This window comes from Erigeron canadensis, chromosome 8, assembly GCF_010389155.1.
Source record: "Erigeron canadensis isolate Cc75 chromosome 8, C_canadensis_v1, whole genome shotgun sequence".
NCBI lineage: Eukaryota > Viridiplantae > Streptophyta > Magnoliopsida > Asterales > Asteraceae > Erigeron > Erigeron canadensis.
The window spans coordinates 42,765,686-42,826,633 of NC_057768.1; the positions used below are offsets into that span (position 1 = coordinate 42,765,686).

At 32.9% G+C, this 60,948-nt stretch overlaps 9 protein-coding genes across 10 annotated transcripts in view; 5 read left to right on the plus strand and 4 right to left on the minus strand.

Annotated features, from left to right (window-relative positions):
• LOC122580083 (F-box protein PP2-B15-like) overlaps positions 1-456 on the plus strand; it is a 3,090-nt gene extending 2,634 nt beyond the window's left edge. Inside the window, exon 3 of the mRNA XM_043752353.1 lies at positions 1-456. This exon is cut by the window's left edge and continues 335 nt beyond it. Coding sequence (XP_043608288.1) covers positions 1-137 — 137 coding nt within the window. The 3' untranslated portion in view covers positions 138-456.
• Positions 457-10,572: 10,116 nt separating this feature from the next.
• Positions 10,573-14,070, plus strand: LOC122579583 (polyamine oxidase 2-like). The gene is made up of 10 exons (XM_043751772.1): positions 10,573-10,724; positions 11,358-11,489; positions 11,604-11,692; positions 11,800-11,913; positions 12,029-12,116; positions 12,236-12,321; positions 12,408-12,510; positions 12,651-12,748; positions 12,856-13,285; positions 13,403-14,070. Exons 2-10 carry the CDS (start codon positions 11,382-11,384, stop codon positions 13,709-13,711), a joined length of 1,425 nt encoding a protein of 474 aa, XP_043607707.1. The 5' UTR covers positions 10,573-10,724; positions 11,358-11,381; the 3' UTR covers positions 13,712-14,070.
• Positions 14,071-14,110: 40 nt separating this feature from the next.
• On the minus strand, positions 14,111-15,962 carry LOC122579582 (pentatricopeptide repeat-containing protein At5g08305-like). Its single transcript, XM_043751771.1, has one exon. The coding sequence runs from the start codon at positions 15,845-15,847 to the stop codon at positions 14,216-14,218; it is 1,632 nt and encodes a 543-aa protein (XP_043607706.1). The 5' UTR covers positions 15,848-15,962; the 3' UTR covers positions 14,111-14,215.
• Positions 15,963-16,795: 833 nt separating this feature from the next.
• LOC122578801 (membrane-associated progesterone-binding protein 4) lies at positions 16,796-27,492 on the minus strand. 2 transcript variants are annotated; one of them, XM_043750841.1, is made up of 8 exons: positions 27,249-27,492; positions 27,073-27,149; positions 19,162-19,233; positions 18,485-18,522; positions 18,287-18,330; positions 17,757-17,803; positions 17,454-17,628; positions 16,796-17,154 (listed from the first exon to the last, which is right to left on the minus strand). In XM_043750841.1, exons 1-8 carry the CDS (start codon positions 27,363-27,365, stop codon positions 16,987-16,989), a joined length of 738 nt encoding a protein of 245 aa, XP_043606776.1. In that variant the 5' UTR covers positions 27,366-27,492; the 3' UTR covers positions 16,796-16,986. The 2 variants fall into 2 exon arrangements, with proteins under 2 accessions (XP_043606776.1, XP_043606777.1); XM_043750842.1 differs by lacking the exon at positions 19,162-19,233.
• Positions 27,493-29,242: 1,750 nt separating this feature from the next.
• Positions 29,243-33,291, plus strand: LOC122579218 (succinate--CoA ligase [ADP-forming] subunit alpha-2, mitochondrial). Its single transcript, XM_043751337.1, has 7 exons — positions 29,243-29,532; positions 29,846-30,055; positions 30,151-30,321; positions 31,163-31,286; positions 32,039-32,100; positions 32,587-32,668; positions 32,918-33,291. Exons 1-7 carry the CDS (start codon positions 29,335-29,337, stop codon positions 33,052-33,054), a joined length of 984 nt encoding a protein of 327 aa, XP_043607272.1. The 5' UTR covers positions 29,243-29,334; the 3' UTR covers positions 33,055-33,291.
• A 1,196-nt stretch (positions 33,292-34,487) lies between these two features.
• LOC122579299 (chaperone protein dnaJ C76, chloroplastic) lies at positions 34,488-37,123 on the plus strand. Its single transcript, XM_043751441.1, has 4 exons — positions 34,488-34,969; positions 35,648-35,904; positions 36,063-36,246; positions 36,353-37,123. Exons 1-4 carry the CDS (start codon positions 34,607-34,609, stop codon positions 36,992-36,994), a joined length of 1,446 nt encoding a protein of 481 aa, XP_043607376.1. The 5' UTR covers positions 34,488-34,606; the 3' UTR covers positions 36,995-37,123.
• A 4,200-nt stretch (positions 37,124-41,323) lies between these two features.
• LOC122611081 (DExH-box ATP-dependent RNA helicase DExH6-like) lies at positions 41,324-47,481 on the plus strand. Its single transcript, XM_043784043.1, has 14 exons — positions 41,324-41,671; positions 41,760-41,850; positions 41,997-42,315; positions 42,418-42,492; positions 42,628-42,672; positions 42,774-42,864; positions 42,987-43,045; positions 43,146-43,307; positions 43,598-43,650; positions 43,780-43,813; positions 43,894-43,983; positions 44,109-45,110; positions 45,668-46,741; positions 46,935-47,481. The coding sequence occupies exons 2-14, from the start codon at positions 41,813-41,815 to the stop codon at positions 47,301-47,303; spliced, it is 3,411 nt and encodes a 1,136-aa protein (XP_043639978.1). The 5' UTR covers positions 41,324-41,671; positions 41,760-41,812; the 3' UTR covers positions 47,304-47,481.
• Positions 47,482-49,199: 1,718 nt separating this feature from the next.
• Positions 49,200-50,255, minus strand: LOC122579562 (54S ribosomal protein L19, mitochondrial). Its single transcript, XM_043751750.1, has 2 exons — positions 50,139-50,255; positions 49,200-49,912 (listed from the first exon to the last, which is right to left on the minus strand). Exon 2 carries the CDS (start codon positions 49,887-49,889, stop codon positions 49,422-49,424), a length of 468 nt encoding a protein of 155 aa, XP_043607685.1. The 5' UTR covers positions 49,890-49,912; positions 50,139-50,255; the 3' UTR covers positions 49,200-49,421.
• A 1,425-nt stretch (positions 50,256-51,680) lies between these two features.
• Positions 51,681-59,090, minus strand: LOC122579322 (heat shock 70 kDa protein 17). Its single transcript, XM_043751475.1, has 14 exons — positions 58,229-59,090; positions 57,075-57,307; positions 56,235-56,394; positions 55,746-55,991; positions 55,526-55,662; positions 55,090-55,423; positions 54,845-55,006; positions 54,657-54,731; positions 53,811-53,911; positions 53,622-53,691; positions 53,278-53,334; positions 53,098-53,159; positions 52,637-52,709; positions 51,681-52,177 (listed from the first exon to the last, which is right to left on the minus strand). The coding sequence occupies exons 1-14, from the start codon at positions 58,991-58,993 to the stop codon at positions 52,001-52,003; spliced, it is 2,652 nt and encodes an 883-aa protein (XP_043607410.1). The 5' UTR covers positions 58,994-59,090; the 3' UTR covers positions 51,681-52,000.
• Positions 59,091-60,948: the final 1,858 nt, after the last annotated feature.

Here is a 60,948-nt window from a genome sequence, read left to right on the forward strand (position 1 = left end):
GATGGCTCGAAATAGAATTGGGGGAGTTTTACAATGATGCTACTGAAAAAGAGGTCAAAATGAGTTTAAGAGAGGTTAAGGGTGTTCATTTGAAAGGAGGGCTTGTTGTGGACGGTATTGATATTAGGCCTATTTAATGATAATAAATACAGATGTACATGTGCAATGCAACGACAGTGACGAGTGGCATGCGGCGGTAACGTGATGGTGTGGTATCGATGTAAAGATGTTGTATAATTATTTTTAAGGTTTGATGGGAAGGGTTTCTTTTTTTTTTTTCTCTGCTGCCCTCTTCGAAATATACGAGGACCCTCAAAAAGAATGCAATGGCAATGCTGGGCTAATGCTGATTCACGGCCCAAAGAGAATAAATTATTGGGCTTCTATTCTTTTCTTTAAACTTATTTTGTTACTCAGCCCAAATTAAAACAAAATAATGGTGAATGACTTTTGGCTCCTGTGCGTGTGCGTATAGTTTTTCTCCAATCACAAAACAAAATGAGTCAAATGGAATGGTTGTGGCATTTGTTGGAATACGATATGGGTACCCGCACAATGCTGCGGCGGTGGCGGCAACGGGTGGTGCTAGTGTCGGTGGTGGTAACGATGTGATTATCAATATAAAAGTAATTTGCGTAAATGGTAGTGTATAGTAGTTATTTTATGGTTAAGAGATGTATCTTTTGTAAATAACTTTATTTATAATATTTTAGAGATATTAGGTGGTAAATTAATTAATAAAGGAGATAGATAGTTTGGATTAATATGGGTGTAAAATATTTTAGGGATATATTGGGTAGATTTAGTGTGTGAGTTAGGAATATGTTAAAAATTAAAGGTATTTTGGTTATTTTAGAGGTAGATAGTTGAAAAGGAGGAGAGTAGTTTGTTTATCAATATAGTATAGATATAGATATAGATAGATATAGATATAAAACGAGATATGTTATTCGGGCGTTGTCCCGGTAGATATTACATTTGTAAATGATTTATAAAAAAATATAATTATTTTAACTTATTAAAGAGCTGCTTTAATAGAAATAAGTAAAAATATGTATAACAATAACTATATTATTATCCGTAGCGAAGTTTTTTGAAGAGTGACGTAATATGTTAAAAACATGACATTTTGTGTAAAATAATGTGCTACAAGTAAGTATGCATTCGTGGGGTAGAAGTAAAAAAAAAAATCACAAACTTTTTCAAGAGAGCACATTTTACGTGTCACTAACAAATGAAAATTAGGGATCAAAGATTTTTACCTATAACTTAAAATGGAGTTTTTAGTGTAGAAAGTTAGGGATCAAAGATTTTAGTGTAAATAAATTTTTTTTTTTTTTTTTGAAACTCACACAAAAAAAAAGTGAAAAATTTCAAAGAAACGGATAAACAATAGAAAAAAAATGGCTAAACATGTAGGTGAAAAGCAAAACCATCAACACTTAAAAAAAAAAACCACCGATAACATGCTTGAAAAGTTAGAAAAAATAAACAAAGAAGTTCTAAAAAAATTCTCAACGTTTGCCCATTAGTTTATTTGCTCTACAATTTATACATATTTATTCTTATATTTGTGAACTCTTATAAAGTTAAAAAAATATTTGTAGAAATTGAAGTTTAAAAAAAGGAAAATGAAATGGGTTGGCCCAATAACATCCACAATTTTTAAGAAACCGGTTAAACTCATCACTGAAAATTGGAGAAAAAAGAGTTACAGAGTAGTTTACACGTATTACGAGACTTTGTTTTTAATATATAACGAGATACGTTACCCGGCGTTACCCCGGAAGACTTTATATTTATTGTGTTTTGTACTATGTAAAAATTATTATATGCTTTTAGAAACATTATATAGATTAAAACCTGGGTTGATATTTATTTTTTAATGAGTAATCAATTATAAATTAGAAAAAATCGACAGTATAATTTTATAACAGATTAATATATTATATAAATTCTAAAATTTAATAAGTATTATAGTAGAATATTTAAAATAAAAATATAAACATAATTAAAGCTAAATTCCCAAATTATTGAAAATAGAAAGTGAAACAAAAATAATCCATAATAATAAAACATCAACCGAAATAACATTGAAACTAATAAGTATTGCAAACAAATTTTTCGAAGATGGTTAAGTGTATATATTCAAAACATATACCATACTGTTATGTGTATATATACTATGTAATAGTTCACATGTAATAAGATGAGATAATTTTAAAAATGTTACAAACTTAGAAAATAATAATATGCAATTAAAATAAGTGATCTTTTATAAACAAATTGAAAGTAATTTATAAGATCAAAACATAATTTGTCAAACTCAAAATTATGAATATAAAATGGTCCAAAATAAAATGAAGTGACCTGTTAATAAAATGAAAACGGGTCCAAAGAAAATAAAATGGCCCGTTACTATTTTTTACGCATTTCTGTATTTTTATTTTGATATATATATATATATATATTAATATAAAATGGAGTTGTGCACATTTGGCTAGTCAAAATTCAACTACCCAAATGAAAATGTACACAGGAGATGGCATGCGTGAGATGTGCCCAGCATACAATAGACCCGAACACCATGGCCTTATTAAAAAAGTTACTGTGAACAAATGAGGGGTAACAAAATAACTATAAAAGTTCACATTAAAAAGTGTGAACTTTTATTTATACACACTTTTTAGTGTGGATAAATTTTCATACACTTTTAATTTAATATGAGAGTGTTTAAAGAAACCCCCAATATACAAGATACACACCTATGTAATCATTAATTTAACTAATTATCTCATTAAATATCTTTTTTTTCTTCCTAATCATTAAATATCTCATTAATTAAAACCTCATTTATTATCTTTTTCTCTAATCTAACCATCTTTTAACTTTATTTCATTAATTAACACAACATATATATTTTTTAATAAACTTTTTTTTAATACTTTATATAAATATCTTTTTTATCTTTACATATAATTGTGCGAGTAATATTATTAATAAAATTTTTTTCCATAAAGGTCCATTATTAAAAAAAACTTATTAAGATATATATATATATATTGTGTTAATGAAATAAAATTAGAAATTTTTTTTTTTGATGTTATGATATATATATTATTCTTTTATATAAAAAATGTAAAAATCAAACATGTAACATAAATCAAAAAAATAAATTATTCAAAAACAATACCAAATATAATGACATTAAAATATCAAATCACTTACATCGATAAAAACTCTTTCATGCGGACAAAGTTGATCATATAAATCTAAACGTTGTATAGGCGAAACAAAAAATTAAACTTACAAACTAATTCATATTAGTATATATGAGAGTACTTATAATAGGTTTCTTTTATTAACATAATTATTTTTTTCAAATATTTTAATATCTTATATATTTACACTGATTGACTTTTGAAAGAGAAGCTTTGGTCTTAGCTTTGTAATCAATCCATTGATCTTTCACATAACTTATAATAATAACAATAATAATAATAATAATAACAATAATAATAATAATAATAATAATGATGATGATTAAAAATAATATAATTAAAAAAACATAAAATTTATATAATTGTATTATTAATATTATTAATATATATAAAGATATCTAATTAGTTTTAATTTGATGTATTAAATCATTAAATGTAATGTTTGAACATAATTAATATGTTATATTTAATGCTAATGTTTGATATAATTTTTTTTTAAATAGAAAATTAATTATATCAAACATAAATGAATAAAAAATTTGACTAGAAATTAATGTTATAGGGTTTCCTTAGTAAATGGGGGTTTCTATAGCATGTTCCTTTAATATATTTCTACACACTAAAAAGCGTGACAAAAATTTTAATTTGTTTACACTCACCTAAAAGTGTGAAAAAATGCAATATTGTTTGTAGTGCATGATGTTTTTTTACGTCATCAAATTCATCATTTGTACATTTTAGTTCCATTTTAACATTATAAGCTCCATTTTAACATTATAAACACCTCTACCTCCTTCTATACTCAATAATTATGACTTTACTAAATCTCATCCTTTGATCACACAGAAACCCAATCATCAACTGACTCATATCGTTTTTTCTGCGTGGTTACTAAATGACCAGGTACGCGTCCCTAACTTATTTACTATTAGTCTATTAATAATTGATCAAACATGTGTAAACCTTGAACAACACATGATTCAGTAAAATTAACATGTATCGGAAATATGTCAAATCTTAGAAAGTGATGCTCAACCGTGTGGACCGTGTGGTAACAATGGTGGTGGATATGTGATGTGTGATGCCCCCCCAGTAGTTATCTAAGCGCGCACCAGTCAAAATCAAACAATTATTGGAACTTTGAAAATATATATATTAATCTTAATCTTAATTTTATCTTAATCTTAATATATACTACAAGACAGTTGAACTAATGACTCATTAACCAATCAAATCGCTCAATTTCATCAAATTGAGTTTCACTTATGTCATCATTTAGATTAACTATAAATTAAAAATCATAATAATCATTATCCAAATATATTATTATATTATAATTTATATTAATTTGTAGAAAAAAGTCTCATTAATTTACACTTTTTTTTGTTTTTCATCAATAATTTACACTTTTTAGCCCTGAATACTTGATTTATATTTATTTTTAGCCATAACTTGAGAAATTTTTTAAAATTTACAATCATTTAATTAATTATAAAAAATTAAATATATGAAATATTATTTACAAAAATTATTTCAAAACCTAATGACTTATTAACAAATATTATATTAGATTTTTATAAATTATAAATACTAATATTTAGTTGAATATTTAATACAAACACAATTTGAACTCTAGATACATATCTCAAACATAATAACAGATGACAATATACAACATCCTTATCCTAAACACAATAGGAATCACATAAGACGGGACAATCACAGAACAAAACACGATTTACAACAGAAGGTTACTTGAATACTAAATCCAAATGAATATGAACTCCATTTAAATTCATTCTATCTCTCAATAAAAAAAAAGTACATAATTTTCTCCTTTTTTATATATTAGTTTTGCGTATTAATGTTTGGAGTTACAATTGTCACTCAAATCAATAGTCCTAATTGTTATCCAAGAATATGAAAGCAATCATACTTGTTAGCTAATTATCATAGGACATGTGATTGAAAATAAACTTATGTGTGTTATGGGTTCACATCATATTCAAGTACATATACTTGAATGTTAAGTACATGATCACAAGTATGTTTATATTTTAATTCTTAATTAATATCACATTATGAGTACAAGTAGTTTCAAAAAATTATATTATAGAGAAATCATTATAGCATGTGCCTTGTGGAATGACTACGACAAACAATTCCATCAATATGTCTCAGCTAATAATGACAGTGACGAACCTATGATTATTGTAATACTACAACTTGCAAAGCATAGAACCGTATATCTTTCTACTTATAAGCTTTTATGACTCAAATGTATGAAAATCTAAAATTGATAATATCGTAAAGCACGTGTCCAGTGTTGGACACGGGCCTAAAATCTAGTTACATACTATACATCAAAGGCTTATTATTAAATTTTTTTTTTTAATATTATGCTAGATTGCTAGTTCTAATCTTGTTTAAATCGTTATAGGCTACACAAAAGATTAGTGTAAACATACAATTAAGCTGATTACTTCTATAACACGTACGTTATGCCCGTTGGTCAGCTGCGAAATTTATATAGGTTCATAAAATTCTTTAATGTTAGTCATATATCATTATATAATAAATATTCTGCAAAAGTTTAGAACTAGAATTGACATTTAAGTAATTTTAGAGTAAATAAAAACATGGAGTTCACTTCAATCAAAACGAATCCGTTAACGTGTCCATATATACGATATAAACTTAATATAAAAATCTTAATTAATTTGTTTCGACATATGATTCCTGATTTAATTATGATTAGTGTTCTAACCATCTAGAGACCCTCAAAGGTTGTCAAATTAACAAATAGCTATCGTCATCTTTCACCATACATATAATATAATTAATTTACGTAGTCAGTATTTTCAAGGACTCAAGGTGGCATAGTAGTCGAAGATATAATATTCTTGTAAACGATCTTCATTTCAAATCTGTTTGGATAACATTTTATTTTGAGAGAGATTTAGCAAATTAAAGGATTTAAAAACGAACACGAGTATATCTTTGTTAAACTGTACATCTAAATCAAAAGCTTGATGTTTGTAAATAATTTATTAAACATTGAAAAGCAACTTAGGTTGCTGGCCGGTTTACATTATCATCTTCCTGCTTCGACTTAATTAAAGCAGCTGGCAAGACAAGCTATTATATAAATTCAAAATTTTATTACTCGTAAAAGTTAACGTAAATATTATAAATTACCGTATAAATTTTTTTAAATGTTTAAGTGAAGTTGAAAATTAAATTAACACGATCAAAGACAAACAGAAGCACCACGGGGCACACTGTAAGTAACTGAAAAAGAAAGAATTCCAAAACGTGCTAATAAATAAGTGAAGAAAATGATGTCCACGACTCTTGCGTTTATCCACGCATTTCTCGACTAATCAATGATATACTATTATAGTATTATCCTATATTTGGATAACAAACAGTGTTCATAAGTGAGATATAATAAGTTAACTACTGAGTTAATAAGCAGAGAAGTCTTTTTGTGAGGATTTAAATTTGACGAGACCCATGATCAAATTTTAAAGGATAACGTTTTTCCCTAAATATGTTGCCGTGTATCTGGACGGACTATTAGAGAGTTTTTTTTTATCCTATTAAGTATTGGGTGACAAGATTCTCTAACCTGGACCGATTAAGACGACATAGTCTAAAACTTCCGTTGTGATATTCGATCCGCAAAAGCGATAGTTAATTACTCATGTTAATGTTAACGAGAGCAAGTACCCGCGCATTGCGGCGGTGAAATAGTGAGTATGATAGGTCATAAGAGGTGATATGTCATAGAGTGTCATAGCCAAATGTCTTAGCCGTACGGGCTCCGACATCGGATTTAAAAATTCGTTGAAAGTATATCGAATGACATCTCTAATGAAAGAACATGAAATTTTAAGAACACCCATATAATTTTTATAATTTATCGATGTACGGTTTTTGAGATAAAAGATTTTGAAAGAATTAGAATAATAAAATGATTTATGGATGAGAGAAAGTTGTAGACATTGATGTATGATACATTATGTATTATCATGTGTACATTGTTGAAATTGAAAGTTGAAACCTTATTTGCTTTATAATATAGTATAGATACGAGTATATAATTTCTAACTGTAGTAATTTGAATCTTTTCTAAGGGGGAGATTGGATTTTTTTTTTACGAGTTAGTTGTTAGCAGTTTAGTATTTGAGAGAACACAGTCACATTCAATTGGGCAGTATAAGGAGCTCAAACCACGCATGCATGTGATGAAACTCATAACTCTCAAAACCCCTCTAATAATCCATTCCTACAAATGTAGGAAGTAAAATTTAAACAGTTCTCCAAAATAAAAAACCTTACCAAACAGGAGAGATTGGACTTGTTTTTTTTTTCCCAAACAGATATATCATAGTTGTCTTTGTTATTGTTAATATGGATTTTGTATCCTATGTATCAATCTCGTAACTTTTGCTAATGTATATGTATGTGATCTACAAATTTTACTAATTGTATATGGGAAAAGTGATTATAGAGTTGTCTGACACCTAAGTTTAGGTGTGGAACTCCTCATATACAAATTTTTTACTCGTAATATTTATTTATTAATGAAAAAATGTTTGGGCCCTTATAAATTTTATTGATTAAAAAAACAACATGTGAATGTTTCACACCTAAGTTTAAGTACTTAACAGCCTTATATTCTCATCGCTTATTGTATATTATTGTATGCTGTTAACGTGATGCCGATTTTAATGACATGTAGCATAACATGCTTAGAAAAACTAGACTTTTTTTTCCCGCTTTTTAAGTGTTTAGAAAATCTGGAAAAAGAAATAATGTCGAACATTAAGACTGAAATTATCAGATTAATATCAAGGCCTAAGATGAACAATATGTAAAATTTAATATGATTTACTTCATTTTAATGCTTCATCTTCTACAAATCCGATGGAATCAAAAATATATTTTATAATATTTTAAAAAATAGAAGTCCCTCTATTTATAAACTACTTTCGAAGTGTCATAGCTAGTGTATCATTTGAACCTTTTTACATGAAGTTATCTCCGTCAAACCGTGTATATTTGAGTAAAAAGACTTGACTTCTTTCAATAACATAACTAGTGAAAAGGTTATCGATCTCTTATTGATTTTTTAGTTAACTTAAATTACCAACAACATATATATATATATATATATATATATATATATATATATATAATTAATACATTCTAATTTGCATATATTATCAATTTAAATTTTCATGATGATCTTATGAGCTAGTTTGTGAAATATCTCATAAAAATCTTTTGGAATTGATATTAGGATGAGAATCGGTCGTTTGCCTAAAAACAAAAAAAAAAATTAACTGCTCAGTGCCGTTTCCTGCGGGTTTTTGAGCCTCAATACTTCGACGGTGTATGGAGGAGGTTAAGATGTAGGCAGACCTTACCTCTACCTAAGTAGAGAGGCTGCTTCCAGTTTCTATCTAAATGGTAGAAAAGACCCTCCAACCTTTGCATGGAATGAGGATCGAACCCATGACCTCTGTCTCCAGAGGCAAGGGTGTTTACCACTGATCCAACCATGTTGCTTTCATTTGCCTAAAAACACTAGACTTGAATCCTTGATTTTGTTCAAACATAATCATGCTATCTATAGTATCTACTAATTAAGCTCATGTGAAACATGGTTTTTTCTTACATATACTATTTTAATAACCCATGTGATCTCGCGTAGAATAAACTCGTTTTCTTTTATACATATAATAATTGATTTATTTTTATTGTTCATTACTGCTATTTATTAAAATCATGAATAACATAGTACGTAGAGTTGGTAAATCGTAGGTTATGGTTTGTCAAGTGACGATGAATGTCGACTATACACTAATCAAGTGATCATATCTACCAATAAACTAAAACAGGAGTATAATATCTTTTAATCCGTGGTATGATATTTAAGCGATATGTGTTTTTTTTAGTCTATATCCTAATTTGTAGTTTCCTAATACTAATCAAATTCATTATATTATATTTGGTAATAATTTATTATATTCTTTGTGATAATTGGCCATCGACTAAATCGGAAAAAAACCAAAATTTTTCTCTTTTTCAACTTTTATTACTCTTTCCTCTTGTGCATTCGAATGTCAATGGTTAAACAAAAAAGCTTTCGTCTTTTTCTATACTTGAAGACTAGCATAGTAGCATCTATTTAAAGTTGATTAAAATATGTCACCGAATATACAAAAGAAATGCAATTACATGTTGATTTATATAAAAAGTATTTATTATCTCATCTTTATTTTACTTTTAATTAATCATCATATAATAATATCTACTAATAACTAAAACAAGATTTATTCATCCACTATGCTTACAACTTTTGATTTTGATGTGATTGTAAAAATTTAAGGTAAATCTAAAACTTTAACTAAACATATATTATATTTATATTTATCATTACTATTTTATTATAATTTAGCTTTGATCATTGTTTTACTTTAACCACAATTTATCTCATATTCGCAAAATGTGAAGGCATATTCAAAAAAATTTATGATACAAACTATATAGTTACCGTACATCGTACGAGTATTATGACTAGTATATATATATATATATATATATATATATATATATATATATATATATATATATATATATATATATAACCATGCATATGCAATCCAAATTTCATGGATGTACGTCCATCACCAATTTATTAACATATCTATATCTATACTACATAATAAAGTAAATCCCCCCTATTGATTATTTATGTCTTTAAAATACCTTATTTGTCATTTGACATTTTTTATTCCTATAATACCATCTTCACCCAAAAATCAGACACGTTCTAACCACTGTCCCTCTTTTGTAACCCGCAATTTTGTTAACGCTGATATAAAAATTAATACTATCAATCGTTGTCACTTCCGCCCACCGCCGCAGTATACCACTGCTGCATCGCGCGGATATCTATCTAGTATATATAAAGAGTAGTCTCGTTTAGTACGAGTCATTTTTTAGACACATTTTAACTTTTACTGATCCCAAATGCATGGTCCAACTTAATGGTATGGTTTACTAATTAACGACTATACCAATAATAACGACGCGTAATTTTGCCTCTCAATAACCGACCTTATTAAACGCACACTTTCATCATACCCAAAAACATACTACAGTATATTTATATTTACATTTATATTTATATTTATAAAATTAGAAAATAGCTAGTTTAGTAATAAAAAAGAAAATCTCAATAAAAGAGAACCACGTAATACATGTGCATATTATTATTACTATTATTTTATTATAGTATATAGATCTTTTTCTTTCTTCCTATAAAACCATAGGTACTAAATATCCGCCAAAACCGTAACCTGAACCTGTATATTCATTATCATCTTTAATTTAGAATCAAGACTCAACAACATTCTTTTCGGGTCGGATTCTTACCAGATTTTATGATATTTGATATTTTATCATATATCATCAGCCATTAAACATAAGGTTTTTATATCACTGTCTCTCTTTATTTTTCCTTTCATACTTGTTTTCTCTTAGCTAGCATATATAATGTACATGTATGGTTTTTAAACTAAGTTTTTGTACTTTGAAATATAATCACCTCAGTATATTATATGATAAGCTATATATATATATATTATACATATCTTAGTGTTTCTAGAGTGTGGCAAAGAATATAAATCTTTGCCCAGAATTATAGTTTAGCCTTTTTTTTCCCCCTTTTTCTTTCAATGCGGATAAAATCATATAAACATAAACATGTTATTTTTTTTATAAAAAAAAAAAATTAGTGATAAGAATTTATTTTACAATAAACTACGTACAATAGACTTTTTGGACTCTCAAATTAAAGAAAATACTCCATATAAGTTTTTAATAAGTAAAAATCTGAGACATATAAGTCTAGCGGTATAAGTGTATATTTGTACGTTGCCTCATCACGAACCATAAGATTAGAGGTTCAAATCCAAACGATAATGTGAAAGAAAAAAGAATGTAGTGTTAATTAAATAGATAAAAGTGAGAAAATAAAATTATGCACTTAGCCCATTTTTATGTGTGTAACTAATACTCGTAATATATATGGTTTTATATGTTTTGCGGTTGGAAATATAGCGAGAAGCTGTAGGTTATTGAGAAATGAGAACAATAAGCAGGACAAACCAATCATCACCATCTGTTATTGTAATCGGTGGTGGCTTTGCTGGTATAGCTGCTGCTCGTGCCCTCTATGATGCTTCATTTCGGGTAACTTTTTATTGTTCAAACATTATCGTGTTAATAATATATATAGTTTTGTGCTAGCTATATACGAGTAGCATTTATTCAAAAGTGTTGATCATACTTGCATTACATATTCAGGTTATCGTATTAGAGTCTCGTGACAGAATTGGAGGTCGAGTTTGTACAGATTACTCCTTTGGATTTCCTGTAGATTTAGGAGCATCATGGTAAGAGATCCGAATTCATAATTAATACTACTAACGAGTATTAGAACATATGTATAGTGTCCAGTGTCCTGTCCATGATTATATGTTATCTGATGTTATTATTGCAGGTTACATGGGGTATCAAAAGAGAATCCCTTGGCGCCTCTCATTGGAAGACTTGGACTGCCTTTGTATCGTACAAGTGGTGACAACTCGGTTTTGTATGACCATGACTTAGAGAGGCAAGTTGGTTCAACGTTTTCTTAATTAGCTTTTTGGTATACTTGTGACCAACAAATAGCCTGTAGATGTAGTGATTTGCTTTTTGATCTGATTATTATCAATGCATTTCTTCAGTTATGCTCTGTTTGACAAGGATGGGAATCAAGTATCTCAAGAACTAGTCTCACAAGTCGGAGAAACGTTTGAGACCATACTGGAAGAGGTATGACTGCGCCTTTCTACTTTATTTAGCCATTGTGAGATAATACTCGATCTTCTGTTATAATTGGTACTGCATCTAGTATGTTTGAGACACATAGTTACATGGGTTGTTTATTGTAGACAAATAAAGTGAGAGAAGAGTTTAGTGAAGATACATCTATACGTCATGCGATATCAATTGTGTTTGAAAGAAACCCAAAACTTAGGTATTCCTAGCTACCATAGCAATCGTGGTAAAATGATGTTATAACCAGATAAATATCGATAACAAGTGTAAACATTGGTTCTGTAGGTTGGAAGGGGTTGCTCATAAGGTATTGCAATGGTACTTGTGTAGAATGGAAGGCTGGTTTGCTGCTGATGCCGATACTATCTCTCTCAAATGCTGGGACAAGGCATGCTCTCTTCTTTCCCCAATTTTGCATTCCATTCCCATCTTTCAATCTTTTGCCCTTGTATCTATTCAGTTTAAAGCATATGTCTATAAAGCTAAAGATGTCATCATCCACCATCTTATTTCGGATCTGATATACAGGAAGAGTTGCTTCCAGGCGGACATGGACTTATGGTCCGAGGTTACAAACCAGTAATAAATACACTTGCCAAAGGCCTTGACATTCGCTTGAATCACAGGTAATCTTTTATTTATTTTACTAATTAAGTTTTCGGGTTGTTTTTGTGGACTATATAGCCTTCTGAATAAGACCCTTTGTTCCATTGTTGTTCTTGTACTTCCTAAGGGTAAAGAAGATAAGCAGGCGCACAAATGGTGTGAAGGTAACCGTTGAGAATGGTAGAACATTCTTTGCGGATGCTGCCATAGTTGCTCTCCCACTTGGTGTTTTGAAGTCAAACACAGTAAGTTTTGAACCAAGACTACCTCAGTGGAAAGAAGAAGCCATAGCTGATCTTGGAATTGGAATCGAGAATAAGATAGCTCTGCATTTTGAAAAAGTATTCTGGCCAAATGTTGAGTTTTTAGGAGTGGTGGCCGAGACGTCGTATGAATGTAGCTATTTCCTTAATCTTCACAAGGCCACGGGTCATGCAGTGCTTGTTTACATGCCTGCGGGTCAACTAGCAAAAGACATCGAGCAGATGACGGATGAAGCTGCAGCTAGTTCTGCTTTTCTACAGCTTAAAAAGATTTTTCCTGATGCTTCCACCCCGGTAATGATCCTTGTAAAAAAAAAAATCTCACATTTAGGAGGCGTGCATTTTTCAGCAGCACCTAATCACACCTAATGCTGACCATTTTCCTTTTTCTTACTCTATTCTTTTATGCAGATTCAGTATCTAGTTTCTCATTGGGGCAGTGACGTCAATTCACTAGGTTCATATAGTTATGATAAAGTAGGAAAACCTCATGAACTGTATGACAAGCTAAGGATCCCCGTGGATAACTTATTCTTTGCAGGGGAGGCAACAAGTTCTGACTTCCCAGGCTCTGTACACGGTGCCTACTCTACTGGATTAATGGCTGCAGAAGACTGCAGAATGCGGGTTCTTGAACGTTACGGCGAGTTGGATCTTTTTCAACCGGTTATGGGCGAGGAAACCCTTGCTTCTGTGCCATTGTTGATTTCACGTATCTAAAAATCTGCTTCATCAAGCGCAAACATGGAGTGTAAAATGTGTAATGTACCCTGCTGTCTGTAGGGGTGTTAATTGGTCGGGTTACTTGGGTTCCAGGTTATTTGGGTGGGGTTATATGAGTTTTAAGAATTATAACTTAACCCATAAACCAAAGCCAAATAAGGCAACCCCTACGACCCATGATCCATTCAGGTCGGGTTATTAAGGTATGGGTATTTTTGACACCCCTACTGGTGTGTATAGTTCAATGTCAATATATAGGTCTTTAAGGTTTGTTGCAAAGTGTGACCATGTTCATAGTTAAGTTAATGAGTTGGATATATACAAGCCCTTCAATAAACATAAAAGTTATCTATTGATTCTTTGGCCATAGAGGAATGATATTCTGTTTATGACAACTTAACTATGTGTGCAGAACATCCAACCTAAAAAATTACCATTGATATACATGCACTTAAAAGTATATATCATACATAAAGTCTATAATACTCAAAGATATGCAAATTATATATCTACGGTGCCAAAACTGTAATCATGTTGTGACATTTCAAAATCTGGGTCAGTAAATTCCTTAAGTACAAAATTCAACATGTCATTTATATGTTCATATTGAGGATGGGTCTTATCATGAGCTATGAACCTGTGAGGTGATCCAAAAATCTCCACCAAGCTCCACCCAGGCAATTTCTTCACCCCTCTCTTCTCCATGGTTTCTCTCATCATTCTAGCTTCATCCCACCGTTTAATCACTGCATAAACATTCGATAAACCAACGTATCTCCCATCATGGTCGGGTTGCAGTTCAACAAGCTTTTTTCCAACCACTTCTGCAAGATCAAAATTCCTATGGTTTATGCAGCCATTGAACAACGCCCCTAACATTGAAGGCGTCGGTTCCATAGGCATTTGAGTCAAGAATGTGTATGCTTCCATAAGTTGTCCTGCTCGTGCCAATGCATCCATCATACAGGCATAATGTTCAGTTTTCAGGTTCAATCCAATTTCAGTAAGACACTTGAAATAGTACCAAGCTTCATTTACTAAACCACCATGAGCACAAGCGCTGAGTATGCATAAGTATGTAATCTCATCAGGGGCAATCCCAACATTCTGCATCTCTTTAAACAGATCAAGTGATTCTTGAACAAGCCCATGTGTCGCAAGCCCCCCAATCATCGCATTCCAGATCAAAACATCAGTATGCTTCATAGAAGCTTCACAAAACACAGTCAGCGCTTCCTTTATCGCTCCACATTTAGCATACATATCTACGAGCGATGTTCTCAACACTAACGTCAAACTTATTTTTTTCTCGACTATATAACTATGCATCTTAACCCCTTGCTCAAGGGCACCTAAATGAGCACAAGCACCCAACACACTAACCATAGTCACCTCATTCGCATCAACACCCGATCTTTTCATCTTACCAAAAACATCCAACGCCTCACTATACTCCCCACACTTAACATACCCATCAATCATAGAACTCCACGACACTACATTGCGTTCAGCCATCGAATCAAACACTTCCCTTGCCAAAACCACTTCCCTGCACTTAACATAACAACCCAACATCGAGTTCCACGAAATCAAGTTCTTATTAGTCATTTCATCAAACACCTTACGCGCATACCCAACGTATTTAAAAGAACCCGCAAAATGTATCAAAGAATTCTTAACAAACCTATCAGCCTCAAACCCATCTTTCATAACACGCCCATGTATCGATAACCCAAGGCGTACCTCCTGCAAACGAGACGCGGCTTTCGTTACAAACGGGTAAGTTAAATGGTCAGGAGTTAGGCCTTTTCGTAACATGTCGTTGAAAATGGATATAGATTTGTTGGGGTTTTGGGCATTGGAGAAAGCTCGAATGATGGTGTTGTAGTTAAAGATTGATGGGTTCTGGAGGCGAAGGAAAATGGTGTATGGGTAATGAATGTTGGGTGAGAAAGTGGCGGCAAATGAGAGAAAATTTGAAATGAAAGTGGTTTCTTGGGATGAAATAGGAATGCCAAATGTGATGATGATGGCATGCAGTTTTTTGAAGTGGGATATTGATTTGCAGTGTTGGAGTAAAGTGGTTAGATTGTTGTGTTTGCATAATAATAATGCTGCAGCAGCATTCGACATTTGTCAGTTAAGTCTGTTAAGAGACGATCAATTTTGCCGCCGAGAGACATACATCAGTTCACTAAAGATTTTTAGTTTTAAAAAAAATCATATTCTTTGAACAATTTATTGTGGAATATGTGTTTTGGATCCGATCATATAATTCGTGTAACTGGTAGTCAGTATTTTTTTTAAAGAAAGATATACTCATATACATGTATGCAAAAATGAAAGCCCAACACGACAATCTCATCCAAAATTGCTTTTTCCATTAATTTTCAAACAATATTTATATAATTATATTAAGTATAGTTTGATTTTTACAATGAAAACATATATTGTGGGATAGGAATACATTGATGAGTACATAGATCATGAGTTTTGATTTCAACTTCGGTTAATATTCTAATAGTCATTGTGTTTGTGCATCTTTTGTATGCATTAAGTCACCTCTATCTAGACACATAAATGATACAGATTGACCCAAACCAATGCTTTGGTAGGGCTTAGAAGAAGGCAAGTTGCATCAATAACTGGGACCTAACATCTAAGCAATTTTAGTTAAACTAATCCTTCAACCTTAAATCAGCATATTGAGAAGTGGAAGCCTTTTTTTTTTTTCTTTCTATGAAAGCCTTGAACCACTGTGGCCAGGATCTGGCATATCCAGGAATCAAGAAGCACTGAGGCTGAATGTCACAAATGAAGAGGGTCCAACAAATGGCAAATGGCATTGAGAAGCTACAAATGAACCAATTAAACCAAGCTTACCAACCTGCCATGGGCTGTGCCCAAAAACCCAACCAAACTAAAATAGTCACTAAATATATATGGTGTTTGTTGTTCAATTCTCTGTATTTAGATGTCCCAAGAATATACTGGTTTGCTGCCAAATGACCCAAAAGAATTCGAGAATAACAAACACCTAGACAACATACTAACAAAAACACAGCTCAAATACTCACATGGTTCAGCCAATATCTATATTTTCACTATTAGTTCAAAAGAGGTTAAAAAATAGACAGACAATGATTTTGTGTGAAGAGTTGCCTAAAATAGCTTTACAAGATCATTTCGTGTGAAGAGTCATCTACAACAACCCATAATGATGTCCTGTGCTAAAAGAAGACTTCCAAGCTTTGATGATCGTATCATGACAATCAAAGCCGACAAGATTTAGATAAGAAACCACATCCTTCATAAACTTCTAAACCAGGTTGGTCTAAATCTATTTCACTGTAGCACGCACAACGTTTGCTCATTTTTCCCGTCAATGCTATTTCTAGGGGTCTCTGAACTAGTCTGGGGTATCCATTGTCACACCATACCTGCCATACATACCAACACATTAACAACGAGTAGATACAACAATCCTCAAAACAGGATAAATCCATTCAAGTAAAAATCTACTATCGACTTTGAGAGTCAAATAGACAACTTTGATTTTTACAATCTGGACTTTGAATTCTAAAGAACTTAACTGAGATCTGCATTGGAGTTAATGACCAAACACAATGAAAAGTTATGCAGCTTGTCGCTGTGAAATTAAATGAAAAGAGTGGGACTCTAGCATAAAGATATTTGACCCTAGAAGTCAAATTAACAAATGATGGGCGGTTGGGCATACCTCGGAACCCTCGTCCTGGCTCCATCTGGAGTTGCAGCCAGGTACTTTGGCTTCTTCAATCTTTTGCTTCTCCATCAACTGTGCACCTCGTTTTGCCTTTGCTTCAACTCCTTTAAGATATTTTGTGGGGTTTCCCTCGCTGTTGTAATAGCGACCAACTAACTTGCCAACATATCTGATACAACCATTTGAAGCCGTGGCAGATAACAAAAAATAAGGTGAGATAATGATTGTTACAAACAAGAATCTAAAAACTATAATTTAGCACTAAAGAATCATTACATAGAGATTAGCATATCCTACATGTATGTCCTGTTATAGAAGTCTCGCCATTCAACTATACTCTTCACCTACAAAATAAACATAGAGTGTTAGCTTTTCACTCTTCAACCAAATATGATGTTTTTATCATATTATCTATACTCCAGGAATAAAGACATTATATACATGACATATTTCTACCAAATCTTAATTTTTATTCCTCCGTTATCTAGTTCATGAAATTATGTATGCACACTCTAGTAGAGCTGTTGTTGCAGTACAAGGTTTAAAGAATGATAGGAAAAAAGGTCAATTACAAATTTCACGGTTTTTGATTGATCATACACGATATTAAAGAGCATTCATCACATCAATGAGACAGACAGGCCAACAGAGCTGTTTATTAGTCTTTGCTTGGTGTCTAGTAATGTTCGATTAAGGGTAAGAATGATAGTATGATACTAGTAACAAGAAATAATACAGTGTGATATGACAAACATCTAAAAATCACTATCGGAAGAAAGACTAATAGAAAAACGATGCAAACTTTCAACAGGAAACTAAGCATATACCTCGGTGCTAGACAATTCAGCCAATGAATCAGTAAGCCCGTCCCCTGTATCCAGTTGATAACACAAAAAATAAGATTAAATATGTCAGTTCACATAGATAACTTCTTCTGGAATTTGTTACTTCAATTAAACAAAAATCATCTTTTGCAAAATAAAACAACAAGAAGTGCCCTGTTTGACAAGGATTGACAAACATACCTGTGAAGTTTCCAGATACAAATGCCCTTGAAGCATCTCTGGAATCCAAAAGACAGAATAAACGAGCACTATTATCAGGCAAAAAGATAGAAACCACGCATCGAAAAACTTAAAATTTCAACTCTGTAGCACATTAATTACTTAAATATTAGATAATGCAATAGGCTGTTAAAACTGGAAGATAGGTTGTGTTAGGCAAAGGGATTTTTAAGAGCTTAAAGCTTCTGGCTTTACAAAGAGAAGCTCCTATAGAGAAAAACAAGTCTTGTTTGGATCTAGTTTTTCGGGAAAAGTCTCGGCCCCTAAAATAAAAGCTACTTAACTAACATTTAAAAACTCCTCATTTACCAGTTCCATCTCCGGCCCCAGCCACAAGCCCACAACTCAAGTTACCTTTGCCCATGAACACAAAGTAACAGTATAATTTAGCAACCACCTATAAATCATTATCGTGACCGTTCTTGCCATGCAAAATTTTATTAATATGGCTTTGGGTCGCTTGAACATAACTTCTAAATTCAGTCAATCTAGTTAGCTGCATAACCTTATTCACAGGTGATGAAAGCTTTACACTTTTTGTAATATGATTGACATATCAGATTACTGCAGCTTCAAATCACTAACGTATTTTCTTTAATTAAGTCATACAAAAAAAGTACAGGAAGAAAGAACAAAACCTTCCGGCAAAGTGATTGTAGCCACCTCCCTGCCCATAATGAGATTTTCCTTTTGTCACGTCGAACACTGACCTGACAATCCACCCATAAAAGAAAGCAACATATGAATGTTGGAACCACGTTAATGTGACCGTCACTGATCGTTTATCATTCGTGATATGATAATTGACGATAACTGAAATCCCTATGTCTAGTAACTATACGATGGGCATATTTACTCTTAAAGACATATTATAGGGTTTCCCATTAGATGATTGGAAATACGGGGACTTATATTGCACATACTAAACACCAGAGGGCTAAAGTTGTAAATGATCTCTCTATAAATAGAGAGTCATTCCCAACATCAATGGCAAACATTATTGCTCTTACAAGGTCCACTGGATCAGGTATTATTATTATTATCAAATTTTCATTATATTTACAATACGAATCATAATTATTCCAACATGTGGTATTATGAGCCAATGGTTTTTTGATTGATCTATTGATTCGTATTTGTATGTTGTATGTTCCGTAAACGCTTGGAACACTAAAACTAAAAATATGATTTTGTAAGTAATGAGGTTAATGGATCATTAGATCCATTTTGGATCTCGTTTTTTTTTAGCTGCAAATGAATTTCCGAGTGAAAGCGAACCAATTAAATTTTTTTTTCTTCTGGATTGGCCGCCGCATATTATAAAACCAATAACAAATGGTTTGATCATCTTTGTGTAATTAATAAATTATAATGTTGTCGGCTAAGTATCATTCCACTCGATCATATTTTATTGTTTGAATTTTGATTTAGTAATTCGACATTTGATCTTGATTAAGACTTTATTGAATTCGATGAAATAAGTTAGTTTTTTGATTTAGACTTTATTGAATTCGATGAAATAAGTTAGTTTTTTTATTTAGACTTTATTGAATTCGATGAAATAAGTTAGTTTTTTGATTTAGGCTTTATTGAATTCGACGTTATTTTAAGTCGATTTTGATTTAGTCTTTATTGAATTCGACTTTATTTCAAGTCGTTTTTTGATTTAGTCTTTATTGAATTCGACCTTATTTCAAGTCGTTTTTTGATTTAGTCTTTATTGAATTCGACATTATTTCAAGTTGAATTTGATTTAGTCTTATTAAATTCGACATTACTTCATTACATGTAATGTCGTTATGTAAAACATGTTGAACTAAATTACTTGACCACTTATGTGAATATTATATATATAAATGTCAAATAAACCATGACATTTTTCTTTATTACATGTCGATCTCAACCATACTTCTTATCTAAAGGTTGAGTTTCACCTAAATATATTAGAGGTCAACTTATCTATCGATTTAAACCTAACTTTTTTTTTCTAAGCTGAGTTCGACCTAAACTAATGTCGAATTCGACCTAACATCTTATCGAGTTCAACCTTAATGTTTTAAAGTCAAGTTAGACCTAATCTTGTCTAATTTGACTTTAACTTATCAAAATCGATCATTACTTGTTGAGTTCTCCTTAATTGTTGAATACAATATCACCTAAAAGTTTTATGGCAAAATTTTGTCACTCAAATTTTGAAAATATCTTCTTTCTATGACATTTTTGCCATAACACATAAAGAGAAATTAAAATAAATAAATAAATAATTCAACAATGAAATTTGATTTAGTCGCCACGGGCTACCGCCTCTTGGACCCCGTTTTCAAGGGCGGTACCCCAGACCCCCATAACTTAGGGGCTTCGCACTAATGTACATGGTCTCACTATTTGTGCCCAAAGGTCAAATATGATTCTAATGTTGCGCTCTGTTTCCTTTTGCAAATGAACACTAAGTATATTAATTCTGCCCAAAGGTGATTTAATATGCTTTGTGTGATAAAAGGACTATTTGCATGCAGAATATACACAATTCTTAATTTTGTGCCCAAAGGTCAAAAGATAAGCGTTGTGTTGCATGACCCTAATGCTCAGTTAAACTTAGATATTAGTTATTTCTGCCCAAAGGTGATGTAACATCTAAGTAGAGCCTTACTTTTTTTTTGGGTAAAGGGTTACCCCGATGACTTGGTATTATAACAATGTTAAAATGTTCGTTACAAGTAGCATAGTTTAGGAACCACACTAATTCATATATGTGGTGACAATACCACATATATGTAACCAATGCAAAGCTACTACCAAAACAAGACCAAAGGATACTAGTCTACCTATAAGCTATTACAAACAGAATAACACATATAGAATAGACATGGACCATGTGAACTCCAAAATCCAATCAACACTGATGTATGAATAAAGAATCGCCCCTAACTCCCCAAGCTTCGAGCATATGGATCACCCGAGCTGTCTTTCTGAATCTCAATGTCATAAGTTTTAAGCATACTGTGGATGTGATAATATCACATAAAAGATCAGGCGGCCGAGCTTGATCGTTGAACATTCTATTGTTTCTTTCTTGCCATATGAAGTAAGCAACCGCAGCCACAAGGATTCTTCCCACTACATCAGCCATAGTTTTTGATTTTGCACGAGGGATCATCCAATCAATGATAGAATCCAAGCTTGGCCGAAGATGTTGCATTTCACCATAATCTCTTACTTGTAGCCAAATTTGTGAGGAAAATGAACATTCAAAAAAGTTTACAATAAGTTTACCTATCACTAGCTTTATTACTATAATAATGGTCATAGTCTCATTATTCTAAGGAACATTACTATTAAGTCTACTTATTTTAGACATTACTTTAGTTCCATTACTATTAAGAGACAGTACTTAGTCTGCCTTAGATAGCTAATCATGTCACTATAAGAACATTACTATTAAGCCTACTTATTATAGGCATTACTATAATAATCTTCTATCACTTGTATCATAAATTTATATCCTCCTTATCTCCACTATAGTACCTAATTTAGGCATTGAGTCATTTACCGGTGCAAACTTTGCTTCATGAAAAGATTAATTACCTCTAACTCTGGATATGCTAGACCTTGACTATTTCATTCGCCATAATGAACCCACTGCTATTACTGCTAACTTTTGTGTAGCTAAAAAAGTGAATTTTTAAGTGGAATAGGGCGAATCGCTTGTCAATTATAATGGTTAAGAACTCCTTAAATCTCAGTATCCGAGGAGATATCACTTCAAGGGAAAGTCTAAAGCGTGCAAAAGTAGCTTAAATACAAAGGAAATAGCAGTATTCGTGAACACATAATGAAGATGACTGACATGACTCATAAGCTTTAGAGTCCTAAAAATGGAAGTCTCTGACATCTTTCTTGTATACTTTATAACGACGCATTGCTTGCTCATTTCTACACCTTCAAATATAATTATAACACTGTGAAGGATTAACTGTCGATGAGTGAACTAATAGCAATGTGTGTTCAAGAAAATGGTCGCCTTAAGTTGGGTCAACCTAAAGTTGTTCACCTTACTACCACTGCTAATTCCATTAAGAGGAAGGATAATAACAGTAATAATAAGACTTTAAGTACAGTTCAAAAGGGCTAATCATGGTGCTATTGCCTCTAGCTTTAAGTCCTTGACGAGCAATCCTAACTGCAAATTTTGATTGTGCTCAGATTGCCCTAAATTCAAGGTGTTGCTAGCTAAGAAAGGTAAATTACTTTATGAAATATTTGATTCTTTTATGGTTGATGTATCTATTAATACATGTGTGAGTGATTCTAGTTCTATGGTTCATGTGATTAGCTCAACATAAGGATTCCATACAATTCAGAAGCTATCAAATGACCAAAGAAAACTTAGAGTCGGAAGGGTTGATCTATTATATGTCGAAACCATGGAGACTTATGATTTACATATAAATACTTAAAAGTATATTAGACTAGTGGATACCTTATGTGTACCGAGAATTTCTCGGAACCTTGTATCTATTTCTCTAGTCTAAGACCTTGAAAGTTATGTAATAATTCATGGTAACGACGAGATTACCATTACTCATAATAATGAATTCCTTGGTCGTAGTTTCTTGAATGGATTGTTGTATAAGTTAGAACTAGATCATAATTTCTCACAGTCTTTGTCGCCTCCTAATATTGATGACATAACTAAAACAAAGACAAAATCACCTAAATAATTAGTAAATTCCTCCATAATGTGGCATAAACATTTTGGCCACATCTCACGAGTTTGCATGATACGACTCATAAGGATGGAATATTACATTATCTTGACTTTAGTGATTTTGAAACATGTATCTAATGGCTTAAGGGATTAAGAAAGGAGCCACTAGAAGTTCCAACTTGTTGGAAATAATTCACTCTGATGTTAGTGGCCCCTATATATCCCGCATCCATCTCAAAACATGCATCATTTATTACGTTCATTAACGGTTATTCACGTTATGTGCACCTATATCTGATCTGATCCCTTAGAGACTTTTATTGATCTTAAATCTTTGGTTTTAAACCAAATTAATCATAAAATAAAAGTTGTGAGATCAGATAGAGAAGGTGAGTATTATGGTTGACATACTGATATTGGTTAAGTTGCCGGTTCTTTCCATAATTTTTTGAAAGGAACAAAACATAAGTAACCAATACACCACATTTGGTTCTCCTCAAAATTTTATGTTGCTAAAAGGAGAAATAGAACCTTAATGGACATGGTGAAAAGTATGTTTGTCAACACTAACTTACCTACTTTCTTTTGGAATGAGGCCTTACACATAGCCATTCATATACTCAATAAGAGTTCCATTAGAATCTGTCCTTAAGACTCTTGGACAGGTAGGAAACTGAGTCTAAAATATATGAACGTATGAGGCTGTTCTGCCAAAGCATAACTCTATAACCCTAACTTAAAGAAACTGGATCCTACATCCCTTACTTGTTTCTTTATCGGTTATTAGTTTTACTGTCTTTCCTACACTACTAGCATTATTGACACGCATTATGCCACGTTTGTTGAGAACTAAGAGATCAGTGGGAGCACGACAAATCATAACTTAAGATTTGCAGGAAGTACAAGAAGCGGGGGGAACCACTCGTCGGTTATTATTACTCCTCCGATAACTCCTCTTGCACTCAACGCTGCTCCTAATATCACTGATGCACCTTTTCCTAATCAAAATCTTCCTAATAAAGATACTACTAATGATAAAGCATCTTATTACTAATGCTAAAGCATCTTCCTTACTGAACCTGATAATCAACTCAGAAGATCATCTAGGTCATATAAAGGCCATAACTTTTGATGATTTCATAACTTATTTAACTGAAGTTGAGGACATGTGAAAGCTTATTGATCCTATTCCTTATCAAGAAGCCATTAATAGCGATCAGGCCACTTAGTAGTGGAATGAAGCCATGATTTGAGAGCTTAATTCCATATAGCATAATGACGTTTAGGACTTGGTTGAATTTCTTGAAGAATCCAAATCTATAAGTTGTAAGTGGATCTTCAAAACCAAATTAGACCCGAATGGAAACGTCACACGCTATAAGGCCATAACTAGTTGCGAAGGGCTTTACTAAAAAAAAAGGAAGAAATCGATTATCAAGAGACGTTATTTCATGTCTCATAAAGATTACTTAAGGATCATCATGGCAAGATCACTTTCCTAAATGGAAACTTGCAATAAGACGTATACATGTGGCAACCTGAAGGATTCATTCCAAAAGGTAAAGAGCGCATGGTCTGCAAGTTGATGAAGTCCATATACGGGTTGAAGCATACATCACTAAATTGGTACCTTAAGTTTGATGAAGTCATAAAAGGACAAGACTTCATAAAGAATCAAGTGGATGAATGCACCTATTTCAAGATCAGTGGGAGTAAATTTACAATCCTTGTTTTGCATGTGAATGAATTTATGCTTGCAAGTAACAACTTGGATATGTTGCATGAGTCGAAGCGTTTACTTTTCGTAGAATGTCGACATAAAAGATCTCGGTGATGCCTTTAATGTCACATGTATCAAAATACATCGGGATAGGCGTAATGATGTTCTAGTTCTTTCTCAAAAGACTTATATTGAACACATCTTAGAACGCAATAACTTGCAACACTACACACCCATTATAGATCTATTAGTAAAAGGAAACGTATGTGATTGTTTCCGAAGTCTGAAAATTGAGATTAATAAGTAGAAAATGAGGATGATACCTTACTCGTAAGTAGTTAAGAGCATTACATACGCTCTGGTCTGTACCCGTCCAGATATCGCTCATATTGCCGATATGCTTGGGAGTTAAGTTTATAATCCCGGATTAGCATATTGGATAACAGTTAAAAGGTTCTACGATATCTGCTAAGGACCAAAGACTACACATTTACTTATAGAAGAAGAGGTGACATCTTAAAAGTAGTGGGATGTTCTAATTCCAATAAAAAATCTATTTCTTGATATATATATATGATTAGCTGATAAACCTATCTTTTGACGGAGTCATAAGTAGAAACTGACTGTAACATCTACCATGATGTCTGAACGTTCATAATTTCATGTCATAAGATGTTGTTAACGAACCTAGTCAGTGGACTCGAAATCGTCAACTTTATTTATAGACCATTGAAGCTTCACTGTGATTAACTCAGCTACCGTAACTTGCTTGAACAGTAACAGTTCAACTAGCGCTGAGATGTATCTCGATACAAAGTATCTGTTGTATATGAACGAATTGAGGAAATGTTCTTTGTATTGAGTACATAAGTACACATAATATGCTAATGGATCCAATGACCAAAGGTCTTCCTCCTAAAATCTTCGTAGGACACGTGTCGAAGATAAGGCTTATTAAAGGACCTATTATAATAGCATGTTGTACTTATCGGTCATTATTATTAACTTAATGAAAATTTCTCCTCCTTATTCAGATTTTGTTTGTCTATTAATTACACTTCGAGCTCATAATGGTGTATAGACATTATATAACAAAATTTGTCTTAGTCAATTGATCATTGCTTATTAGTTTTAAATTTGAGTCATAATTTGACTAGTGGGGGTCTTGAGTTGATGTTCTTCTCTACGACTGTACTTATTGACTATGATTTCAGTTTAAAACAAAATGAGTATTATCCCGGCCGGACTTATTGAATACTCATAGATAAATGATCGCTTGGTCAAGTGGGAGAATGTTGGAACCACGTTAATGTGACCGTCACTGATCGTTTATCATTCGTGATATGATAATTGACGATAACTGAAATCCCTATGTCTAGTAACTATAAGATGGGCGTATTTACTCTTAAAGACATATTATAGGGTTTCCCATTAGATGATTGGAAATACGGGGACTTATATTGCACATACTAAACACCAGAGGGCTAAAGTTGTAAATGATCTCTCTATAAATAGAGAGTCATTCCCAACATCAATGGCAAACATTATTGCTCTTACAAGGTCCACTGGATCAGGTATTATAATTATTATCATATTTTCATTATATTTACAATACGAATCATAATTATTCCAACAATGAATATTGCATACAATTAGGCAGTTAAACAGAGTTTTCATGTGTTTATTTAACCACTAATGTATCTTCATAAATTATGCGCATAATTTGCATATAGATGTCCATTTTCAGAATTCGTGATCTGATCTCCAAGATAATATATGGTAAATCAGCCACATGAATATGCATATTGATAATTTATGCCCACTACTTGGAAGCTAAAAAAAATGATATGGAGGTGTTTGGAATAGCTTTTTTTTTACCTTGGTTATATGCTTATTGTTTGTTTTTTTTTTAAGCAGAAAGCAAATTAAAAACACTATGAAAAACTGTTTATCTGCTTATTTTATAAGGAATGACCGAATAAATACCAAGCGCAATCCCAAACACAAGTTGTATGCAACTATCAACATTCTTTCAAGAACTTGAAATATTTAAATTACGAAGGACTAGCTAAGAAGGTGAAAATATGATCAAAAAAAGAAAGGAAAGGAAAAGATGGGTACCCAAGAATGCCTAAAAAGATGGGCAAGGAATTATCAGTGCCATTGTATATAGCTAGATCTTCTACTGTAAACAATCTCTGTCAAATAAATATGGTAAGTTTATACTAGTAGTACAAAACTACAAAGTGGGATGTAAAGGTATATATATATATATATATAATGATTATGATACATACAGGGGTTGGTGGTGATGGTGAATGATGATGATAGAGGAGTGGATATAAAAATGTGAAGAGGAGAGAGATAAGCGCGATTGTAATGGCGATTCCAACAAATGGGGAAATCCCCTTCATTTTCTTCTTCTTCTTCTTTTTGTAGGGTTATGAATCTCTATAAAAGCTTCAACAATTTTCCCCTTTTCGGTTGAAGAATTTTGGTTTCCCAGTCTGTCTTTATTTTTTATTTTTAAAATAAAACTACTGTACAATACACACAGACACAGTCACACTCGGTTTTCTGTTGACTTCTTGAGAATGCTATATAAGATGATTATCTTTTATAAAATGCAAATAATATAAAAAAGTATTTTTTATGAAAAAGTCATTATTTGCTATAAAAACGCAGTTTTAAAAAAATATGTAGTCAAAACGCATATTTTGTTTTATAATCGCAATACCAAAACCCCCTAAATTTGATGTTTTAATTTAAGAAAAACATATAATAAAACAAATAATTTAAGTTTTTGTGATAATTTATAAGGAAAGTGATATTAGTATATTTATTACACATGTGTTTTACTGATTTTTAAAAATAAATCACTATTTGTTTTACTGGTATCACTTCCCATATAGAAATAACATATAAAGTCGGCAAAAGATTCAACAATATGTTATGGGCGACTAAATAAATTCACATTCAATAAAAAAAATTAATATAGTAGGTAAAAGCTAAAATACATATCAGATTTGTAAATGATTCAACATAAATTTTTTATAAAGATTAATAGAAAATAATTTTATTAAATTCAATAAGTATTTTCGCCATTTTGATCTAGTTAAATTCAAGTATATATCAAAACAATTCTTTAATGATTTTGACTTGAAGACATTATTTTTTTATCCATATTTTTATAGATTCTCTTACAAACCAATAAAATATAACATTCAGCGTATATGACATCTGCGACCCACTTATCACACCACGACTTACCAATCACACTTACAAATAGACTAAATAATTGACATGTATCAAGCCAATTGCACCCATCGTGTCCCATATACTTCATCCGCGATACCTATGACTTATCTATCACGCTCACGGATAAGCTAAATGATTGTCATGATAAACCAAATATGTAGCCACAACCCATTGCTTTACCTACAACATATGTGCCTCACCTTTCACATCCGTAATTACGCTAGATAACTAACATGTGTCAAGTTTCTATTCATCTGTGATCATCTGTAACCCACATACCCTACAAAAACCACTGGCGATCTAACACAAAAATTTAAAGTTCAGTTTTTCCTATATACTTATAGAAAAAAATTATTTTATAACAAGAAACGACGAACACGGCTGAAGTGGCTGGCTATATATCCAAATCCATTTACGGGGGGAAACGTCCATGGAAGAAATATGACCTACGAGTCAAATGATGAGCCAAAAAGTTAATAACCCGAATTCAACTCGGACATTTTAATTAAAACTTTCAAACAAAAAATATATATAAAAAATGTATGTAGTTTTTGTTATTGAAATACTATAACTTGATATGAACACAATGAATCGACAAATACAATGATATATAAAATAATAATACATATTTCGTTAATAAGATATAAAAGGCATTTTATTACATTATATATATTTGTATATTTTTTCCAATAATAGATTAGGAATTTTAAATAACTATTAAATGAGGTTCTTTTAAATATGATATTATAAATAAGAAAAAGACCTTTTTAAACAATATGTGATATTGACACATAATAATTTTTCTAAAAATACATTTAAAAAACAATCCTACTTTATTATATATAAAAAAAATTGTATTTGATCGGATAAAAATAATATAAATATATCTAACAAAAAAATTTATTTCATCTACATCATTTTGCCAAATGAGACCAACCCGACCCGAATAGCATTATTCTTTGTGGAGCAAAAATTGTGCCCTTGTGCTGGGTTTTTTTATTATTCTCGAAACTAATTATTTTGGTCGTCTGTCTCCATTATTAATAAGAACAAGGTCGTTTCTTTTTTTTTTTTCTCAATCAGAGACAGATTTAAAGCAGCAGCCATATTATCAATAAAAGAAAAATGTCTAGACAAACCGCCAGATTCATCGCCAATCTGTCATCAAAACTCAAATCATCATCCCAATCGCGTTCTTTCGCCACCGCTCCTCCCCCGCCCGCCGTCTTCGTTGACAAAAACACTCGCGTCATCTGTCAAGGAATCACCGGCAAAAATGGTACCTTTCACACCGAACAAGCCATCGAATACGGCACCAAGATGGTACGATTATATTATACACATGTACATGCATAGTTACTGTTTATATACGTATATATCTCACCACCTGTTTTGTATATTTTTCCATTGTGACGTCAGATCTAGGGTTTATGTTTTATTCATTGATCCGTTGATTTTTTTTTAATTCATGAAAATGTCACTTTTTCACAAACACAATTAAATTCCCTCTACATATATATCTTTATATTATGATCTGGCTAATTTATTTCGATATTGTGCGGTTAGTTGCGATAATCGTTTGTTGGGATATATGCGGTTTGGAGGGACTAAGAAGCATAATTTTGGTTGTTTGTAGGTTGGTGGAGTTACCCCAAAGAAGGGTGGAACTGAGCATTTAGGACTCCCTGTTTTTAACTCGGTTGCAGATGCAAAAGCCGAAACCAAGGCTAACGCATCTGTTATATACGTACCTCCACCGTTTGCTGCAGCCGCAATCATGGAGGCTTTGGAAGCTGAGCTCGATTTAATCGTTTGCATTACAGAAGGAATTCCACAACACGACATGGTAATTGGCATTTCTTATGCGTTATGCTTGATTTGCCATTATGAATGAGTTAACATTTTCCGTGTTCTGTTGACTGTATAATTATATTTCTGCAGGTTAAGGTAAAGGCTGCTCTTCTTCAGCAGTCGAAAACTAGGTTAATTGGTCCCAACTGTCCTGGTATTATTAAGCCCGGAGAGTGCAAGATCGGAATTATGCCTGGTTACATTCACAAACCTGGACGCATTGGTATTGTGTCTCGTTCCGGCACACTAACTTATGAAGCGGTGAGATATTCTTGAGCTGTTATGACTCCCTTCAGCTTATTATTTGTTATATTTTAATTGATGCGTACGAGGCTCATTAGAGCATTATTGCAAGCGTCTCTTATCTGTCTGCATTTCTTGAAACACGTATATGTTTTAAGAATGTTATGTTGGCAGTTTGCTCATCCTTTATGTGTAGGGTCTTCTGCTTATTGATGTTAAATAGTTGGGTATGCAGCTTGGCTCATATGTGTTATATTTTCAAATACTCCTACTTAGCTTTCATCAGATACTTTTTTTTTGCTTATTGTTGCATCGTACGACAAACCTCTTGCAAACCAAACATTATCGGAATTATTACACTGATAAACACTTATTTTTATATGGGCTGTAATCACTTGAATAATATGTATATCAACCTGGGTGGATTTAATACCATTTTAATTTCTATTGCAATTATCTTGTTTGTGAATGTCAAATAAAACTTTCAGTTCTATGGTCAATAGATATTTATATTTTTTTTAGGACAGATTTATAAACATTTTTAGAAAGTAAGGGTGCCATTTAGAGAAGCAATTGCAATCTAAGTTTTGATCAATGAACAAAACTAAATGTCGATGTATGGGCTTCTGGGTTCGTGATTGCTGGTGTCACAACAGATAATTGCTGTTACTATACACCTTATCAGTTCATTGATACAGGTGATGACTGATGAGGACCAGAGAAGATGTTTGTGATTCATGAGATGAATTAAGATTATCCTTTTTATATCATCATTCATCACTCGTTTACTAGTTGCTTATTTTTAATTTTAATAACATCTTTTGCAACTTGCTGAATGGCTTGTCTCACTTTGTAATAGGTGTACCAAACCACTCAGGTCGGGTTAGGCCAATCCACCTGCGTAGGCATTGGTGGGGATCCTTTTAACGGGACCAACTTTGTTGACTGCGTGAAAAAGTTCATTGCTGATCCTCAGACAGAAGGTAAGTTAAGTTTGGAATGAGTTTGTTAGTTCAAGGTGATTGCTTCAAAGAATCTTTCCCGCTTCACAGCTATTCAGTGCTAATAGGATAGGTATTCTATTTGAAACAAGGGGGGGGGGGTACCCTAAGGTGGGATAGTGTGTCTATTAACTCCGCATGTCTATTTAGAGAGATCTTTATATGTTTGCATAGGCTAGGCTTTATGGTCCAAACATAATTAATATAAGAAATTTGTTGCTTAGTCTATTCAGTTGTCCTGTAACTTAAAATTATTTTCTAGTAGGATATCTTCTTTAAGCACGAAGATGTTATATTTTAAAAGATAACTTCTTATGGTTGGATATTATGGTATGCTTTACCTTTAGATTATCTACATCACATAAATGATCATATCTTTGATAGGGATATATTAAAACCACCTCTGAAGGATGATTTTTCCTAATAGGTATTTTGTGTGAGTGTCAGTTTGCAAAATTAATTAACGGCATCAGGTTTTGTATCACTTGAGCAAAGTATATAATATATAGATGTATCTAAATATTGAAGCTAGATAGATCCCTTCTGATAAAAGTAGATAGCTCATGGGGCAATTGTATTTCATGTTGTGATCTAACCTTAGGAAAGCTGTAGCTGTGCCATGAGCACCTTTTAGTTATTTCTGCAACAAAATGGTATATTTTATAATATTGCACGATTTTTCGATTAAGCTATTTTGCTTGATAGTTTGAAGCTATATGCCATTTGTTATTCAGGTATTGTTTTGATTGGGGAGATTGGGGGTACTGCAGAAGAAGATGCTGCTGCCCTCATAAAGGTCAGTGATGGTACACCTTTATAGAGTCAGCTGACATGATCTTGTAATGATGTCTTGTTGTTTAAGTTGTGAGTATAAAAAGTCTATTGGAAACATGCTTGTTCGTCTTTTGATCAAATAGTAATTAATCCAGATAGTAGGAGGATTGCTCTGATATTTCTGTTGGTTTTGGCAAGCAAAGGATCTGTAACACTAGAACATAAGATAATAATAGCATAATGTTGTGTTTCTTGATGAAAGTTTTTTTCCTATGACATTGGTTAATTGTGGAAACTTATGAGTTGTGTTCTTCATCCGGACTCAAAACTTTATTTGGGGATTTTGAAAATTAAACCAAAGGACCATCAACTATATAAAATGCTGAATGGCTTTAGTTGGTCACTAGTCGAAAATGTAGTCTTTGATATAAAAATGGGAAACCTCCAGTTTACTGTTGCAAATGTGTGGTATGTGTTTTATGATACCAATTTGTTTATATGATAACAGGAAAGTGGGACTGACAAGCCTATTGTTGGCTTTATTGCTGGACTTACTGCTCCACCCGGTCGACGTATGGGTCATGCTGGAGGTACTTCTTTGCTATTTGCCACATCATTCTAGAATCTAGCTTATAAGTTATTCAACGAGTCAATATATGATAGAATCAGTTGTTTTGTGGGTCATTAGTTGTGCCACACCTTTATTCTTTTCAGTTTAGATCATGATTAGTTTAATAATGTTTTATGATTGTAGTTATGTTTATGTTTCATTATCGGCTATGAAATATTAAACTTAATGTCTGGTTATTAACTCAAGTAATATATGATTGAACTTGCAGCCATAGTATCAGGCGGAAAGGGTACCGCACAAGATAAAATCAGGACTCTCAGGGAAGCTGGCGTCACAGTTGTGGAATCACCAGCAAAGATCGGATCCGCAATGCTTGAGGTCTTTAAACAGAGGGGTCTCGTGTAAGAATAATTCATGTATCATGAACCCGTTTTTAGTTCCCAATAACGAAGATAAACAACCAGGCGAGTTTAAGCGATTACCTCTGAGTATTTTTAGCTATCATTTGTTTTTACGAAAAGCCAAGTGTCATGGCATTATTTTCTCTAGTTTTGCAAATTGAAAGTTAAGAACGTACAGTTATTTGAATTTGAAAACTCGATTATGGCTGATTGAGTTGAATGAACGGAACTTTTTTGTGCTTGTTCGCTTCTTTGGATGCAGTACAAAACAATTATGCTGTATAACATGAGAGGTTTTTTTTCCCTGTTCACTGGAGATGTTTTATATGTCAATTCGCTTACAAATAAATAACGAACAATGAGTAAAGAGTAAAGAGATGGTTATTAATCTCCGTAAAGCTTGTGAAATTTGAACTTCTTTTGTAATGAAATTCAAAGTTAAAAATTATGTATGCCGTCAGAAAGTGATAAGAAATGAAGGAAAAAGAATAGGAGTGACAAACTGACAATTAGTGTAATGTAATTAGAAACGAAGCACTGACAGATATTTTGTTATTTTCCGGATAATAGTCTCGTCTGTTAAAAACTGTCACCAAGCATAACAAGCAACCTATTTCTGCAGACGTGGTCAACTTTTACGCTAGTATCTTTGAAATTTTAATAAACAAACAAACTTAAAATGCACTTTCAAGTTAGCTTAAGTGGTTGAGCACTTGCCTTACAAGCAAGAGGTTTTGGGTTCAAGACTTGGGAAGTACATAGGAAGTTTTTCTATTAAGGCTTGGCTTGGGTATATCTAGGTTCAAGTCTGAGAGGGCAGGGTTTACCTCTATTGATCGTCGTGCCTTCGGGCTGATTAGTAGGGGGTTTTCCCCCCATCGGGTATTTGAAATAGACATTCTTACTTCGAGCGAGCTCTCTAACACGGACCCGGTTAAGACAACATATGTTAGCTCTCCCGCTGTCGAATCGCGACACGAAGTTCTTAAGCGAAATTCACCTTTCAAAAAAAAAATTCAGGGAAATGTTATACCCAAGGAGCAATTAGATTAGCGGTAGTAAACTTTTAATTAAATAGGGAGGTAAGTACTAAAAGGGAAATGTTATAATATTACTCCCATTTTGTGTTGTAAAGATTTAAGCCTAAGGTTTCATAAACGTTTTTATACAACATTGAACATACAGTTTTGTAGCAAACAAGCCATTTTCATTTATATTTAGAATAAAATAATAACTTGGTTTTGTAGTAAACAACCCATTATTTTCATAGTGCATATAATTTTCTTTTTGATTACCCTTGAAAATGGTTTTTAACTGTGTAAATTTTTGTAATTCACACCAGTTAACATAACTTGGCTTTTTGGTTAGGAGAAAATGATAAATAGGGCCATTCAATGGTAGGGAAAAAAACAGAGGAAAAGATACAAATAAATAAATAAAAAAGAACATAAAAATCTTTCTGCTTGAGTTTTCCCTACAAAAATATCTATCTTTTTTCTCTGCCTGCATCTTTTCCATTTCCATTTCCATTCCCATTCTTTTGGAGGGAGCTCAGCATGCATTCCTTAATTCTTTCACCACCAATTACACCTTTCAAATCCAAACACTTAATCCCATCTATTACACCTTCTTCAAGTTTTTTAAGAAACTCAGCGTGTTCTAGTAGTAATTATGCTGCATCTTCCTCTATAGTTTGCAAAGCTGCAGGAACAACTTCTTCCATCACTGATTTTGATCTATATGATCTGCTCGGTGTAGATAGCTCTTCGGACCATTTGGAGATCAAACAAGCGTATCGAATGCTGCAAAAGAAATGTCACCCGGATATTGCTGGAGTGGCAGGACATGACATGGCTATTATCCTTAATGAAGCTTATGCTGTTCTGTCTGATCCTCTTTCACGTTTCTCCTATGACAAGGTTTCTTCTTTTTCTATGCTGTCTATCTAGTACTGTTGTAATCAACTTGGATTTTCTGGTAACTAAGGTGCGTTTGCCTACAGAAAATTCTCTAATTTTCTGCAGTATTTGAAGGAAATCTTTTTAAGAAAACTAGTCAAAATTTTGAAAACAATTCTTCATTAGTTGTTTACTTCTTTTAGCTCAGAAAACAGTTAAAAAGCATATCTGTCTCAGGAGAAATTTTTGAAAACTATATACAGAAGTGAGTTTTCAAAAAGTATAGTTATATACTGGATTTTCTCTTTTGGATTAAAAGTTCTTCTATTAAATAAAATTTGAGCTAGTGTTATTTTATTTTTCGATAATCAAGTGTTTTATTCATCTACAACTAAACACACCCTTAATTTATTAGAGTATTGGTAGGAGCTTAAACTCATACAATGCAAAATAATGAAATCCTGGCCAAGTATTATTATGTATGATTGCCCGACTATAGATAGAACTACATGTCAAATAACAACTTCTAATGGATCTTTAGCTCATCAGGCTGCTAGACCATACTGATCTGACATAATCTATACTTATATGTAGGTTATATCATATGAGTAAAACTTTAATACACGTACAAAACCTACAACGTATTTCATCTTTGTTCAGTTGTGAAAATTTCATACATATAATAGCATTTGTGTACAGGAGCAAGCTAAGGTTGCAGAATTCAAAGGGTATACAGGGAAGCCTTTATACTCAGTATGGTATGGATCTGAGAGTGAGCAGAGAGCTATTTTTGTTGATGAAGTCAAGTGTGTAGGCTGCTTAAAATGTGCCCTATTGGCTGAAAAGACATTTGCAATTGAATCCGTTTATGGTAGAGCACGAGCCATTGCTCAGTGGGCTGATCCCGAAAACAAAGTTAATGAAGCCATAGAAGCATGCCCTGTTGATTGCATTTCGTAAGCTTCTGAACTTGACCATTTTCCACAACCTGTACGACAAAATTTCATTTTAGGTCTTTAGATTTTGCTGAAAAGAAAGTAATATCTTACTAAGTGCATATTCAATTTCTCGTAAAACATCGAGATATATTTATTTGCTTTTGAACTTTATCTAGTATGGTGGAGAGGTCAAAACTTGCAGCATTAGAGTTCCTCATGTCAAAGCAACCACGTGGTAATGTTAGAATCGGCGCAGGGAATACTGTAGGCACTCGTGTATCAAATATCTTCGTTGATGTCGATAAATTCCAGGATAACTATTTAGCAGCCTTGGAAAAAGGATCTAATAAACGCTCCAAGGTGCGTATAATACAAAATACATCTCTAAAAAACATTCAAGGAAAAATTTCTGTAAAAATTAGGATAATAAAAATAAACTTTTGAAGTTCTTTTGTATGTGAATCAGGACCAGGACCTTCATTGGGAAGCACGAATGTCCGCCTTTCAAGCAATCAGATCAATCACAAACTGGTTATACTGGCAACCACCCATTCCAGGAATGCCCGCAACTCAAACAGGAAAAAAAATGTTACAAATAGCAGAAAATTCCACACAATCAAACTCACCAGACATTAACAAGCTAAAGGAAGCTGTAGCTGCTAGAAAACAAGCGCGGACAACCACAAAAACAAAACCAAGTAACTCATCCGAGTACTGGACACCATCGCCATTTATCCTTCCAGAGTCGCCAAATAGCAAACCCGACCCTAAACCTTCTCCCACTTCAACTAGCAAGAAACCAAATGGGGATTCATATTATGAGAAGTTTGTGGTTCCAAGGAGGAGGATTAGAACTAGTAGTCCTTATGAGCGCGGAGTTCCTGTTGCAATGGCTATCGTTGCAGCAATCATAATTCGGTTACAACTTGGAGATACTGCGGCTGCTGGGGGAATCGAAGCACATATCGGCGGTTCTTTGTTACAGGATGTTGTTAACAGTTCATGGATGCAAGTCATTTTAGCTGGTGTCACTTGGTACCTTATTGGTATGTATGGAGTTGAACTCATTGCAGCCCTTCAAATAAAATCACATGATATTGAAGAATGATTGAAATATATAGGTACATAGAGATATATATTATGTATATACTTAGTTAAGTTCTGTTAATGTATGGGTATAAATCTTCCATCAAGTTGCTGAAATCGAATATATATGCAGAAAGAAACAATTTTAAGATACGAAGTCCTATATGATTATTTGAATACCACGTCCTTAGTAATAGAAATACTTTATACTTTTACTATTACGGTACCCGCGCATTGCGGCGGTGGTCGTGGCGGCGACGGTGTGGGGTCGAGGGGACTGCCTGTGGCGGAGGTAGCGTCAAGTGGTGTAAATAATTGATGTAAATGGTTATTGAAGATTTTTTAAAAGATAAAAGACCGGTAATGTAAATTAATCATTAGAGGTATTTTAGACAATTTTCTCATGTAACTTTTAATGAGGGGGTTGTTTGTAACCAAAAGTTATATTAAGAAATAAAAGATTATTGTGGGTATAAAAAAGTATTGAAAGATGTCAGTTTGCTTTATAAGTAATTATAGATATAGATAATGATTACCATACTATGATTCGTGCTAAATAATAAATAATAAGAAATATACTATTATTCGTGCTAAATAATAAATAATAAGAAATATATAGATGTTGGTTTTCATGATCAAATTATTTAATCATAAGCAAGTTTATATTTTGTCAAATAATCATCAAAAAGATGTTATCATATATTTAATACAAAAATAACAAATATCTATTATTGGTTATTTATATAAGGTAAAATTTATTCTAGACAAATGTTATATATATATACAAGGTTTTTTATCCGCACGATGTGCGGTTATATTTTTTAAAAATGCTTTAATATTGACATTAATAATTTACTATAGACAAATGTGGTGTTACAAAATAATTATGTCAGTCCACACTAAAAAGTGTGAACTTTTAGTTCTACACAATTTTTAATGTGGATAAATTTCTACACACTTTTAGTTTTACATATCTAAGATAGTTTTATATGACATAAACATAGTAGTATCTATATAATATAGCTCCGAATAAAATCAAATTTATTTAGATATGTATAAGATTGTTTTATATGACATAAAAATAATAAATAATTTATTGATCAAGAAAAAAAGGATATTATTTATTTAGTTAAAATATTTAATAGTAATAATTATTATAAATATAACTTTTTGTTAGATTTTTGTTGCCAAAGTTAACATATAATAAAATAATTATTGTGAAAAAAAAATATGGTGATGACACATAGGATAAATCCTATGTGGCAATATTTAGAGATAACTTTGAGTTGAGGTGGATGGTCTTAGAAAGCTAGAATAACTACTTTTTTATTAGATACTAGGTCTTTTATTAGATATTATTTATATGCGGATTTTTTTTAAAGCAGTATAATAATAAACTATATTATGAAACATGAAAAATATAGTGACCTCTAATCTTTGGATGATAGATTATATAATGTGAACTCCATACATAAAATACAAATAGACCTAAATTCAGGTTGAAATTTGACATTGAGGACTTTGGCTATACTTTAAAGAATTGTTATAGTTGGTCGAATACCCGCAACATACAATTAGGTCAACAAAACAAAACAATGAAGTGTAGTCATGATGATTGAATCTTTTGACTACATAGAGCTTGATGAATGTTTAACTATTTGTTAAATAGCAATTATATACATACACAAAATAAAGCTTAAAAAAAAACCTTTTTATAGAATTACTAATGTGATTAGATTATATTACCATTCATCCTAAATACATACAAATGGAATCAATAACAAATGAATTTGTAATCGTACGTACAATTCTAACAAATATAAGGATTTAGTAATATAGAATTTGTAATCGTACGTACAAAGTGACGATTTTATTAAAAATAAAAACAAAAATAAATAATAATAATAATAATAATAATAACAATAATAATAACAATAATAATAAAGGGTATGTAAGAATTTGTGGATTTGTAATATTCTTGCCAAATTAATGTTGATCAATCCCATAAATATATTGTTTTCATATAATATATATCCAATTTTATAGTTTCTATATTCTAATTTATACTATATTTACTATAAAAAAATTGATAATTTATAAAAAAACATGGAGATGCCACGTAGGATAAATCTTATGTGGCAACATTTAAGCATAGCTTTAATTTAGAGAGAATGACTTAAAAGGCTAGGATTCCTACTGTTTTAATATTTATATAGATATATATATTGTTGTTAACAAACAGGAAACATGATAACATAATAAAACATGGGTTAGTTTTTATTTTGGTGTCACCACTTGTGTTGTTTGTCTTTGTTTGTATGATTGTATCTTATTGGGTTTACTAGCTAATCAACCCGGATTTAATCCGGGTAGTTGCTAATATATTTCGTTATATATACAAAATAAAAATTGTAATAGGAGATAAACCTTAATCTTAACATTACCAAACATTGAATTCAATATAATTAATAAGACTAAAGCTTCAAAGTAGAATAATATTAACAACATCATCGATAGATAAATATAATATAACCTACAACCTATAAAAAAAAATACAATTCACATATCCATAACCATAAACTCGAAACGCCAAATGAGCTAAACTTATGTACTTATGTATTTTAACTCCAAAATAAACTTTTACTTGGAGATAAATATAAAATATATCATTAATTTGAATTTATAAATATTTCATCAAGACTTAAATGGAAATTTTGAAATATGATAGACAAAGAAACAATATGTTAAATTAAAATAAATGTATTTTTGTAATATGACATCATCTTTAATTATATAAAATGTAGAGAAAAATTATAACATGACACATGACATTTTTTCTTTTAGAAACAATCTTTCTTTATTAATAATAGAGATTTGGGTTATTCAGGTCCTCTTAAGATTGCTTAAAAAAAGCCCTATGCAAAAAGAAAAAATAGACCCCTAAAATTATAGTCGATAAATTTACTAAACATTATAGCTTAAACAAAGCAAATAAGTTATAGTCATCATTCGTCTAATTGCTATCAGAGTAATTTTTTATAAGCATAAAATATTAAAACCTAAGTTGCAAACTTTTTTTTGGCCCCCAGGACCAAGCCTATACTAACTTCCCAAAAGACGACCCTGGTCATTCACAATTTCAAGTTGATGAATAATTGTTTATTAACATTGCCGTATATATATATATATACACACAAAGACGGATTTAGCATGGGGGCATTAGGGGCAACTGCACCCACTCTAACTTTGATATTTTTTATAAAAATTTATGGTATATTTGAACTTTTACCCTTAAAAAAATCAAAAAAGATAAGATTTAGATGATAATGATAAAGAGATGAAAAATGATGATGGTTGAGATCGAAAGGAAATCTGATCCGATTTAGTCGGATTTTGTTGGAGCTGATGACTACATTGAGATTTGAATATGAAATCGCGAGCTAATATACCAAAGTCCTTTTGATTTACTGATGTGAATCTTCAATTTTTATAGAAAGTGATTGTTGTTGAATGATTGTATATAGTATATGTTATTTTCATCGGACCTGAAAGGATCTGAAAGAAGCAATTTTCTAAATGAATGATATATATGAATGTGTATGTATGTATATAAATGATATATATGAATGTGTATATGTATGTAGCGGATATATAGTATTCAGAGTTTTTTTCTAATTAATATAATATAGCTTTATAGGTCGCCTATTCAAAATAGAAAACTGTATATGTACATCAAATGTATAGCTGTATGACACCATCAATTTAAGAGTGTTGAAAGTTGGACTCCATGTATTGATTTATAGGAACATTTGCAATTTTACAATAATTTTATAACTATAACTAAATGCATAGAAAAAATTAATATTATTTGTGTCTCCGTAGAAAAATTAGTATGAATCAATGAAATACAGTAATTACAATTAGTATGATATAAGATATTTTTTTTGCCCCCTCGTATGAAAATTTCTGGCTCCGTCCCTGTATATATATATATATATATATAGAACCAAATTTAAACCTCAATAATGATGTTTTTTTTTTGTTGTATTTAGATAGAAAAATGATAGTCATACCATTTAGTTTGATACTTTTGTCATAAATATTTTGACTGATTTGTATAGTTTGATATTTTATCATAAATATTTTTATTGATATGTACACTCTCCCCTATATTGTATGTAATGTTTGAAATATTAAAATGGGTAATACTAATATCAACTCTTATTTAGATATAGTAATAGTTTACTACAATTTACTTTTAAAAAAAAAACCATAAATAAATAAAAGAAAAAGAAATGGAAAGACAAAAGTAGCATGCCACTTGAAAGCGCATCATCCCTCTCTGAATGATGTATCAAACACGTATCTGGTTTCATTCAGGAGTTCGTGTATGTAACCCTTTCATCACTAAATAAATAGGGTTTCTTTTCTAATTCTACCCGCGCCCCCACCCCCAAATTCCAAACAAACGCACCCACATTCATATATCATCAAGCCCCCCCCCCCTCTTTTTTCCTTCCTCTTTCGTAATAATCAAATTCAATCTTCAAGGGAAAATGACGAAACCACCGTCGTCAGCAGCAGCAGCAACCAACAAGAAAAAGCGGAAAAAAAACAAAAACAAAAAACCCAATCGCAGAAGCCTCTCGTATTCGTTTTCGACAGATACTGGAACACTTTCAGGCTTCCAATGCCGATGGTATCATTTTATATTGGGTTTTTAATATGAGTTTGTTAGTTTTTTAATTTAATGGTTTTTAACTTTTTGTATGTATAATTGATCTCAGTGTACACGTTTGAAGCCAGCCTTTCAAAGTTTGAACGGGCCGAGGTGCACAAAATGTGCGGAACAATGGGTTTGAAGTCAAAAAGTTCCGGGTGAGCTATTGCTCTTTATGCTTATCAATTAAATGGATCTTTTCTCAAGTTTTATGACCTGCATTTGTTTTATATGGATGGACTTGATTGTTAATAATAATAATAATTATTTAAGGTAAGCCACTAATGAACAAGGGCTTGTGTAGGTCTGAATTAGGAGGTAATAGGCGCATATCAGTGTACAAGTCCAAAAAGAAGTCCAACAGTATGAAAAAGGAGGAGGCTCTCACTTGTTTTGCTTTTTCATATGAGGGGAAGATAGTCTTGCAAGACTATTTTACTCTGTATCCACCTGGTAATCAAGAGGGGGAACAAAAGACCGCAACCTTGTCTAGCAAGAATATCGGTAGGACACGAAAGAAGGCAGACGATATTTTTTCCAAACCTGATATGAAAAAGCCTGAAATTGCAAAGAAGCTTGAATCTGTTGCTGCCAAAATGAAATCGGACCCCGTGTTGAAACAGGTTTTCCAATTTCCTGTCAAGCTCTTTCAGATACTGATAAGGACGAGCGACACGTTCTCTTTATTCACACCATGACTTAAGTTATATATTTTCGCTTTGCAGATAACTGAAAGTAGGTCCAAACTTCCAATTACATCCTTTAAGGACGTTATTGCATCAACAATAGAATCCAATCAGGTTGATCATCTACTTTTGTGTTATATCCATACTTAAATGGATATGAAATATGGGAGGTTATATATACATCTTTTTGTATAGAAGCATGCTATGTGTGTACTATCTAATGTTAATCTTTTGTGTGTCATGTTGTAGGTAGTCCTTATATCTGGTGAAACTGGATGTGGGAAGACCACACAGGTGGGCATCCTTTCCCCCGTTTACACCCATGGAAGATAATAAACACATATGCCTAACATGTCTCCAAATTGTTACATTAATACAAATTACATTTGGTGTAGGTGCCTCAATATTTGTTGGATCATATGTGGAGTAAGGGTGAAGCATGTAAAATAGTCTGCACCCAGCCTCGACGAATCTCCGCAATCTCAGGTATTCATCATTAAAGGTGTGGTTACAGTTTCCTACTGGTAACCTCATGAAACATCTAGCATGGTATGCTTCTATCTTTCCTAGGTTTATATACTTGTGTAATATATGATATGTTATTTTAGTTGCCGAAAGAATATCTACTGAAAGAGGTGAACATATCGGAGAGAGTGTTGGGTACAAGGTATATGCTGCTTCTTTTAGAACACGATAATCTGCTTTTTGTCATCATTGCTAGTGTTTTTGATTATTCTGCTTACATCTTTTATGTTGGAAAATCCTAGATAAGGATGGACACCAAAGGTGGAAGACGATCGTCTATTGTATTTTGCACGAATGGGGTTCTGTTGAGGGTCTTGGTAACAGCTGGCAATGGTAGGTTCAGATATGAAGCCTCATCAAAGATGGCCAAGGATGCATTTCCTGACATCACTCACATCATCGTGGTAAATTTAATTATGGCCTGCGAACATCTAAATTCTATGGTTATTAAGTAGGAGATTTATTTCCTCCTTTGGTGCATGTGTATTATCTGCATCTTCATGCTATGTGAAGTATCGTATTTTTAATTATTGCAAGATAATGCGGCTTTTGTATAACATATTAGTTGGTTCTATTATTTAGCAAATGCATTTCATGTTGCAAGTATTTGATTTATGTGTAAAACATATATAAAGGTGATGCACTTGATATTTCTTCAAGATAAAATTTGATGGGGTGTTATTAATATTTGCAGGATGAAATTCACGAGAGAGATCGATTCTCTGATTTTATGTTAACAATCATCAGGTAATATGTTGTTTACTTCACAGTTTGAACTCCAGCTGTGGTTGATTCACATGCATATTAAGAAGTTGTGGCCTTTATAGTTCATTAATCAATAGTAACAGTATTATAATTATGTGTTTTCTTATGCAGAGACATGCTTCCTTTGTATCCTCATCTACGTGTGGTTAGTACAGTTCATATTCTCGGTTTCTCCTTTATTTTAATCAATTCTTTAAGAATGTTGGCAAAATCGTATTTTGAAAGGTATTGATGAGTGCTACACTAGATGCTGAAAGATTTTCTCAATACTTTGGTGGCTGCCCGATCATACGTGTCCCTGGGTTCACTTATGATGTAATTTTTTTCCCTTATTCTGAAGTTCACTTATGATGTAATTTTTTTCCCTTATTCTGAATCATCTTATATTTGGGTTAAGGTATCCAAGTTTCCTTTCTGAATTTTTTGCATTCGTGTTTTAGGTGAAAAGGCTATATCTGGAAGATGTTCTCCTGCTTGTAAAATCAGAGTCGAATAAAGTTTCCCATCTTGATTGCACTCCCAAAACTAATTTTGATGTTAACTCTGAGTTAACTGAAGATTACAGACTTGCCCTTGACGAGGCTATTAATATTGCTTGGTCAAATGATGAGATGGATTCCCTCTTAGACTTCGTTTCAACTGGTAGAGGACTTAATTTTCAGCAATCCATGACAGGTGTCACACCATTAATGGTTTTTGCTAGAAAAGGTAGAGTGGGTGATATGTGCATGCTTCTTTCCTTTGGTGCCAATTGCCATTTACAAGATAAACAAGGCAATACTGCGCTTGCATGGGCTGAACATGAGAACCAGAAAGAAGCTTCGGAGATTCTAAGAAAACATCTAAACACAACCTTGGTAGATCCAGCAGAAGAAAAGAAGTTGCTCGATAGATACTTGCAAGATGTTAATCCTGAATTAATTGATGTTATCCTCATAGAGGAATTACTGAGAAAAATATGTACAGAATCTAAAGAAGGGGCTATTCTTGTTTTTCTTCCGGGATGGGATGATATAAATAGAGCACGGGACATATTAAGTTCTAGTAATTTGTTCAAAGATTCTTCTAAGTTTTTGATATTAGCTCTTCATTCTATGGTCCCGGCTGCAGAACAGAAGAAAGTTTTTAAAAGGCCGCCTCAAGGTCGCAGGAAGATTATTCTTTCAACAAATATGGCGGAAACAGCTGTCACAATCGATGATGTTGTATTTGTAATTGATACAGGAAGGATGAAAGAAAAAAGTTATGACCCTTATAATAAGGTATCAACTCTTCAATCATCTTGGATTTCAAAAGCAAGTGAAAAACAGAGGGAAGGACGAGCAGGGAGGTGCCAGCCTGGAATATGCTACCATCTTTACTCGAAACTTAGGGCAGCTTCGCTGCCTGAATTCCAGGTGCCTGAGATCAAGAGAACACCGATTGAAGAACTATGTTTGCAGGTATGCATTTCCCCTAACATGTTCAGTTGCATATGATAGATAATCGGTGTTGTGTCATTTCGACTACCCGACTTATGAATGGGTTCGTTTGGCTTTTTGTTTACCGAATTGTGTCAAATCAGAAGTTTACCTTATAGGGGGCCTGGTCAAATGGGTTGAAACTTTTCCAAACATAGTATGAAATTTTTTTTTGTATTTCTTCTTTTAGTTTTTATTTTTGAAATGGAACTAAACAAATTCACACCAAAATTTATGATCCGCACCTGTTTACAGATCGTCCATCATGGGACTTGAATCCATAACCTATAGGTTGACAGGTCATTACACATACCAAAAGAACCAAAGCTAAGGGTTAGTATCATAATTAAAACATTAACTATCATAAATAGCTGAAAAGGTGGACGGAGTAATGTTTGTGGGTAAGCCTGACCTTGCGCGCTTAAATCCGTATCAGAAACTGACCTGTATTCCCACATACCCATTTTACGATGGTTCATTTTTCAGATTACATACTGCATCCATGTGAACTCACCCATTTATTCTTCCCCTACTGATAGGTGAAACTTCTTGATCCAAGCTGCAAAATAGAAGACTTCTTGAAAAAAACGTTAGATCCTCCGGTTTCTGAAGCCATTCATAATGCGGTTACTGTTCTCAAAGATATTGGGGCGTTGTCACCCAATGAGGAACTCACTGAGCTTGGGGAGAAACTTGGTTGGATGCCTGTTCATCCTTTAACAAGCAAGATGCTGCTTTTTGCTATCTCAGTTGGCTGTCTTGACCCAGCTTTGACTTTAGCTTGTGCTAGTGATTATAGAGACCCCTTCACCCTTTCCATGTTTCCTAATGACAAAAGGAAAGCAACAACTGCTAAAAGTGAGTTGGCTTCGTTATATGGGGGCCATGGTGATCAATTAGCAGTTATAGCAGCCTTTGATTGCTGGAAAGGTGCCAAACAAATGGGAGTAGAGGCACGGTTTTGTTCTCAGTATTTCGTGTCCAAAGGCGTCATGAACATGCTATCAGGAATGCGTGCACAACTCCAAAATGAACTCCATAGGAATGGATTCATTCCTGATAGTTTATCCAGCTTTAGTGAAAATGCTCAAGATATTGGTATAATCCATGCAGTTCTTGTTGCGGGTTTATATCCTAGAGTGGGAAGGATACTTCCACCTAGAAAGAATACGCAACGGTTGGTTATAGAAAATGCTAACAGCGAGAAGATTCGGATACACCCTCAGTCCGTTAATTCTAAGTTTAGCTTCAGGAATCAAAATGTCAGTCCTTTGGTTATATATGATGAGATAACACGCGGTGATGGGGGTTTGAATATTAGAAATTGCAGTGTTATTGGCCCGCTTCCTATATTATTGCTTGCTACAGAAATTGCGGTGGCCCCTACTGATGATGGTAGCGAAGATGATAGTGAGACCGTTTATGAAGATAGTGATGAGGAAGAAGATAATGAAGACGAAACGAGGATGAGGCATGATGATAGAATAATGTCTTCCCCTGAGAATGTAGTCAAAGTTATTGCAGATAGGTGGCTTTCGTTTGAAACTACAGCCCTGGATGCTGCTCAGATTTACTGTTTGAGAGAAAGGTTGTCTGCCGCAATCATGTTCAAGGTAAATATCTTTATATTCTTATGCTATCAGGTGTTTGGATTCAAGTATACATCCCTGTATGTGGGGTATTTGTTCTGAAGTTTAGTTTGTGGTTGGTATAATATTATATCTGTAGAGAAAAGCAATTATTAATTGGAAAAAGTTTTTAAAAACATTGCTCTCCTTCTCTAATTGTGGTCTACGTATTCTTCAGATCACACATCCAGGAAAAGATCTTCCTGAAATTCTTGCAGCCTCCTTACGTGCAATAGCTAAAGTACTATCTTATGATGGCCTTTCTGGGATCTACACACCTCTGGAATCTGTGGACTCCCTGACTTCTATGGTTAAAGACACTGATATTGGGCAGCCGGTCAGAAGTTCAAATAACTTTCTTAAATCGCTTCTCTCATATGGTTCACAACAGTACTCCCAAAAACGTAGAGGGGATGCAGTACAGTTCAAACATCATGCCCATCCATCTAATTCAGGACCACCAAACCAACATAAAAATCAGGCCTTGAACGGATCTAGTGCTCCCAGGCTGGACTCTCTCAAACGCCAACGTGGAAACAAGGCTTAATATAAGTGGCCTTTTAGAATGTCAGGTTGTATAACATATTCAATTACTTAAATCATTAATCCAACTGGCGTTCCTTTTGTGCAAGTGTATCAGTTCTTATGTTGTTGGCATGTATTCAGATTTTCACTTGACCTTTTCATTACATATAGCAATTTAAACTACTTTACAGGTTTTGGAACGTGTCATGTTGTTTATGTAACAGCCAACTTTTCAGGTTTCTCCATCAGTATATCTAATGCATCTTCTTTATAAAGGGAAACGTGTTTGCCATGGGTTAGCTCGTCCTATATAACCATAGGATGGACATCTTTTTCTCAAATGTCAAAGTTAATATTTTCTTTAGGACTAAGTGCGCCGAAATGCAATTAACTAATCCTGAAAAGTTATTGTGTTTAGTTAATTGCGTGCACGAATTCTAAGTCGACTTTATCGTATTCAGGAAACTTGTTAGAGAGTCCTATAGTAAACAAAAGTTACCGGGTAAGAAGTTAGCCGGTCACAACTTTCACGTTGACCCGTTGACTGTTTACGTGGCATGCACACAATAACTTTTTGGGATTAGTTTATGCACATAATAAAAAAAATATATGAAAATAAACAAGTTTTATGTGAAGTAACCGGTCCTATATCCGTTTTATGTTCACAATAAACATAATTTCAAGTTTTCTGAATACAATAAAGCCTACCTAAAGTTCGTGTATACAATAACTTTTGGTGATTAGTTAGTTGTATTCCGGCACACTTAGACCTTTTCTTTATAATAAGATCAGTTTGAGAAGGGTAACTTCCATATTAATCAATCAAAAGTAAGCTATCAATCCCAAAAAGTTGTATGTATTTTAGCTTGCTTTGTTTTGGTTTTAATGTGTTAAGTGATGGTGAACTGAGACTCTAGACTCGCAACAAAGATTAGATACCAAAGAATAGATTTTATAGTTTGGATCCGCTAGGCTCAAACCAAACTTTTTGTAAGAACATTAGGACACTTAACAACCAGACCGTCTGGTCTCATGGAGATGCTTTCGATATCGGTGTATAATGTATGTAACAAAAGGTTTAGTATCAATATTCTAGTTTCATGATCATTTGATAAATAAATTATAGAAGCAATGTGTATTTCTCTATTCGATCAAACAATTAGCATTCAACTTATCAAGTGAACTTTAGTTGTGTGCCAAAACCAAGCTAATTTAATTTAGTTTTTCTTAGATTAAGCAATATGTGAAAACTAAAACAATCTAACTCTGACTCTCATGGTCTTTCAGCTTTACGAAAGTCTCAACATAATAAGCTTAATTTTCACAACAATCACCTCTGATTAATTACTGATATTTGCATCCGTCATACATTCTTCCAATTAATAGATGGACATTTCAGCTATGTGAACTCGGTTAGTCTTATTTAAACTACGTGTTAAATCAAGTAATTGAAGAAGCTATACTGTAGATCTGCAAATATTACACAAATTGTACCATGAAATATGCCATTTAAACAATCTCAAATGCAAAGTATATAAGTATTATACATCAGCTTAAGGGTACACAAAAACTGATATTTGGCTTAACTATCTCTCTCTCTCTCTCTCTCTCTCTCTCCCCTAACCTCGGACGTGACGTCGTTACCTTACCACTAATTCTGTATGTTATACGGAGTATTAGTTAAAAGCAATGTGTATTCTATTCAATCAAACATTGTAGTGTTTGATGAAATTTGTTTAAGAAGTAGTAACATTATACTATATAAAACACATACCAAATAAATTAGCAGCAAAGAGTATGGACATTTATATAATCTGTAATGGTTAACAATATCAAAAACTACGGGAACAGAGCAACTGCTAAAATCCTAAATAAGTTTGATGGTAATTATCCAACGACAAACTAGGAACTAGCAGTATGAAATCATATAAGGTTTACATCAATATCTTGAATAGAGAGACAAGTAATTGGGAACTATAAAAAAGGAGATTGCCTTCCAAAGTTTATCACAAGAAAACCGTGAATTAACTTCATATATGAATGAAGATTTTTTGCATCTAAACAAAGCAAATTTCAAACACTAACAACCAGATGACATAAACGACTAGTCTACAAAACGGAACATATTATAAATGAACATTCAAGCCAACTCCTTCTCAACTTTAATTCCCATAGAATTAGCAGTACCTATAATGGATTTAGAAATGGCCTCCAACGACATATACTGACAATAAGGATCAGACTGCTTCACCTTAGCAATTTCATAGATATGTTTCAAACTTAAAGTCGACGCAACAACATGTCCAGCCCGTCCACTGCCAGACTCAATCCCGGCCGCCCTTTTCAAATACCAAGTCACGGAAGGAGACCGAACAGTTAACTCAAACGTGTTGTCCTTAAACACTGTAACCGTTGCAGCAATGGGAGCATCGGGTTTGTACTTTTGAGTCCTGGCATTAAAGTCCTTACAGAACGCCATTAAGTTAACCTTGTATTGACCTACAGCTGGACCCACAGGTGGCCCGGGCCTTGCACCGCCGGCTGGGATGGTTAGCCTGACGGTTGCAGCCACAGGCCGCCGTGTTAGGATTTCTTTCAATGATGCCATTTTTAGTTGTTTATATCAATTAGCTGTTACAAAAGCACAACAATAGATATATTAAATATAATTGTATAATTTTATTACAGGTCTGATTATTTACTTCAATTATATGAAATGAGAATCAAAAAGTAAATGTAACAGTAATAGAATAAAAAAAAAAAAACCCTAGATGAAAAAATTGAAACCATACTGCATTTCTAACAGAAGGAGAAGAAGTAATGATAAAATGAAATGTAAAAAAGAAGGGATTCTTACTTGTTGATTTGACAGAAGCGAGTGATTTGAAGGTAATTTGGAAGAAAAAACCCTAATAAATTGAAGAAGACGCTATGTATGTTTATTGTACAAATGGGCTGTTCAGTCCAAAACAACAAAAAAGACCCAATACAAAGGAAATTTATTTATCTAGTATATACTTATTTGAATTTTCAGTTTTGCCCATAATAAACATATCAACAATTAACTAAACATTATCAAAAAGTCAAATTAAAACTAATATGTATTATGTTAATTTGAATTATGTTAATATTTTTGTTTAGGTTTAGATTTTTACATATAATTTCCTAAATTTTTAATTTTTATATATATAAAACTCAATTCGGTTTCTCCCTGATCTGATCACGAGTTTTCATAAATATTCTGACTCGTCGATCCGATCCTAAGTCACGAGTTCTTATGGTTAGTTAAACTCGAATTCGGGTGGATCTAACCCATCCCACAAATGTGAAGAGTTAGACTCAAACCCAAACGATTTCCCGAAGGTCAGGGACCTTAACAAACAAGTGTACACAAAAATTTACGATTTACACATATTTAACATATTGTCTATCATGGTATTTGAACTACAAGATCATCCTAAGAACGATGACTTGTGTATTGATTCATCATAGTGAGTCATCACACCCAAAAAATTATGGATAATGATAAATCAACCTAATTAGTGTGCTTAAAGATATGCCTAATAGTTAGATGATGACATGTGGAAAAATCAGGGGGCAAGATTGAGAAAGAGAATTAGTGGAATCCACGTGTCAGATTCTTAAAGTTTTAGGTTGATTTTTAGGAATATGAGTTAGATTTACTAATCATTTTCCAAAAATTATTTATAAATTAGTTTGGCTTGTAGTGCTTAGTTTTTGTTTTAATGTACGGGTGATTGAGTGTCCTATTAAGTGATACCAAAGATTCCCATAGTCTGAATTCGTTAGGCTCTACCTAAACTTTGTGTAAGAGTAAGAGCATGAGCATTAGGAGTCTTGGAAATGGTTTTAATTTCAGTATATAATGTATTTTGAAAATGTAGCGAAGGGTTTTAGTATTAAAAATAAGGGGTTAATGCATACTGATACCCAGATTTTGAGAGAAGGGAAGATTTTATATTTATACATGTGATTAGTAAGGGGAGATTGTGAGGCATATTTGTTTTTCTCTAAAAATAATCACAGTTTCGTGATCTTTTGATGAGTATAGTCCTATATGTAACATATATTTCTCTATTTCTCTATTCAATTGAACAATAAACATTTTACTTATCAAGGGAACTTTAGGTATGTGTGAAAACGAAAACAATTTAATATAGGTTTTTCTTGAATTGTGCAATATGTGAAAACCAAAACAATCTTATTCCTTACTCACGGTCTTTCAGCTTTACGAAAGTCTCAACAGAATATTATTTTTCACAAACACTCGCCTCTGATTGATTACTGCCTTACTGCTATTTGCATCCGTTATAAATTCTTCCAATCAATAGATGGACATTCAGATGTTCAAAAAAAAAAAAATAGATGGACATTCAGCTACGTGAACTCGGATAGTCTCATTAGACCATGCGTTACTTCTTTAAGTATTACACAAATTGTACCATATGCCCGTAAAACAATTTCAAATGCATCAATGTATACAAGTATTATACATCAGAAAGAGCTTAAGGGTACACAAAACTGATACTTGGCGATGGGATAAAAATAGACCCAAATAATAGATACTCAAAAACGGTCTGACCCAATAATATATCATATAATATTAAATTAACTACCCTCTCCCCTAACCTCGCTTGCTATGGACTTTTTCTATAAAGATGAACCTTACCACTCATTCCGTATGTTATGTTAGTTAAATCACAGCTCATCATGTTTGATTGATTCCTCATCTGTCTCTTCTTGTTTGGAGTCGGTATTGTCATCTTTAGATGAACTGGAACCTTTTGGCTCCTCTGTCTGACCCTCGGTCTCATTCTTTACAGGTGGCTTTTCAACTTTTGGTTTTGGCTTAGGAATTCTGTTTAAACTTGCAACCTGGTAATTATTATGATGATAGTCAGTGAAGGAAACAAAAAAATTAGAGAGACGGCCATTTACTTATCAACGATTCGATTAAGGCTATCTTATGTCAAATGAGTTAAATTAAATAAAACAATCTAAAAAAGAGATGGTGTCAAACAGGTCAAGGGTGACCACAATGTATCTTTGATGCACAAAACCAACCTATAAAATCGTTCTACTCAAGTGAATAGATTATTATTGAAATATAACAGCTTTGTAATCATAATTGAAATTCCACTTGCTTATAACAAGAGTTAAAATTTTAGACAAAATGTTTTTCGGGCTCCCCGTCCTGCTCTATGACCAGTTTTAGCACGAATAGAAAGGATGACAAACCCAACCCCCAGGTTTTTCTACCCCTAAAGAATAACATAAATAAGTGGCACTGTAGAGAAGGAAGAAGCAATATAAAGTAACAACTTGAATACATGCCTTGTCTTGAAGAACGAGTAGCTTGTTAGAAACTTCTTGAGAAGTAAAAGCCGGTGTGCTGGATGCAGATGTCCTGTTGATGGGAATTGGTTTTCTAACAATTAGGAATGTTCAAAGCCCGTATACAACTGTATTGTTTCTGTAATGAGTTGTCAACTAAGAACATGGTGCTTTTCAAATGTATAATACTGAGCACTTGTGTAGAAAGGCTAAAATATACATAAATCACTTTTTACAGTAACTTCACTAGTTTTCTGAAGGTTTTGCCACATCTTTGCCACATGTTTGATATAATGTCTATGTATCGGCTGGTTTCTTTCTAGCAATTTTTATTTTTAATAAAATATATTTTAATGCCGTTCAAAAAAAAAAATATTTTTTTGGGGTGCTTGCATCGAAATTTTTGTCAGATGAATAACAATGAAGCACAATCCGTAAATAGAGTATCGGTTTAAACTCACTTTTTTTGCTCGGCCTCCTTATCGTTTAGCCACTTTTTGAAATCTTCTGCCTCACGTAGAACCTGGAAATAAACATAAAGGACAATGATTTTCATTCATCAAATACGGCAAAGTCGATCCATAATATGCTAGAGAATGATTAGAAATAACATTACGGCAATGTTCTGAGAAGCAATTCACCTTATCAACTTTCTCCTTCAAAATCCATGGTTTTTTCGACTCCCACCCACTCACGATCTGCACGTATAGGTTTCATTATTATAATCTGAGAAACTCTGTAGGATTTACATTAACATCTCACAAGTTCTTCCAATAACTATTAGCTTCTCCATAGTTTCATGAAGATCAGATTCATACTCACTGATATATTGCATAACATCTCACAATATCTTTGGTAAAGGATTATAATATTCCATTAGTTCGTTTAAATTGCTTCTACAAAGTCAAGTATTTTGAACACAATAATTAATGATCACAAGCATAGGGTGTCACAACTTGAAACAATTTTATTGGATTTTGTTTACCTCTTGCAGCTCAGTGAAATACCGTCTAGCACTTTCAATTGCTTCTGGCCTTGCTGTGAGCTCCTTGTATCTGTAGTCGATGTTTATAAGAGTGAGTTTGACAATATCACAATCCCTTTCAAGTTAACTTTTTATTAAAAACAAAAAACAATCCCTTTCAGGTATGAAAAATCAATACTTGTTACATACCTGAAAAAAATTGGGTCACCAATAGCTTTTAACTGATCCAAGCGTTCTTGAAATTGAGTAGCTGAAGCATCTTCGCCGTCAGTGTACAACCAGTCTTGTACCTAAAGAAAATGCAACACATTCTACCATTTAGACTCACATTTGAAACTGATTTTTTAATAACTCTGACTTGTTAAGCTAAACAGGGTAAATTCCCTTTTACCCAACTGTCACTTGTTTGGGTAACATAATCGGTTTCAAACTAGCTTCAGCTGAATTGATAATGGAAGAGAGACAAACTTTCAAGAACATATCACTCTTAACAATCACAAATTTTCACACACTCAAATAACTGATTATCTCAATATAACTTCAACAAGTAAAAAACACATCCTAACACTATTTTTGACAACCCAGTTTATACAGATTGATTATCTGATTCTTGTTATTCAAATGAGCGTACTCAATTTCAAATTTCACATCCAGAAGCTCACTGATGAATATAACACAAGGTTAGTGTATAAAGAGAGGATGGCACGATAAATCTACTTTTGTTCAAAATATACTTAATTCCATAGGGCTGGTAAACACTTGAGATTTCATAGAAGAGGTCCCATGTTCAATACCCGCCAACTTTAACAGTTTAACTCATTGGTGGCCTTGCTTTCTAGGGGAAAGAAAGCACTTGTGAAAGCTGAATTTTGTGAAAGCTGAATTTCACAGAATTCTCATATAGGTAGAGATGTGTATGGGGATAAAGCTTAGGCCAGCTCCCATCATCATGTGGATTTCTATTGACAAACTACATGTACATACTAATACAGACAAAAAAAAAAGTGTGCATAAATAGACTGAATGAGAGAGAACCTCGTCAAGCTTTTCGACGAACGCCTGCCGTTGTTCACTTGAGGAAATTGTTTGCAGTTCCTCCAAATAATCAAGCTGCCACAACCCACAACGAAATTGACATGAGACGAAACACTAAAATGCAAAATTGACTTCTGATTGGGAATGAAATATCAAGCACAGCGAAAAGTGCCAAACAAGACCCAAACCTTTTCTCTGGTAGCATATATGTAGCCCTCGAGATCATTTTTCAACTCTGCAGTCCTCCTCCTTTCTGCATCCTTTGCATCTAGTGCCTCCAATCTGAGTTTCGCATCATAAAGAGAATCTTCTGACAGAGGTGCCACTGACCCCACTCTCTTTTCAGAAATCTGCAGCCGTTGACAAAAAGCCATTATAGATGAGTATACAGCAATAAGATAGCTCTTTTGTCAAGAATTGAGTAAAATCCAACCTTTAAAGGAATTCTGAAAGTCCTTTTCTTAAGTTTCTTTTCTGTAACAGGAGCTGCTGTGATTGGGTCATTTGTCGAGGAGTTATCTGAGTTGGTAGCCTGATCATCTGGATTAGGAACATCACTAGCTTCTGCTGCATTTGCGGAATTAGCTTCAACCGTTAGGTTAAGAGGGGCGGAAGCATTCTCTAAAGTCTGATTCTTTTTTGGGACCTCTACCCATTCAGAAATTTCGATAACAGCATCTGCTCTATCCAAAGAGAGTATGCCGCTTCTACTAAGAGAGAAATGAATATTTGCTTTTACAGGGGATGAAAGGTTGCGTGAAATGTACCTGAAGAGTTTTAAATTATTAAAATTAGAAAGAAAAGGATAAGAAGAAAATAGTACCATCATGAGATCAGACAGATCAGATTGATTAGGTTCCCGTACTTACTTTTCGCTAGCTTCAGCAAGACCAGAGACTGAATATTTCGCAAACGTACGTGTAGTAACACCGGGGGGCAAGAGATCTTCATTCTCATAAGAAAGTGAAACATCAAAATCTTTGTTGTGAGTGATCGACCGGTACATCTGTAGGAGATTTTATTAGAAAAAATTCCATTAAAAACTATAGGTGGCTTCTTGCAAAGCACAGAACTATTGATCAAATTTACCTTGATTGGTAGCTTTTTCAACCGTGGAACAAGTAATTGTGTTGTGGTCTCATCTTTTACAAGTTCGGGGCCATCTAGATCCATCATAAACCCATACATGGAACCATCAACCATACCAAGTTTACGATTCAATTTGATTCCATCACTCAAATTTGCAGCATGTAATGAAGCACCTAGAACTGTAGCTTCATCAGCATCAAGATGTTTGTCAACATCACTCCTACCAAGAAATTCTTGAAGCTTAGCCTATGAAAAAAGATACATTAATCAAAGTGAATTAAAATACAACTCCCTACTTCAAAACAACTAAAAAATGAATGACAAATAGATGCATAAATAAGAAATTTAAAAAATATCAGAAGAGAGGATAGTTATTAGAAATCTAATTATTCTGCACCACATAGAAAGACGTACAACCTTCATCTAGCTTATTAGAAATCTAGCTTATTAGAACGTATCTAGCAGAATGAAAAAGCAATAGCAAAGCACCTGCAACTTTGGAACTCGAGTGCCACCTCCAATTAACTCGAGGGCATATATGTCATCCACCCTCAAACCCGAGTGCTTGAGCAACTCTTTCACAGGGATTACAGATCTTTCCCACAAATCTTCGCACATCTCTTCAAACTTCTGGCGAGTTATTGTGCTCCTGCAAAAAGAGTAAATACAAACCATAAGGAAGATTTTAAAATACAGCAAACTGCAAACTCGGCCTTGAATATTTAAAGACCGTCAGCTTCATTTAATGATTATTGCTATAACTCTGGCGCACCTCATACCATCATCTGTACTCCTTTATGACACCTTTAAGCCACTACACTCCAAATGTTTTTTAAATTGATGTAGCATTACTCCACTTTCAAACACTCCACAACTTTTAATCACAACCACTCATCTTTTAATCATCTCAATACCTATAATTTTCAACCAGAATTTCACCCAACTATAATACTTTGAACCACATAATAATTCATTTTAACCACCAGTTCATATTCTCAACATTATATATAAAATGAGCCACAAAGCGAAACAAGATTATTCATGACCACCACCATTTATTTTAACTAAATAGTGTTCGTTTCCGCGGCAATGCATGGGTACATGCTAGTTTTCTAAAATCATTTTTAGATCAATATGCCAATTTAAATCCTATTTTCAGTTCTCTTTCAGCCAACCCCATTGTGAATTTTTATATCGCCAATTTGTACCTGAATGTCTATTTGACAAGTTTGATATACTATTTGAATTTTAGGACATTCTACAACTGAAAAGTTAAAGACCACTAAATACTTATTCTACATAACCAATAACAAGATTCATGGTCTGTACCTAAAGTCACGGTCATCAAGAAGTGATTCAACAGAAATTGGTGCTGCGGTATTTGCACTGAGAATTTCCTTTGTACGCTTAACCTGCTTCTTCAATTTGGCCATCGCCTTTGGATGCTGCCTGACATCAACACCATTTCCAACCTGTTTGTTGAATTCATCTGCAAAGTATTCCACCAATCTTAATTCCATATTTTGACCACCAAGCTCTGGATCCCATCTAACATCTTTTACCTGCATCAAAGATGTGTTATAAAACAAAATTATTATAAAACTGAAGCAACAGAAATACACATTCCTCTCAAGGCTAACATAGCATGAAACAGGTATGCACTAGACCGAGATTAGGCATGTCATCCAAAAGGATCAGTATATGTTAACTAAATTTTTACCATAGATATCGCAGCACTAATGGTTTATCATGGTTGGTCTTTCTAATTTCCGATGAATGAATGGTAATCGCATTATTAGTATGGTCTGTATTACCAAATTACAACTTAAGACCTTGTCAGTTAGACAAGTCTCATTCCGCAGTAGTGGCTTATTAATTTTAGCGACACCATCAAAGGAGTATCAGTCGAGTATTCCTGTAATTGTAGGTGTTGGTTCAGTTGGCTATAGTGCATACCATCTCGGTATATTTCAGATTTTCAATTTAATAAAACTTCACACGTTTCAAGAAACCAATCTTAAATAACATCTGATAGCCATAAACTTAATACAGGGGGTGAACAGATTAAGTCTTTATAACAGGATACTTGGTCACGCTTCACTTACATATGATTCAAGTTTTGACAATCATAAACCTAACAGTACAAATACTAGGATAGAATTCTATTCAATATAGTATGTGAAACTCCATTATCAGAATCACAATACGATATATAACCCCTAATCCATTTTTACGGCCACATACCAACCTAATCTCTAGCAGCTTAAATTTCAAAACTACATGACAATTAATACATCCTCGTTCATTGAATAATAGTGCGTGCTATGATGCTATCTAAGGAATAAATTTACTACACACTACATTTCACCAATGTTTAGACATAGCTGGCTTTTTGCCTACTTTGATAAAAAGACCTAAAAAACAAAGCAACACGCATATATATCTCAAAAGATCATAGTCATCATCAAAAACATCAGTAGTACCTGAAACTGATTAGCTGAGACAGTCTTTCCATACTCCTTAGTATTATACGCCGAAAAGTAAACAAGAGCAGCATAAGTACTACTAGATCCCATATCATAAAAAATAACATGTCGAGACTCATTAGCAAAATCCTTATCAATCCCATACTGAAGAGCAGCACCAGAATGTTCATTCACAAGGGACAAGGCATTCAAACCAGCCAACTGCGCCGCCTGAAGCAAACCTTTCCGTTCCGCCTGTCCAAAATACGGCGGAACCGTAATCACAGCATCCTTCACCACAACCTTACTATGAAACTCAGCTAACTTCAATCCATAACCTAAAATCATCCCAACCAACTCTTCAACCGAATAAACCGTCTCACCGTCATCTATCTTAATACCTACACCACCTCTAGACTCGTCTTCAACAACATTAAACGGTAGATACAACGAATCTAGAAACTTCTTAACATAATCAAACGGTTTTCCAATTAAATCACGGATTTGAGAATAAACCTTATCAGGATACCTCGCAGCGAGTCCCGCAGCTTCTTCGCCGATGAGCCGATCACCGGAGTGAAACGCGACTAACGCCGGCGATTTCCGCTTCGACATTTCGTTAATTGCGATTGAGATCGGTGCCTGGCCTGGTTTTAGATTAACTACGGCTACTTTTATCCATTCTGAACCTACATCAATACTAGATACAGCTGATTGACATGGAATTGAGCTGAATAACAGTAAAAACGAGATTAGGCCTATCCTGAATAGCATTTTGGACATCGGAAATCAATAGATACAGAATGATAGATATAGATTATAGATACAGATTTAGGGTTTAATGTTGTATAGATGTGAATGTTACCAGAAGTCTATAGAAGACTCACTGATCTTTTTTTTGGGGAATAGGTTTGACTATACGTGGTCAGTGATGTATTGTGCCAATAGTAAAGTGCCACGTCAGCCGAAGTGCCACGTGGCTGTTTATGATACCGCTAGTGTGTTGTTTTTGGCGTAATTGTGAAGGCTACAAAGGCTAGCATTCGAGCGATGACATCATTTTGTTATGGTGGGGTGTTTCATGTTTGAGATTGTTTAATTGGATGAATGCATGATGTATTTTAGTTAATTAAATAAAAATATTCTTTAACATGTTTTTTTTCGTATAGAAGCAAATCAATAAAATCGAAAGATCGACTACGGATAGTCGGTTATCTAAACTAAATTACTCTATCACAAGCCGAACAATGATTTCAAAGAAAAATCTCTAACAAATACAATTCTCCTAACAAGTGGAATTAATAGATTATGACTCATGTACACCATGTTAGGGGAGCTGGTATAAGTCCTTACCCAAAACTAGAGGTCAGATCTTAAATTTCAATTATCAATATTTCATTTAGAAAGTTTATTAACAGCCCTAAAAACCAAAACATTATGCAACTAGTATGACAAAATCTCTTATATAAATAAAACAAGATTCATATGACATCATTATTTTTAAATAATGATTACTTGTTATTGTTAGATTTATTTATATCAATAATTTCTTTTTTATTTTCTTAAATATAACATCTTCTTATTTAAAATTTAAATTATTTTTTAATTGATTTATGATTTATTTCATTTTAGCCTAAATCCAATGTAAATTTAAGTTTAATTATCTAACTTTTTTTCTTTAAACGACTATATGTCAATTTTCAAAATATTCATCTCTTTTCGTCTTAATATTATCAATCAATCCGAGAGACAATTGTTATAAAATCATCATTTTATAAAAATAGCTTACTTGTCATCTCCAAATTGTTAATAAAGTTTAGATTTTTTTTGTTTAAAAGCACTTTCCTTCTTTAAGTTTACTTCATTTTTATTAATTATGATGTCTTTTTTTATAGAAAAAATAAGTTTTTATTTTCTTTTGAAAACTCTAATAATTTATACATGATCTTTTAATTTTTCATCATCTAAGTAGTTTTATCATAATAGATTTTTAAATTATTCGCATATTATACGGGTCAATAAGCTAATTATATATATTCGAAATATAAAGTATACTATTTCGAGATTATGATTATGGTTGAACTATCTCATAGTTCTTAGACATCGACGTAACTTAATACTACAAAACTTTAATTAATAAGCCCGGGTTGAACCCGGGTTAATTACATGGTAGTATAATATACCAGTTTCACAACATTTTATTTGTTAATACATTATTCAGCAGATATAATAAATATTATAATATACATAGTAATATATTTATTAAAAAACGCAGACCTATATCATTTTTTTAATTGTGAAATTGATTATGTTTGTTTTAGCTTATTTTTTTCTTTTCTTGGACAAAATGTAGAGATCACTAACGGGTCATCCCTACTCGTCACGATAGAAAACCTATCATAGGTGAGAGAAAATCTTTTGTCCAACATGGAATCACAAAATTTTGTCACAAGTAACAAATTAATCTATGATGAAGTTTTTAAATATTTCACCTCAACCACTTACACCGAGAATAATTTATATACACTATAGTTGTAATTATAGTTGTAAGAATTAAATTTTCATTTTTTATTTAATCCCATTCTTTAAGATTTGATTAAATACCTTGAACACTAAGTTTGGAAGTTCTATTTCATAGATATGGTGTTGAAGAAAGCCAAAGACATGAATCGCCTTAATACCTTCAAACTATAAGAAAAAATGTATAAAAAAAAAGTACACAACTCCAACTATATAAG

Excerpts from the sequence above, each read along its gene's own strand:
- LOC122579582 (XM_043751771.1), bottom strand. The coding sequence starts at position 15,847 with ATGTCGAATGCTGCTGCAGCATTATTATTATGCAAACACAACAATCTA.
- LOC122579299 (XM_043751441.1), top strand. The coding sequence starts at position 34,607 with ATGCATTCCTTAATTCTTTCACCACCAATTACACCTTTCAAATCCAAA. Across the intron at positions 34,970-35,647 it reads CACGTTTCTCCTATGACAAG|GAGCAAGCTAAGGTTGCAGA; the intron begins GTTTCTTCTTTT and ends ATTTGTGTACAG. Across the intron at positions 35,905-36,062 it reads TGCCCTGTTGATTGCATTTC|TATGGTGGAGAGGTCAAAAC; the intron begins GTAAGCTTCTGA and ends AACTTTATCTAG.
- LOC122579322 (XM_043751475.1), bottom strand. The coding sequence starts at position 58,993 with ATGTCCAAAATGCTATTCAGGATAGGCCTAATCTCGTTTTTACTGTTA. Across the intron at positions 57,308-58,228 it reads TCTCAGCTAATCAGTTTCAG|GTAAAAGATGTTAGATGGGA; the intron begins GTACTACTGATG and ends TCTTTGATGCAG. Across the intron at positions 53,692-53,810 it reads GGTGACCCAATTTTTTTCAG|ATACAAGGAGCTCACAGCAA; the intron begins GTATGTAACAAG and ends CATCGACTACAG.
- LOC122579583 (XM_043751772.1), top strand. The coding sequence starts at position 11,382 with ATGAGAACAATAAGCAGGACAAACCAATCATCACCATCTGTTATTGTA. Across the intron at positions 11,490-11,603 it reads TCTATGATGCTTCATTTCGG|GTTATCGTATTAGAGTCTCG; the intron begins GTAACTTTTTAT and ends TTACATATTCAG. Across the intron at positions 12,322-12,407 it reads GAAAGAAACCCAAAACTTAG|GTTGGAAGGGGTTGCTCATA; the intron begins GTATTCCTAGCT and ends TTGGTTCTGTAG.
- LOC122579562 (XM_043751750.1), bottom strand. The coding sequence starts at position 49,889 with ATGGCATCATTGAAAGAAATCCTAACACGGCGGCCTGTGGCTGCAACC.
- LOC122578801 (XM_043750841.1), bottom strand. The coding sequence starts at position 27,365 with ATGAAGGGGATTTCCCCATTTGTTGGAATCGCCATTACAATCGCGCTT. Across the intron at positions 27,150-27,248 it reads CACCATCACCACCAACCCCT|AGATTGTTTACAGTAGAAGA; the intron begins GTATGTATCATA and ends TTTATTTGACAG. Across the intron at positions 18,523-19,161 it reads TACAATCACTTTGCCGGAAG|AGATGCTTCAAGGGCATTTG; the intron begins GTTTTGTTCTTT and ends TTTGGATTCCAG.
- LOC122579218 (XM_043751337.1), top strand. The coding sequence starts at position 29,335 with ATGTCTAGACAAACCGCCAGATTCATCGCCAATCTGTCATCAAAACTC. Across the intron at positions 30,322-31,162 it reads GCACACTAACTTATGAAGCG|GTGTACCAAACCACTCAGGT; the intron begins GTGAGATATTCT and ends ACTTTGTAATAG. Across the intron at positions 32,101-32,586 it reads ATGCTGCTGCCCTCATAAAG|GAAAGTGGGACTGACAAGCC; the intron begins GTCAGTGATGGT and ends ATATGATAACAG.
- LOC122611081 (XM_043784043.1), top strand. The coding sequence starts at position 41,813 with ATGTGCGGAACAATGGGTTTGAAGTCAAAAAGTTCCGG. Across the intron at positions 42,865-42,986 it reads ACGAATCTCCGCAATCTCAG|TTGCCGAAAGAATATCTACT; the intron begins GTATTCATCATT and ends ATGTTATTTTAG. Across the intron at positions 43,984-44,108 it reads TCCCTGGGTTCACTTATGAT|GTGAAAAGGCTATATCTGGA; the intron begins GTAATTTTTTTC and ends TTCGTGTTTTAG.